Source organism: Tiliqua scincoides, chromosome 12, assembly GCF_035046505.1.
Source record: "Tiliqua scincoides isolate rTilSci1 chromosome 12, rTilSci1.hap2, whole genome shotgun sequence".
NCBI classification, from domain to species: domain Eukaryota; kingdom Metazoa; phylum Chordata; class Lepidosauria; order Squamata; family Scincidae; genus Tiliqua; species Tiliqua scincoides.
Window position 1 is genome coordinate 16,541,391 of NC_089832.1, and position 71,831 is coordinate 16,613,221.

Here is a 71,831-nt window from a genome sequence, read left to right on the forward strand (position 1 = left end):
GATAAATCATCTGAAACGAGCCACATCTCTTTTAGGAAACTCAAACTAGCTCCAAATTCCCAGGGTCTACTAGCCAGACCTATCTACCGTCCAAAGGGAGGGGGGAGTTGAATTTTGGCCCTTAAGCACAAGGCTTAATAGTAACAGAAGAAGCAGATTTCAGAGCACCCAAGTTGCACCCTGACCTGAAACTTCTGTTCCGTCACGTCAAGGTCTACCTGGTCCAGAAGGTCCCCGGGGACCCCCAGGAACTGGAGCAGTTAAAGGAGAAAAAGGAAACCCAGGTTTGCCAGGTCAACCTGGACTGCCTGGTTTAAAAGGAGATCAGGGATTACCAGGACGCGTGGTGAGTACATGGGGAGGAGGGAATATTTTGTTTGTAAAGTGTTGACGGATTTGGATGGATGAGATTTAGCCTGCAATCTGCTGTGCGCTTGCCTGGGAGTCATTGAACTCAGCGGGATTTTGAGAATGCATCCATGGGATTGCAGGCTTAGTTGAGAGGTACTTTTTTTTAAGGAACTGAGTCTTAAAACCTGACTTAGGGCCCATTCGTATCCAATTTTCTAGTGCTGGTGCTGCTATGCCAATGTAGTAGGTACTGCTTCCTGTGTTGGGGAGGCAGTCACAGAGGCCTCCTCATGGTATGGGAGCATTTGTTGCCTTACCTTGGGGCTGCATCGCAGCTGCACCAGTGCAGTAAAGTTGGATAGGATTGGGCCCTGAGACTAGTGTGTTGCTTTCTAAAATGCACTAGATGATTGTCAGTTCTATGAATCTTTGGGTCTCTCAATCTCTGAATCCATTTTCCTTCTAAAGAGCAAAGTGAAGGCTCTAATCCTGATGGGGAAAGGGATAGGCTTTGGAAAGCATGCAGCAGTTCAGAAAGCAAGGTTAAGTTTGAACACTTCCAGTTGTCTCTCACCACCTCCAACACTAGGAGACACCACATCAACCCTGCGGGATCACGCAAAATATCTAGTTTCGCATCCTGCTTCCCGAGATGTGAAAGCAAATAGCCTGCCCCAACTGTTGCCCTTGCACCCCCGCATTCACTGGTACAGGTTCTATATAGTGTGAAGCTAGAACCTCTGGAGGCCTTTCTGAGGTCTGCAGAGGTCACGTATGGCCTCTGCAGGCTTCAGAAAGCCACCTGGACATGACCAGAGAACACATCTGGGAGCTCAGGTACAGAACCTGCGGTGAGTTAAATCCTGGTGCTTACAACTCTTTTTTTTTTTTTTTTTGTGCTTTGATGCTGAGTTGTACTGGTTTGGTTTTCACCATTGGTGTGATAGCCATCATTATGTCTTCATAGGGTGATCCAGGCCGTCCGGGTCTGAATGGAATGAAAGGCGACCCAGGTGTTCCAGGAGTTCCAGGATTCCCAGGTATTTAAAAGGCAACTTTGTGGGAATTCTTTCCAACTGTCCATATGAAGCTGCCTTGCCCTGAGTCAGACTAATTGGTCAGTCTAGCCCAGCACTCTGATATAGGACTGTTGGCAACCTTCAATCTCGAAAGACTCTGGTATCGCGCTCTGAAAGGTGGTCCTGGAACAGCGTCTAGTGTGGCTGAAAAGGCCAATTCAGGAGTGACAATCCCTTCCACACTGGGAGCAAGCGCAGTCTGTCCCTGGTCTGTCTCCCTGGCTATGGGCCTTCCTTCTTTGCCTCTTAGCCTCAGACTGTTGGCCAAGTGTCTCTTCAAACTGGGAAAGGCCATGCTGCACAGCCTGCCTCCAAGCGGGCCGCTCAGAGGCCAGGGTTTCCCACTTGTTGAGGTCCACTCCTAAGGCCTTCAGATCCCTCTTACAGGGATCTGCAAGAGGGATATAGGACTAGGGATACCTTTATTGGCTCTCCACATCACCTGGTCTGGTTGGGTTGATGAGCTGCAGTACCTTCGCTGGCCATTGTCTGGGTGGCACTGCAGTGCAGCGAAGACCAGGCCAACTGTTGAGAACTGCCTTGGTGGAACCAGGAATAAAGCACTTGAGCCCTTTTACTAGGTTGTCATGTCCAATCCCCCTGCACCTTACAAAGTGAGATGCCTGCTCAATGTAAGGAGGTTAGTGAGTCAAGGCATTGGTTGTGCCTTTCCATCAGGGATGGACCCATCCATGAAGCCATCAGAGGCTATCACATTGAGGATGGGAATGCTTCCGTCCATCCACTCACCTCCGTGGTGGTTGTTCTTAATTGTTATGACTGTTTACATACCACTTTTTCACAAAAGGTAGATGACAAAGCAAAATAATCCCATAAACTGTTTCCCATCTGCAAAGGGCTCACAACCTGAAAAATAAGATGCAGAAGAGGTGCTGGAAAAGGCTCCGTACTGGGGCGAAAAGGGACAGTTGCTCTCCCCCTGCTAAGTATAAGAGGACACCACTTTAAGAGGTGCCCCTTTGCACCAGTTAGCAGGGACTAACAGGGACTAGTAACAATTAACAATGTTCCTTCTCCTGCTTGCTGGATTGGACAAGGAAGAGGGGGACAGAGTGGAAGAAGTGCGGCGAAGAGGGCAGCGGTGGGTTAAAGCATGGGAGACAGAGTAACCCACCACCCTTCTACACACTTTTCCTTCTGCTCTGACCCCCACCCCCTTCCTTGGTCTGGGAGGAACATTGCCAGGTGGGGGAGGCCCCATTTGATACGCTGCTTCAGACCCCAGGTCTTGGGCTGCTGTACTTTCCACTGTGCATTAACCGCGAGGGTTTGGTCTTTTAGGTATGAAGGGACCTTCTGGACCATTGGGACCCGCTGGCCTCGCAGGTGATCCTGGACTGCCTGGCTCACCAGGTAGGAATGGAGTTTTCCAAAATGGGAGCGAAAGTGTGGGGCCCTCTTTTTGTCTCCTCACTCATTTGATGGGTTGTCACTGATTTTGTCTTGGGTAGAGAGGTCCCTCTAGGAAAAGGTTTGCTTCTTATGCTTTCAAGAACCATTTGCATTTTGCTTTACAGGAACTGGCTCTTCAGAGACCAGCCTCCAACTTTATATTTCTGTGCAATCTTTTTTTTTTTAAAAACCCATGTAGGTTCCTTCCTCAAGGAAGCTCTTGGAAATGGATTTGTCTGGGAAAGCGACACACTGATGAGACCTTTTCTGCCATTTACTCATTTTACAGCCCAGTCCTAAGCCTGCTCCCCACTTTTCAGCCATTACAAATGCCCCCCCCCCCCCGCAGACTTTGGGGTATGGAAGTTTGCTATGGGGGAAGGCGGTTCTTCAGAACTCCAGTCCCAAGCTGCTTAGGGTTTTTTCAACCTGCACCTTGAATTTCACTCAGAAGCAAATGGTAATATTGTGATGGCCACCTGCTGAAATTCTTGGTAGTCCATCTACTTACTAGTTGTTTTTCCACTACTTAAAGGAACAAGCAACCCCCAATCCTAATGAATTTTCTGCGCCGTGATGCAGTGGTGCCAAAATGGCCTCTGTTGCATCCAGCACAGAAAGAGAGGCTGCCAGAGGTCTCCTTGAGGGAGGGGGACTTTTGTCTCCTTGTCCCAGGGTAAGCCCCTGCAGCCTTTATGGGGCTGCTCAAGTTTGTCCCAGCAAAATCACTGGTGCAAGTCCAAGAAGTCCAGTGTCGGGAAATGAGACCCAGGAAGAGGGATAGGATATGGTGGTAGCCACTGCTAACATTCCTGTCCTCTCCCAGGCCAAGTCCTCCTCCTGCCCTGCCTATGTTCTACCCTTCCCCTCCACCAGCCATGAGCCTCCATGCTGCGACAGTCGGGGTGCTTGCTCCTCTAGTGGTATCCAGTTTAGGATTGGGCCCTAAGTCTGTTGTGTTGATTTGATTGTTTGCTACAACTTTAATCCTTTTGTTTATTTGGTCTGACCCATCAGACAAATTGCTGGGCCTCTGTTGAAGCGGGTCCATTTGCTTTTGCTAAGGCACTGCATGGCAGTGGTTTGGTTTGCCCTGGTCTGACGCCCTCTGAATATGAGAGATGGCCACTGAGTCCATCTTAAGTCTGCGTTACTCTGTCCTAGGTCCTCCAGGGATACCTGGCCCAGCTGGACAAACAATTGTCGTCAAAGGTGACCCAGGTCCCCCTGGACCTCCAGGGCAGCCAGGACTGAAAGGCCTACCTGGAATTCCAGGCCCACCAGGACTTCAAGGTAAGGACGTCACAAGCGTGGGAGGCGAAGGGCCAGAGAGAGGCCAGACAGGGAAGGAATCCAGCTGGAACGAGGAGTTCTATGAAAGACGAGAACTATTCAATTGTAAAAATCCTTATGGGGGTTTAGAACAGCCTGCCTATGTAAACCGCCTTGGATTAAAGTCTGAGGAGACATCTGACGATCAAAGAAAGGCGGTATATAAATACCTGTATAAATAAATAAGTAAATCTGTACAAGCAGCCAGTTGCACGTATGACATTTGGGTGGCTCTGTGTGCCTTAATGCTAATCCTATGGAAACTTTGGGCAAAATCTTAACCCCTTATCTCAGTGCTTTCCAGCACTGGCATAGCGGCGCCAATGGGACATGTGCTTCATCCTGCAGTTGGGTGTCACTCAAGGAGGCCTCCTCAAAGTCAAGGAATGTTTGTTCCCTTACCTGAGAGCTGCATCGCCCTTAAGTCAGTGCTGGAAAGGGGTGAGGATTATTAATGATCTGCATTGTCATTCCTCCCCCCCCAGGTCCAGTTGGCCTTCCTGGTGATACTGGGAGAGATGGAATTTCTGGATTTGATGGTCCGGCTGGTCGTAAAGGAGAGAGAGGACTTCCTGGTCAACCAGGTACTGTAAGCCTCCCCTCCCTGTCGAGCAGAATTGCAGAGGGAATACAGAGAGGTGTGTAAAAGCCCATAGCATTATTGTGAAGGGCTTCCCCATTGCAGCTCAGTTGTGGTTTAAGGGAGAAGCTGGGGCAGAGGGGTGGTGTACCTTTTTGGCATGCAGAAATTCCCTGGTTAATCCCTGATGGCAGCCCCATCCTCCTCCAGGCAGAGGGTCTGGAACCCCAAAGAGCCGAACTCATATGACACATAAAGATACCTCCTGGCTGGAAGGCGGCTTAGAAATAAAATAAGAGCATCTGATGAACTTGGGATACTTTCCAAGGTCTTCTGCTGCAGCCATCTGCAGTTGCCATGAATAAGAACAGGGAACTCAAGGGGTGCTCCAGTGGGGTGCTCTCATTAGAATTGAATGGGAATAAGCCCAGTGTAGGACTGGGCAAGCACGAGTGCTGACCAGCTGCTGTGGGGGCAGAGGGGAAGCCATGTTCAAGGTTGGCAACTGAAGAGACATCTTAAGAACGCATGAGCTGGAGATCAGCGTGACTCTCCTAAGAAGCAAAGCACTTAACTAAAGTATCAGGAGTGGTTGAACCCAAAAAGGGCCTGAAACTTGAAATAAGTTTAGGGACGGGCAGGGGGAGTTTGAGAGGCTGCATGCTGGCGCATAGCTCGTGCATCTTGACATCTGCTGTTGTGTCGGGGTGAGGATGGCCTAACCACTAGGCTTCTCTACTGGGTTTATTTCCTGCAAACAGGTTTACGAGGTTCACAGGGCCCCCCTGGTCCCGATGGGTTGCAAGGACCTCCTGGTCTTCCTGGATCCGCTTCGGTAGCCCACGGATTCCTTATCACCCGCCACAGCCAAACGACTGACACGCCGGCATGCCCACAAGGAACGATCCAGATATACAATGGCTTTTCTCTTCTCTACGTGCAAGGAAATGAGAGAGCCCATGGACAGGATCTGGGTGAGGCATCTGGTTGCAGGGCTGGTCCAACCATGAGGTTGACCAAAGAGGTTAACAGGCAGCAGAGCGGTGGAGTTCACCCACCTGCAGCCACCCACTCCCTTTTCCCCACTCCATGGGTTGGAAAAAGGACAGAGGAAGAGGAAGGAGGAGACAAGAGTAGTGGGCTGGAAGGTCGGAAACCTCTCCGTTCACATTTTCTCTTCTGCTCCATCCTCCAATTCAGGCACCAGGCCTATTGGAATTGGCAACTGTTATTGTCTTTGCCTTGGCAACAGTCTTTGAGGTGTAGGCCATTATGAATTCCATTTCACAGTGGAGGCAGACAGAAAGCGACTTGGCCAGAGCAGCCGCGGACCTCCACAGCCCTGCACCCGGGGCAAAGCTCTGCGACAGCGCCCCCTGTGGGCTGTCGCTGCCCCCCTCAGGCAGAAATTCGCCCCCCCCTACTTACCAGAGGCTCTTGGAGCCTCATGCAAACTCCTCCCATGCCAGGGAAACCTCTGTGAGGTTCCCCGGCGCTATAAGCTGTGCTTCCGGCAAACCAGAAGCACAGTTTCCGCCCCCATCAGGAGCCTCAGAGAGGCTTCCACGGGGCCCTAGAGGCTGGCGCTCAGGGCATTTGCCCCAGGTAAGCCTATGCCAGGCGCACGCAACTGGGCCAGAGCCCCAAAGCAAATGCTTGGCTCTGTCTCGCGTATCCGTGGCCAGTTTGCGGTGCAGTTGGACCTTGACCACATCTATCCATAAGCTGTAGATGGAGAAGAACAACACAGGAGCTTTTGGGAGCTGTATGGAATTGAGAGCCCAATCCTATGCGTGCCTGCTCAGGAGTAAGTCCCATCAGTGTCGATGGGGCTTTGTTCCAGGAAAGTGTGGATAGGCTTGGGCTGTGAGATCCTTTGCCGTGTTGGAAAGATTTTCAGATTCTTTTAACTGACGCAATGCCAAACAGTCGCAACCCTTTTAAAAGGGTTTGGAGGCTTTATTTCTACAACAGGGAGTTACGCACAAGCCAATTGATTCAGTTTGGATACAAATGTTCACCCTTCATTCCCCATCCTGTTTCTCAAAGAACCACACCCAGAAAATCACATTAAATAACATGAGATAAACAAGTTACCCGTGTGACACTGTATATCACTTCCACCTCCTTGTTGGGCATATTATGACAGGTTTGGTGCGTGGTCCCAGCTCTAATTAGGAGGTCATTTTGCCCTGCATCTCAAAATGTTCCTGGCCCACACTAAGGGTTATACAAGATCCTGGAATTTTCCCTTGGGGAAAGTTATGATCTACATGTTCTGCCAATCATGATCTCTTTAGGTCACTTTGACATAATGACCCTCCTATCCTATTTTGAGGGGGAACAACAGTCATTCTCTTGGCTCCAATTTCAGTTATTTTTCTTAAACTAGAGAAGATAAGTTAACCCTCTAAAATCTCTATCAGCCGTCGCGAGAAGCAAAGGTGTCATCCTTCCCCCGTTCACCGACAGTGTGTCTCTCTGTTTGCCAGGTACTGCCGGGAGCTGCCTTCGCCGTTTCAGCACGATGCCCTTCATGTTCTGCAACATCAACAACGTCTGCAATTTTGCTTCTAGAAACGACTATTCGTATTGGCTGTCCACTCCGGAGCCAATGCCAATGAGTATGGAGCCATTAATTGGAAAGAACATTCAGCCATTCATTAGCCGGTGAGAGCGAGAGAGCCTTAATAGTGGTCTTGATAAGAGGTCTTCAGTAGGTGGGCCAGGGTCAACCTGAAGTGGGTTACATCAGAGCTGCTGCCGCCATTTTTGTTTTAGGTCTAAATTTTTTTTTGCTTTGGGGGTGCTGAAGTGGACTTGGAATTAGACTCAGAATAAACCAAGCTTGCTACGGGCAGCTTTGAGCTTGCCATGGGGAGCTTTCCCCCGTCACTAGACTATATGCACCAATGCCTTGCACTTTTGTCTGGTTAGGGACCTGGGAATGTTGGCCAGAGAGAAAATGGGTAAATGTCCAAGCATAGCCTTATTTAGCTTGCACATTTATTTTGGCTGACCAAAAATAACTATCTATATAGCAGGTGTGATGCATGCTCAACCTAAATAGCCAGAAGTAAAAGAAAAATAAACATAAGAACATCAACAAATGGTTTGGAAGGTTGGATGAAACTGTACAAAAGAGAAAATCACATAGACAGTATAATAATAACTAGGTATTTATATGCCGCCTTTCTGGTCATTGGATTACTCCTCTGACTTTATTCAAGGTGGTTTACATAGGCAGGCATTTCTAAATCCCTCAAGGGGATTTTGACAATCATAGAGGTTCTTTCTTTCAAGAACCAGCAACATTTCAGAATGGATCTTCCTGGTTTGGTCTCACTTCTGGCCTCCAGTTCTCCCACGCAGGCTGACAAGCAGCTCCATCTCTCACCTGGAGGACAGCCAAGATGCTTCTTGCTCACACCAAGAGCAGGTGGAATCACTCAGCTGGGCTTGTCAGCTGCTTCAAGGTCTCGCCATTCTTAGCTGTTCAGGGAGCTGCCGGTGTCCTTGAACTGGCGACCTTCTGATGTTATCTTCAGGCTAATGGAGGCTCTACCCTCTAGACCAGACTTCCTGCCCAGTATTTGAAATAAGTTTACACAAGTCAGCTCCATGGGTTTGGGACCTGCAGAATTAACCCAGCGTATGGATCAGGAGGGCCTCGTTGTACCTCCTGGATGCGACCGGAAGAGTCTTCCAGTCACATCTAGAAAGGAGGACTTTTTGAGACCAGGGATGCTGCACAAGACCTTCCCGGGTCTTAGAAGGCCTGCCAGAGGCCTCCAAAAGGTAATTTGGGTTTCTTGCCAAAACCAGAAGGCCTCCCAGATGTGACAGGAAGATTCTTCAGGTCACGTCTGGGAGAGGTACGGGAAGGGCCGACCCATGGATTTGATTATCCGTGGGTTTCAGATCCCTTGCCGGTACTGAGATCCAACCGTAATTGAAAATGGCTGAAAGAGAAAAGCAGTGAAAGTCAAGGTTATTGCTGAAGACGGCTTATGTGAGAGCAGTAGCTATATGAAGCATGAGATTCTCACAAAGTTTAATTAATTTATGGAACTTATGGCGACGACTACTACCTTCAGCGACTCAGACACCTGATCCATCAGGGCCTTTCTTCTGTGTATTAAGAGTTTGATGCCGTTTGCTTGTCAATCTTTCCTTTTCCTTCAGCTGCGCAGTCTGCGAAGCTCCGGCCATGGTCATCGCAGTCCACAGCCAAACCATTCAAATCCCGCCATGTCCACAAGGCTGGAGCTCGTTATGGATTGGCTACTCCTTCATGATGGTATGGGCTCAGTCCAAAATGTGCAGCAATAGTGCTCTGAGTGGCTATCCTCTTGCCTCTGCGCGTTGCCTTCCTGAATGGGGAGAGTGGTCGATCAGAAAGATGGGAAGGGAAGGCTGTAGATTATTTTGAGGAGTCAAAGAAGCAAGTGGGCAGAGGCGGCTTTGCGAGACAGGGAATCACTGATTGATTTTCTGCGATGTGAAGTACTTTGTGAGCTACACTTGATTGAAAACGGGTTTATTATTGTTAAAGGGATTTTGACGCTGCCTTTCTCTAGACACAAGGCTTTGGCAGGTTGCTCATAAACCCCATTTCTTTTTTCAAATGGGGTTTTTACAATTGGTCCTTATATTTATTTATTTATTTATTTTATTAATTTATACCCCGCCTTTTTGCCCAGCGGGCACACAAGGCAGCTTACAAACACTTTAAAAATACATTAAAAAACAATTTACAATAATTAAAAAACTAAAAACAAACAAACCCCATGGATTTTCATATAAAAAGCAAGAACGCCAGCCAGCCTGTCAACAATTAAAAGCTTTTTGAAATAAAAAGGTCTTCAGTCCACGCCAAAATGTTAGCAACGAGGGAGCAGTTCTCAGTTCTAAGGGGAGGGTATTCCACAGTTCGGGGGCCACCACCGAGAAGGCCCTCTTCCTGGCCGCCGCCCCTCTCACATCTCTTAGTGGCAGCACAGTCAAAAGGGCCCCCCCCAGATGATCTAAGAGCACGGGCAGGATTGTAGGGAAGGAGGCGGTCCCTCAAATACCCCGGACCCGAGCCGGTACTGTATATACAGTACATATAGCCCTCAATTTCGCCTGATGTCTCCCCTTCAATGTGTGGTTATCATCCTGGCTGCCCTCCTTCCGAGCCTTACAAGCAGCCACAGATAACGCCTTGGCTGTTTCTCAAGACTTCATCTTGTCAGCTGACTCCACCACATTCCACACACTCCGCATTCCTCGGTGAGCTCCGTCAGCGGCTACCGGACTCTCACCCAAAGCCAATCCAAGGCTGATCCTGTTTAGCATCTTCAGGCAGGGCAATAGCTCAATCTCCAGACCCCATCTCCTGCCTCTGTTATAAATATTGGGTTATAAAATATGGTTTATAAATATTCCTAATAATCTTTGCCCTCTAAATCAGCAGCGGACCTCCCCAGCCCTGCACGTGGGGCAAAGGTCCGTGATGGCGCCCCCCCCTGCACAAAAATCCATCCCCCTACTCAACTTATGGTAGGTCAGCAACTGCTCTAAATGTCCTTTTCCTCCAAGGCATTGCATAAGAGGATAGTGTCACTTTCCCCTGTTTTACCTGAGCCTTCAGTGCATTTGTGACATCATCAGTCATTCAACCAATCCTTAATCTCCCCTCAGAACAATTTGCATGCCTAGCAACCAACATACTTAATTAAAGAGAAGGGCAAAGACTGACATGCCTAACAAGCATGGAAACAAAGGGTCTAGGGTGAACACAGGATACTGCAGTAGATGAACTTTGGGTCTGATCCTGCAGGGCTCGTCTTACCTTGTTATAGATTGTGTGGTGCAGTAGTTACAGCACAGAAGGGGAATAAAAAAACAAACCCCCGTGTTTTTTCTTGCACGTGACTGATTTCTCCAGCTGCCTGTCAATGGCAGTGAAACTAATTCTGCTGTTTTGTTTCTTAGCACACAAGTGCTGGCGCAGAGGGGTCCGGGCAGGCCTTGGCCTCCCCCGGTTCCTGCCTGGAAGAATTCCGCTCGGCTCCCTTCATTGAGTGTCACGGTCGAGGGACCTGCAATTATTATGCCAATTCATACAGTTTCTGGCTGGCAACGGTGGAGGTGGCGGAAATGTTTAGGTAAGCAAGTGTGCCGTTGTCAAAACAGGGTTTCTAGCTCGATGCGTGCACAAGCCTGTGTGTGCATATCTCATATACACAGAATACAGTCGGATCGCGGGTCCAAAATCTGCAGATTTGATCACCACAAATGCCAGTGGATACCAGAAGTCCATATTTATTTTATTTATTTACACCCCACCTTTCTCCCAAGGCGGCTTACAAAAATGATTAAAAACACAATTAAAAACATGATTTACAAACAAGATAAAAGCATATTTATTTAAAACCCTTTTAAAACAAAAACAAAAAAAGAGTACCAAATCCAACGTGTTTACCTTTTCGCGGCCCAACCATGCGGTTTCCAAGCTCTACAGGCACGGAAAGATCCACTTCTGGATAGCTCAGAGGTTCCTTTCTTTGCATTCTGGGATGAGTGACCCGGAACCTCCTTGTGACCCAGAAGTGGGTCATTTGGTACTAAAAACAGCTCTACAGGCTTAGAAACAGCAAAATGAGGGGAACCCCAATTTGGGCACTTTTTGTTGTTGTTAAAGGGCTTTAAATGGTGGGCATCCACTGATTCTGATATCCGCAGGGAGTTCTAGAACGGAACCTCTTCAAATACCATAGTCCAACTGTATGTGGGAGGGAGCAGGATTGTGTCCACTGTGTATGTATGGAGGGAAGCATTGCTGCAGGGCTGGGATTTTCAATCTTGCCTCAAATGGAATATATTTGGCCAACCTCTGTTCGTCTGTCTGTCTAACCAACTCACATGATGACTGAGGATCACGTGGGATAGGAAGAACCTTCTTCAATTCCAAAAGATCTTTAGGGCTGGTTAAAAATGAGATCATAGTGGTTCAGTGACGGTGGTAGTGGGCTAGGTCAGGGGCTTCCAAACTATGACCCGTGGACCAGAGGCAGCGCACCGAGAAAATCTTCTTGGGCACAGCGTGGTGGTGGCAAAGACTTACTATTCTGCCCCGCCACCTCCCATCTTCACACCTGATCTTTTGTAGAAACTCTCAGCGGGCAGCCACTTCCCCCAGGAAATTCTTGGGTGATTGCCAATGGAAGTGTCTGTCTGGTACAAATTTCTAGAAAGATTGGCTGTGAAGACTGGATGCAGCAGGGTGGAATGGTAAGCCTTCGTCATTGCCACGCCATGTCCAAGAGGATTTTCTTGGTGCTCTGTAGGCCACAGTTTGGCCCCTTGGTCAGGTGACCTGATAGCCGTGGCTAACACTGTTTGTATTTTTGACATTTTACGTTAACCAGTAAACCTCAGTCGGAGACCCTGAAAGCCGGCGATCTGAGGACACGTATTAGCCGATGCCAAGTGTGTATGAAGAGGACGTAATGTCTTGGGAGACTTTGAAAACCACTGAGAATTCTTTTGGTGCACTGTCCATCAGCTATAACAATGGTGCTATTGTGCAGAAGAAGAAAGAATGAACTTTAGAAACACCAACGAGAGAGAGAGAGAGAGAGAACATCCTGGTGATGTGGATTCCAGCGTTCTATCCCCCAAGGCGGTCTTCTGGTGCATTTTTATCAAGAGAACTGTCCTCTTGTGAAAAATATTGGAGACGCTCAAGGGTCACTGTGGATCAGAAGGTAATGCTGCCATATCTCCCCACCCCCGCACCCCGGTCGTGCCATTTGAAAAAAATCGCCCTGCAGAAGAGAGGCCAGGATGCACTGTGATGATTCAAAATGATGAGACTGACACTCTGAGAAGACCATTCTTCATGGTGCTACTAACCCCCTACTGTAACCCCAGGTTTTTAATATGAAAAAAAAAAGTTTAAGCTTATTTAAGCTTTCCTTTGTAAGTAATGAAATGTGTATATTGTGTAAACACCTTTTTTTTTTTGGTTTTCAACTTCTTGAGCATTTAGACACGAACCAGCCTGAAATCACACTTGTCTTCACAGAAAAAAAAAAGCAAACCTATATATAGAGATATATAGATTTTATATATATGCACACGCCAGCCTTAAAATACCCCACTGAAAGCGGGCAGCGATATTGCATAGCCAAGACGCGAAAAGGAGAATTCTCAGCTTTTGACAGCCCAACCACTACTGAGCTTGGAAGTCTCTTTTCAGTCCTTCAATCACACTTTCCTTTTGGGAAACCTACAAAAAACAGCTGGAAAAGGCATCCGTGTTGCCTGCCGCAGGACTGAAGATTTTCTCTGTCTTTACGAAGCCAAAAAAAAATATGAATTTTTAGAGGTTTTTATTTTTGCATATTCTGTGGAAGTTTGGAAAATTCTCCGCCTATCCTGTATTCTTTTGTAAGAAAGATTAAAAAGTCATATGCATTTGTGTAATAATTGCTGTGTCACTTCAGCAAAATACCCCTCTGTGAAAAAAAATATGCAGGTAACTCTGACAGTATAAATATTATTTGTACACACGCACAAAAGAACCCCACTTTTTTTTTATTTTCCCAGAAGGGATGTCATGTATTTTATCAAAAATGACTGTACACTCTGAGAATCCTTTGAAATAAAATGGAAACCGGTGAGAGCGGATCTTTTCATACCTTCACTTAAGTTGAGCGGTGATTTTTTTTCCAGTAGCAGGTTAAGAACATAAAAAGAGCCCCTCTGGATCAGACCCAAGGTCCATCTAGTCCAGCTTCCTGTATCTCAGGGAGCCACATATGACAACAAGAGACCTGCATCCCGGTGCCCTCCCTTGCACCCGGCAGGTTCCCCAAAGTCCAATTTTTCAGATGATCGCAAGTGCATAAAAATCATACCTATATCATTTGTTTATGGTAACAAAAGATGGGTTTTTTGTATGCATGTGAGGGCTGCGACTGAGCAGATCTGTGTTTTCCCCCAAAACCAGTGGTTCCCAAAATTTACGCCATAGCACCTTAGGGTGTGGCTGGCCTAAGACCACCAAATGAATTCGTGGCCTCAGGTGACGAATGTGGTGAATACTTGTATGGGAGATGGCAGCTCTTTGAGTCTCTAGCCCCTATGTCAATGTAGGGCTTTAACCATAAAAACTAGGGCCTTAAGTTGGCCCTGAAAACTGCAGAGGACTGAGCTGGAAAGCCAGGGGGGCAAAATGCCCATGGCCTGGGCTTCCATGGGGCCAGGGCCATGACAAAACAAACTATGCAGTACAAAATAAGTTTATTAATAAATTTGGGTACCTCAATCTCGGCCTACCCTGTGTTTCCACTGCAGCTTTAATGCATTTTCAGTGCATTTATATTACTTCAATGCACTCTGGAGACTGGTCTTGATGCCACTGAAGGCAGCTTCATAGCCTGGTTTTGGCACAACCATAAAACCCTAAATGGGACATGGATATAAAGAACACAGTTATAGAGCACTTTCATACATATTCTTACAAGAATCCTATAAGATAGGTCTGTACTATTCCAACATGCAGGACTGGCCTCACGTAAGAACATAAGAACAGCCCCACTGGATCAGGCCATAGGCCCATCTAGTCCAGCTTCCTGTATCTCACAGCGGCCCACCAAATAACAAGAGACCTCATCCTGGTGCCCTCCCTTGCATCTGGCCTTCTGACATAACCCATTTCTAAAATCAGGAGGTTGCGCATACACATCATGGCTTGTACCCCGTAATGGATTTTTCCTCCAGAAACTTGTCCAATCCCCTTTTAAAGGCATCCAGGCCAGACGCCGTCACCACATCCTGTGGCAAGGAGTTCCACAGACCAACCACACACTGAGTAAAGAAATATTTTCTCTTGTCTGTTCTAACTCTCCCAACACTCAATTTTAGTGGCTGTCCCCTGGTTCTGGTGTTATGTGAGAGTGTAAAGAGCATCTCCCTATCCACTCTGTCCATCCCCTGCATCATTTTGTATGTCTCAATCATGTCTCACCTATGAGGCCAACTGAAGCAGGCAGGAGCGTGGCTCACCTCTGTCCATTCACTTTCCTCCACTGCTCCTCCAACTCCAGCTTCCTGGATTGAAAAACGAAGAGGGACCCAGAGCAGAAATGTAGGGATAGAAGAGTGGTGGGCTAGAGAGTGCCTCTGATGCCCGCCACGTCCTCCTCTGCTCCATCCCTCTCTTCTGTTGCATGTTCAGGAAGCAAGAGGAGCAGAGGCTGGCAATCACCAGAGACGGTGGCAACATCAAAGCCAAACGTGGCCGGGCAGGGCAACTTTTGGGAAGGGTCCCAAAAGAAGCTTTGTACCCCCTGATTAAATTTCTCTCAGAGGCCCTGAGGCAGGGTCATCCCTATATCAGCCCATCACACCCACTGCCCCCCTCCCGACTCTGTCAACTTTAATCATGGAAGAACTGGATGGAAATATGTGGAATTTTTGCCCACATTCCCTTAGCTTCCTGGGAGGCACCAGGATGTAGGTCTCTAGTTATCTGGTGTGCTCCCTGAGGCATTTGGTGGGCCGCTGGGAGATACAGGAAGCTGGACTAGATGGGCCTATGGCCTGATCCAGTGGGGCTGTTCTTATGTTCTTAACTACAATTCCCAGGAAGCCTTGCAGGTCTCTTGCTATCAGGTGTGCTCCCTGGGGCATTTGGTGGGCCGCTGTGAGATACAGGAAGCTGGACTAGATGGGCCTATGGCCTGATCCAGTGGGGCTGTTCTTATGTTCTTAACTACAATTCCCAGGAAGCCTTGCAGGTCTCTTGTTATCTGGTGTGCCCCTTGGGGCATTTGGTGGGCCGCTGTGAGATACAGGAAGCTGGACTAGATGGGCCTATGGCCTGATCCAGTGGGGCTGTTCTTATGTTCTTAACTACAATTCCCAGGAAGCCTTGCAGGTCTCTTGTTGTCTGGTGTGCTCCCTGGGGCATTTGGTGGGCCGCTGTGAGATACAGGAAGCTGGACTAGATGGGCCGTTGGCCTGATCCAGTGGGGCTGTTCTTATGTTCTTAGCTTCCTGTATTACTTTGCATTGATGTTATAATGATAAATCCTTAGGGGCATTTAACTCTCCCACCCAAGAGTAACAAGTAGGTCTTGCACTGGTGGGGATCCAAATTAGTAAACTTTGCAAAGAGGCATACACAACTCTCATGGGCTCAGTTTTCCACCTGTACAATGGGAGCAATAGTGACCTTAAGGTTGTTTGGGGCATGGATGTGATGAAGACTTGCCCAAAAAACAAGCTGGGTGCTGCAGATGCTACTGAACGTCTAATAAGAAGGCCCACAATGAATTAAATTGAACACAGTTATAGAGCACTTTCATACATATTCTTACAAGAATCCTATAAGATAGGTCTGTATTAGTCCAACATGCAGGACTGGCCTGCATTTGTCAAGAATTAAATGGAGGGGGGGCATTGCTAGGTTGAACCACATGATGGCAGTATCTGCAAAAAGAAGGAAGAGTTACCTTATAGAGGCAGGGTGGCCACAAGTTTCACAGTGTGACCGGTACAGATTTCATTTCTGTGTGCTTCCAAATGGGATTTTGCGCACCAAAGAACTGCACGGGTGTTACCAGATGGGTGGACGGATGGATTGGAAGCGTTGCCTTAATGGGGAGCAGCTGCTCACAGGCCTGCAGTAAGCAACAAACTGGGGTTTAATTTGACAAAGCAACACTAATCCATGTTTCTTGGACTGATTTTAACATGAGAAACTAGATCTCTCCCCCCTCCCCTAAGTAAGCTGGCTAACAAATGGCCTTCTCTAGCTCAAAGCCCATTTTACACCTTTCGCAGTTCTCTGGGAAGTCGCTCTCCCAAGGGCATGTAATAATGGTAGCAGGGCCTCAACGTTACATTGGAGTAGGCAAAGCAAGTGGCCAGACTTAAAACACAATCCCTGTCCTATGGACCCCACAGTTCTTGTGGATTTGCTGCTCTTGGGGCTGGCCTGTCCATAAGGCCATTGTCACATCAGGCACCAGATTGATGAGGGGCTCCTTGCCACAGGATGAGGTGATGGCACCTGGCTTAGATGCCTTTCAAAGGGGATTGATGGAGGAAAAGTTCATCACAGGTTACAAGCCATGGGTGTATGCAACCTCCTGGTGAAGTAGACTCAGAATGCCAGGTGTAAGGGAGTGGAAACAGGATGTAGGACTTTTATTGTCTTGCATGCTGCCCAAGGCATCTGGTGAACCACTGTGAGATACAGGAAGCTGGACTAGATGGGCCATTGACCTGATCCAGCAGGGCTTTCCTTATGGGCACCCATCTCTGTCTGCCTAGTTGCTTCTACTGCTCCTCTTTATCTTCCTTCTGGCCCCTGGATTGGAAAAGGGGCCAGGAAGGAAGAGGAATTGTAGAAGGGATTGCTGAGCTACAGCATTGCAAAGTGTGAGCTGCAGAGAGGCTGGCGCATCATCAGGTAAGGGGGCCAGCAAATAAGAAAGGGGATGAGGGGCATCTATAAAGATGTTTTTAGCTCATCCTTCTTTCCAAGAGCTCAGGACGGGGGTGATACACAGGGTCTCCCATTTGCATTCTTCACAGCCTCCCTACGAGGTAGGCTGGGCTGCAAAGACAATTGACCCAAGGTCATCAGTGAAGTTTAGGGTCAGAATGGAAGACTCCAGATTGCTCATGTCGCTCCAACCCAGTGATTTGCAACCGGTGTGCCACGGCCCACTGGCGTACCCCAAAAGACAGTTGCCCTAGAAACAGAGCCGCAGACCCCAGAAGAGTCTCCCGGAAGCAACTTCACAAAAGGTGAAGACCGTAGAGATCAGTGAGAGAAGGAAAATATTGCAATAGCCATTGGAACCACTACATTGCATTCAGTTCCCACATCATGGCCTGCCAACTCCTGCTGTTACTGGGGTTTGGCGATAGCTATACCAGCAGAGGTGTTGAAGCAAATGCATAAGTGAGTGAGTGAGTGAGGGGGGTTAATCAGTTTTTGTGTGATGACTGAGATTTGCCACGTCTAACTTAGTTGCAGAGCTCTCGACCCTAAAAGATTTCCAAGACCAACAGCGAGGAAAATGATTCCATATTTTTTAAGGTATTGGAGAGCGAAAGGTGGTGGTTTTGGTTTTTTTTTTAAAAAACAAGCTTGTTTCTCAAAAATTTCCACTCTTTGCCCCGCAACGTTGGAACTAGCAGGAGAAAACAGGGAACGTGTTGTTTTTAAAAAGGTGAGGTGCGGTGGGGGAAACCTCTGAAAACTTTCCCCTTGCAAATGTCAGAATGCTCCCAGGCTGAGATAACAGGAAAAAACTCAAAAAGAAATGCAGATGGGCAAAGGTAACTCTCCCCCTCCCTTCCTCTTAGGAGTCCCACATTTCTATAAGTGTACACAGATACACTTTGTTATTTAAAGTGTATGGTATTTCCTAGTTGGAATTCTCCCTGTGTGAGTCATGAAACCACATGAGCCGTAAGGATCTCTCTTGAAAGAGGAGCCATTTGGGGAAAGCTTGTTCCGTTCAGGCCTGAAAAACCTTTCCCTGAAACACACCATCTCTGTTCGTGGACCAGGCCAGCAGCTCCTGGGTACGTCTCGGTGGCCGAGAACTTTTAACCAACAAAACGGCGATTGATTGATGACTGTAAATCTAAATTGCCCAGAGAGCGCTTGAAAAATAAGTTAGTTTGCTCCAAAGTGGAGTAATTTTTCCAAGTCCTTTCTCAGATCTGCCTCTCTGATGGGCCTCCGGTTTCCTTTGGGTGGGTGCTTCACAGCCTCCCCTCCCCCCCCAAAATTCCATATGGGGAAAATTATACCGATCTACCTCGCTGGGTGGTTGAACACAATGGCTGACATACGATCCTTTCTTCTCAGGTATAACGCTCATTTTCAAAACAGAAACCATCACTTAAAGAGGAAAAAGTCAAATTGGTTTCCATTATCATTAAGAATATTTATATGCTACTTTTCAACAACAAAAAAAGTTCACAAAGCAGTCTACAGAGAACTGAGGCTGAAATCCTATTCCCACTTTCCTGGGAATAAGCCCCATTGAACACAATGCCTGATGATGTCTTGGGTGTGCTACAAACAAAAAATCAAAACCCTTACTGTACTCCTTGTGTTGTTGTTGTTGGCAACCTTCAGTCTCGAAAGACTCTGGTATCGCGCTCTGAAAGGTGGTTCTGGCACAGCGTCTAGTGTGGCTGAAAAGGCCGATTCGGGAGTGACAATCCATTCCACACCGGGAGCAAGTGCAGTCTGTCCCTGGTCTGTCTCCATGGCTATGGGCCTTCCTTCTTTGCCTCTTACCCTCAGACAGTTGGCCAAGCGTCTCTTCAAACTGGGAAAGGCCATGCTGCACGGCCTGCCTCCAAGCGGGCCGCTCAGAGGCCAGGGTTTCCCACCTGTTGAGGTCCACTCCTAAGGCCTTCAGATCCCTCTTGCAGATGTCCTTGTATCGCAGCTGTGGTCTACCTGTAGGGCGCTTTCCTTGCACGAGTTCTCCATAGAGGAGATCCTTTGGGATCCGGCCATCATCCATTCTCATGACATGACCGAGCCAACGCAGGCATCTCTGTTTCAGCAGTGCATACATGCTAGGGATTCCAGCTCGTTCCAGGACTGTGCAGTTTGGAACTTTGTCCTGCCAGGTGATGCCGAGGATGTGTCAGAGGCAGCGCTCCTTGTGTGCTGCCATGAAATCTAGCAGTGTGGGACTTCCAGTTGCATTGACAAGGATAGTGCATGTCCCATATGTCCAGTTTTCACGGCAGCACACAGACGCATAACTAGGGCGGAACCTGAGGGGCATCTGCTCCAGGTGCTATGCTAAGGGGGGGCCGCATGACTGCCCCTAGCCTCTGCCCTAGATATGGGGGGGGCAGGCAGCATCACACTCCTCCCTTGGGAAGAACCCAGAAGTGATGTCACATACCCTGGGTGCCGGGGCAGTGTGTTAAGCCTCTGCACACACAGAGCATGGTAAGGGGAGGGGGTTATCAGCTTCTTGTGCAAACGAGCAGGAACCAGATCATTGCGGCTTGGGTCTGTGGCAAGATGGAAGGAGGAGGAGGCCAGTTGGAGGGAGGAAGTAGCAGCAGGCAAGGGGTGAAAGGCACCTCAGATCCCCCATCCCCTCAGACCCCTTGCAACCCGCATGGATGGGCCAGCAGCGTTGTAAACCTTGCACTGATCGCTCGGCCTGTTTGTAATATCCAGGGTTTGCAGGAAATAAAGCATTTTAAGCAGCGAAACACACAGCTCAAAGGAGTTGGCGCCGTTTTCCTTTTAGCCCACTCAACGTTCAGGAGGGGCATTGATCAGTACAGTCAGGTACTAATTATCACGAGGGAAGGGGGGGTAAAAGACCCCTGAGGTACATGGTATTTAATGATAGCTTATTTGCTCTTAGAAATGTGGGGCAGCCTGACAAGTAGCTTTTAAGGGGAACTGCCCTAGGCTTGGGGTGGGAAGGGTTGCAGAGTCCCTCGGAATGCAGCTTCCTGATGGTTGGCTGCTTTGCATCTCGCTCTGGGACGCAGGCCATTTCTTGTGCAAGCAGCTTGCACAAGAGCAGACACTAGACGGGCGTTTCTCAACCTTAGTCTCCTAATGTATCGCTTAACGTAGTCCACCTATCACGAATACCACCAGAAGTACGTGACAATGATGTCTTCACCACTTCCAGACTGGGAAGCCAGGGCTTTCTTCAAGCATGCAAAACCGCCCACTGGAGATTTGCCCACTAAGCCAAGCCTCCTACCACTGTCACGTTGCAGTCTCGCTGCTGGGCAGATGGTGTTTGGGGTGCCACACATACCACCTGACAAACCACTGGGGTATGTCTGGTGCAGACATGCACACTCATGAGCTTTTTTAAAGACACCCCTCCTATCTCCCCCAAAGCAAAAAAAAACAAACACAAAAAAAACCATCACCACCACCCCTGCCAGAGGTTCATTAAGGAAAGAACTAGAAACTCAGGGTTGTTCTCTGATAGCTGGAGATCACTGGTCCAATACTGGCTGCCATTCCATGGACATGAATCATGCAACACAGAATAAACCCACGACAATCTCTCAGCTGCATGTTGCAGAAGAAAAGCAGTACAAGGTAACTTTCTCCACCAATCTCTTCAAGAGAGGAATCCCTGCCAAGGCTTCAGGGATCTCCAACAGACATAGGAAAAAACATCACCATAGACCAGGGTGGGCAAACCATGAATCATGGCTCTTTTGACATATGTGTAGCTTGCAGAAATATGTCGGCCGAGTTGCTTTTTGCATCACAATTAAGAGGTAAATGAAATATTTTCAAGCTTTATGTGGTTGGCAACCTTCAGTCTCAAAAGACTATGGTATAAGCCTACAGCACCCGGTATTCCCAGGCAGTCTCCCATCCAAGTACTAACCAGGCCTGACCCTGCTTAGCTTCCGAGATCAGGCATGTGCAGGGTAACAGTTGCTGCAGCTTTATGTATACCAGGTAAAAACTCAGAGTCCCCTGCATTAAAATGCAAGTTTAATGTTCACGGCGAGTACATGAAGAACTTAAATTCTTCTTAAATCCTGCGGCTCTCAAACATCTGAAGTTTATCGTGTGTGGCTCTGACATTAAGCAAGTTCGGCCCACCCCGCCACAGAACCTCAAACCAGCCCTACAGTGCATTCAGCCTTGGGGGTCAAATTCCCCCCGTCCTTTCTCCCCCTTCAAAAGCGTGCCGTGTTTCAAGAACCAATTCAAGAGTGCCCTTCCCAGCCCGCAAACCCCATGCATTTGCTGCTCAGCCCTACAAGCTACAGTGGGTGTTATAGCACTGATGGGTTTGCCTACTTGCCCAGGGCTGGAAGCTCGTTCCTTCGAGCCAAGCGACAGACATAAGCGTTTAACAGTTCAGGGCCAAGGAGCTCCTTCACAGCACAGACCTGTAAAGTGGTGATTTTGTTCCAGATCAAAATAAATAAATAGGCTGCAGCAGCTCTGACCCTGTTTGGATAAAATGCCTCGCTTATTTACCGCTGGTACGACTTTCTGCCATGTATGAGAACCATTTTCTTTTCTTCGGAACATATGCTGTTTGCTATAACATGAGGCCCATGGAAAGGGGAGCTGGCCAGGGCAAGCGGCTTCATAGAGAAAGCACGCCGAACTCACAGCTCCAACTCTTTCTTTTGCTGGAGGTTAGAATTTAATCTTCAGGAAAACGGCTCCTGTGTTTGAGCAGTAGGGAATTTTCATTTTGCAAAGAGCAACTGTTTCATTTCACTAGTAACTTACTCCACACTCCTGGAAAAAATGCTTTTTAAAACAACTTTTTATCTTTAAAAGGATCTTTATACTTTGCAATAAACTTGGGAGGCGAAAAGCTGGACAATTTTCTATTAACGATAGGACTTGATTAGCCTTTGCTAATACAAGAATCTGATTTCTGAATTTCTACCTTCCAAGTGATCTGTGTTTCTAGTGCTAGAGGTGGACCTGAATTACAGCTGGCACTGAAAAGTTTTTTTAAAAGAAAATTATTTTTCCCCTCCATCTCTCTAGTCTTGGGTGCAATTTGAAATTTCCTTTGCACCCAGCACAATCTAACCTCATTAAATCCTTATCACATTTCCTTGCCCTTCATCTGAAGACCACGACAAACCACACACCCCTTTTCCATCATGCCCTGGAATGTCACCTTCTCTTCCAACCCTGTTTGTTTCTTGAACTGGACAGCTAGCCCAAGGAAGCAGTTTGAGGCACTCAAAAAAGCTTGCTCACTACTGTGCAAATTTTTCACTGGCCCCTACTGTTGCTTTGGGGTTTAAAAAAAAGTCAGGGATAGTAATTGTTCCACTACAGAGGGAAACAGCAAGCGCTTAAGATTAATAGCCTTGTTTTGCTCGGCTCAATAAGAGCAATAGCTTGCTAAATAGGCAAGAGTTACTCCAGCATAGAGGCAAGGAGTGGCAGCTGCAAGTTAGGAAGTTGCCCATTCAAATCTCATCTCAGAGAGAGATAGTACACCTCAACAGTGCATTAAAATCCAACCCATGTGTTCATTAAAGCCTCTCTTTCAAGACAGGTTCTACACTAATTCAGTGCAGAAGACAAATACGACGTCTTAATTACAACTGTGAACTACTCTACAAGGTTGAGCTAATGTACTTTGACATGCTCCAAACATTTTAAGTACAGGCAGCCCTCTGTATGCCCAGGTTCGTTAACCATGGATTTTAATATCTGCAGGTTTCAAACTCGCGGGGTGGGCCATCTGTTGCCCTCTGACCCAGCTCCGGTCAGGTCCAGAGGGCCTTCTGAGAACCAAAAACCAGAAGTCATGCTTTTTGGGCCTCAGAAGGCCTTCCAAGGGTTCGGGAGGGTGTGGCTTCCCTGGCCTTCAGAAGGCCTTCTGGTTCAGAGGGCTTGCCCCCCCCAAATCTGTAGATTCAATCATCTGTGGGGCTTCCAGGAACAGAACCCCTTTGGATACCAAGGGCCACCCTGCAGTATACAGATTTTAAACATGTACACACAGAGAGTGCATGCTTCCTTTCTAGTCAAATACTTGCATACTCAGACTTTTATATAGCTAACCATTCTGTAATATCTTTGAATGTATTGGAAGCAAGGTTGAGATCCTGTGCACTGTTACTTAGAAACAAACATTAAGCACAGCAAGACCTACACAGGTGGAATAGGGTTGCATGTCTTGTACTGGTCATGTAAACAAGCATGTGTATATGCTGGGTCCTTATCTGTAGGCTCGATCTCTGTGGATTTGAATATTCACGGAAGCCAAGCATGCAGCTGGAGGGCTTGAGAGGCCTTTCCAGCAGGGCTGTGACTGGAAGTGGCTTCTGACAGAGTTCAAGAAGTCCTCTGGGGGCCTTCCATAGATTGAATTATCTGCAGAATTCAGTATCCATGGAGTGTCCTAGAATGGATCCCCTGTGGATAGAGGGCCCGCTCTGATCAAGCTTTCAAGTGTTGACACTGCTTTGCCTAATCTTGCTGTAATCCTTACAACTGTTTTGTAAGATTTGAGGTTAATGCCAACCTAATACAGGTTGGGGGGCAGGACATACTACCCAGTGAGTTCAAGGCAACCACAAGTGATTCGAACTGAAGACTTTCCAATTGATAGTTTGGTCTTCAGTCAATATGCCCCAAGTCTATTCCTAGAAAAATGAAAAACCATAACTCAGAACTGGAATGCCTATCACTTCTGTGGTCTGGAAGTAGAGGGAAACCTGCTCTTACACTTATCTTTGCTAAGACCTCAGAACAGGAAGGAGTTAAGTAACAGTCTCACCCTCCTGCCTCAAAGTTCCCCTCCTATTCTTTCCTCAACAGAGCACTTCCGCCTCCACCCACACCTGAAAAACTACACAGAAACAGCCTGGAAATCTGAGTGACAATCATCATATACATACTGATGGCTCAGTATCATTAAGTTCTTCATTCAATGTGCTTGAATGGGTAGCAATTCTGTGGGTAGCAAATCCGCATGTAGAGAGAAATGACCATATCACTGTTGACTTAACTGGATGGAGAGCCTGAAGGTTGTCGACCAAGTAGAGTAAGCAGTCAAGTCCCCGGCTCACAAAAACTCACCAGGAGAAAGTCTACTCCTGCGCATGAGGAGATGTGCTTAAGTGTCTTCAAACACTATTATTAGTTCTAAGCAGTCTTTTACATACTTCATTTAAAACCAAAGGAAGAATTCACAGCTACTGTACTATGAACCAATCAGCTCTATCAGCTAATGAATGAAAACACTACCTATTCCTGCAGCATTGAAAATCAGCCATAATAGTTTTTGCCTGGAGGGCTTGGAGAAGTGCATTGCATGTAAAGCAACCTGAAATTTAAATCAATGCTACAGGAACGTGCAAAAAAGGCATTACGTTAGCAAGCTATTGCTAATATTGCTATTGCTAAGGACTCTTTAGAGTCCTTTGGCAGGGGCTTAAGACCTTTTTATTTAGGGAGGCCTTTTACGCTGACATTAGGGGGCATGGCACTTTTTGAATGGATTTTATTTTGGGATCCAGGCTTTTATTGTGTTTTATTGTTTCTAATGTTTTGATATGTATATCATGTTTTTAATTGTGAGCCGCCTTGAGTGTCCTCATGGGATAGAAAGGCAGGATATAAATCTCTTAAAAAAATAAATAAATAAATAAATAAATAAAATATTGTGAAGAAAGACTCAACCACGCAACACTTCCATGAACACGTTTACTGCAAGTAGCTCTATGGAAAGCGAATTCAGATAAATATAAACACTATACAGAGCTTCAAGCCAGTCTCCCAAAACTGCAAATGTGCTGCGTTTTACCATGAAAAACAATGTAACAATATTTACAATGGAAGACACAGCCGGATCAGTCAGCTCCAAATTTTAAACATATCAGTGAAGCAGAAATAGCAAATATAAGGAACAGTTTCAACCATCTATGTTTTAGTTTGTACAGACAATTTACTGTCCAATATCAAATTAAATTTACAGGACAAACATTGTTCCATCATTGGTTTCTTCTGTACTATACAGCAGCATCAACGGGTGGCTGGAAGGGTGCCCACGTAGTGATATGTTTACATCATTGGAAAAAATGGTCTCCCAGCGCAATACTGAATAAGTTAGTTGCTGTAAACTAAGACATAAAAGATTGCATATTTAGTATGCTGTACCTGTTAGTATTTGTACCAGTAGAGTTGAGGTTACCAATTTGCTTATTTATTCAGCATTTGTAAAATCAGTGCTGTATATTGTACCATGGCATCCTCAGGATCTAATATATAATATAAAGAATGTAACATTTGTTAATCTCTCTCACAATGTATCTTTTGAACGATCACACCCAAATCTCATTGTTTTTTAAAAAATAAAAAGATGTAAAGCTTCTTTTTTAAAAAAAGGCAGTACCTATTGCATGGTTAATTTACAGAGTCCAAACGAAACATACATGGCAAGACAGTATTGTGGTCTAGAAAAGTGGTCATTTTTTAAAGTTAAAATCTGTTTAGCAGCAACTAGTTAACTGTACTCTTGAAAACCTTGCTTTTCTAGATTCAGGAACTCATCTGTGCTTTTAAACTCTGCAGCATATTTTTTTTCCCCCTTCCAATTACTGGGCACCGCATGAACTCACGGATACCAACTATGTTTGCCAAAAGTTACCCACATCATTTTTGTGACATGTACGTTAACCCTAACCAAAAAAATAGATTCCAGTACACAGTAATGAACATCAAAACTGACACCAGGGTCTAATTTGTTATACAAACTGGTCTAGTACTTTTGAAAAGGTCAGATATCAAAGGGAGGCAATCCTTACTCAATACTTGTACAATATGCAATGTCGAGGAATACCAGCTGTGTGGTGCCTGAGGATTTGCGTACCACTTTCATTCAACCCTTGCAGTTATCAGTGCTTCTAATGATTAGTATATACTACAAGTACCAGCAACCAGTGTCACGTTCTCCAATGACATAAAGCCTACAAAGAGAGGCTCCTGGTTTCAGACTACGATTTTAAAATTTCCAATTTTAAACACCACTCCAGTAAGAAAATGTCTCCCCTTCCCCAATTAGGCATAATAGGAAAATGTTAATTATGGACCTTCCCTCCCCCCCAAAGAAGGTGGCAGCTCCATAGAAAAAGGGGACGTCAAGATTAAGGGATTCTCTCTCTAAGTTCTACAGCACATCAACGTCATAATGCAGGGATAATATACAATTGCGGAGTCTGCAGTTTTTCATTTGAACAAACAAAAAAATCAACTCCCCTCTTACGTCAAATTTATCATTAATAGAAATAACTATACAGGGAGAGGTAAGTTTAAAAAAAAAACAACTATCAGATACAACCAATTCTTCAGGTCTACTTTTACATTCAAGATATTCTTAACAATCTTCAATTTAAGATGACAAAGGAATATAAAAAAAAGATATAAGTTGCACAAATCTCTTGTACCATAAAGTAAAATTAAACAGAACCACAAAAGAGGAGCAAGAAGAGAGGTCTCTGTTCGGTACCATCTGCCCCCCCCCCCGGCTATAGAGTATTTGCCTTGCCACAAACAGCACACATGTCAGACACGGAGGAGGGAGTCCAAGATGGGTAGCGAGCATTTGTATCTTGATCCAATGCATGTTTATCTCGGAAGATTAGTTCAGTGGAACTTACCTCGGGTAACCATGCAGAGGATCATCATTTTGCTGGCCTCATGCTCTCTCCAGGTGGGAAAAAGAGGCAAAGCCACACAAGCACTGCCACCCCAACAATTATCTGGTCCCCAGAAGTCAGAGCTATCTTTGTAAGTGAGCTGCTTGGTGTTTGCTCTGGCAAGGTAGCTGCAGCCACAGCAAACAAGAAAGGGCCGCTTTTCAAAGACAGTTGCAACTGGGGAAGAGGTGTGTGTGGTGGCATCTTCTCCTCCTGTTCAGCCAGAGAGTCAGGCGGGCAAAGGTAAAGAGAGGAAGCCTCTCTTGCAATGTGTATGAGAGAAGGACAGACGGGATGCGAAGTCTACCACCCAAAACATTGGCTGCAGGCCTCTTAATTCTAAAATATTACCCATAGATTACAATAAGAGACTTATAAATAAGTGTGCTTAGGATGATAGAATTCACAGCCTTAGCCTCTTCTTCCCATCTCTTCAAAATGGGTTTTTGAACGGCCAAATAATAATTTCAAAGCCACTGATAACATTTAAGCTATCACTTCAAGTACTAGAAAAGCAAAACCCATATTAGGTAGATTCTCAGATACCAGCCTGGATTTCTCAAAACAAATTGGTGGGGAAAGGGTAGCAGGAGCACAGAAAGTTGTCATCGTTTCCACTCCAGCATTCACATTGCCTCCCAGACAGATGTAGTCAGGAGGCTGCGGGGGGAGGCAGGAGGAGAAGAAACCTCTGTCATCAAAGCTCATCTATGGCAATGTTCATTCAGATTAGCACAACTGTAGACTCAACAGCCACTTGATGAAAAATCACTCTGATGATGCACGTCCATGTCTGTGCTGGTGGAAGGGAACAGAGTTGGCTGGAGATGGGCTCTGCTTCCAAAAGCACCACACAGTTATGGAGATACCAGCTGGAAAGTCTGCTCTTCTCACAATGGTTTCCATGGTAATGCCATCAGTCTAGGGGAAGAACAAAAATATTTTAGTGCAAGCAAAACAGAAGAGAGACCAGTTTGGCTTGTTGCACATGGTTTGTAGCGCACATGTGACATCTATGGAAACTGCCAGGACATTCTTAAGGGATTAATCAACACACATACAATATTTACGTCCAAATCTTCAGACACTTTTCTTCCACAGAATCTGTTGCAGCCTATTAAACTTGCAAAGCCTGAGCCATATATGGCCGTCCGTGGTTCATGTGTGGGCAGGCTAATGCACACACTCTGTGCAACCCAACAGGGACCATGAAGTGTAGAAGGGAAGGGAGGTTATGAAGCACCTGAGAAACTACTACGCAGGACTGAAGTGTGACTTACAGTCTGGGCTAAACATAGCTTTACACCAAGTACTTATCCCCTTAGGCTACAGTTCTTTTAGAAATTATCTAACTCTAGCACTTTGACATATCCCCATGTACAATTTATGGATTATAGAACTCAGCAAGAGGGAAAATTTAATGGTGCGGTTTGAATCCCTACACTTCATAGTAACTTTCACTCAATCCAGTTTCACCACACTCCAGTTTTCAGCTCCCCCAAATGCCTGAAACCGCCCCTGAAATGCCACCACCTTTGTTTATTTTAAATCCCTCCTCAATCCCATCTTGTTTCTGAAGGCATTAGTCTGCTCCCTAGTCCCCTGGTTGTCTAAGTAAATACACATAATATAACAGTCTCCCTCTGAGAAATTTGGGTCTTAACTGGAAGCACTCATGGTCTCCAGAAATGTAGCCCAAGCAAGTGGGATCTAAACAGTCAAATATTTAAGATCACAACCTATATTACAGCAATGGTTTTCACAGATCCCTGCCACGAAAAGGCAATCCTTAGGTCAGTGTGTGACCCTGGTCCCCCAATATACTGAAGATGCAACTGTGGCAACCTTTTTTTTTTTGGACCATGTTTTACAGCCACAAAAGCATTAATTATAATTCTTTGACCAAGAGTGGTGCCACAGAAGAGAAATCACACTGTGTTCCCCAACTTTAAGCAAGCACATGCTCCGCCACCAAAAGATTCAGACAACCCTGAACACTCTGTGGCAAGGCAATAAACCATGTGGCCATCTGAAACTTTAATAGCCCGACTGTTCAGTTAGTAACAAATCACAAGATTAAACACTTAAATTACACACTCTGTGTGGAAGCCTCTGTGTGGCAAGCTGTTCACATGGAACACTTAGCCAGCTTTCTTCATGGCATCACAAATGGACAAAGAGTAAGACAGAAAAGTTTACCCCATCAGTTTGGTCATCTGCTGCACATTAACTCACTATGCAGTGTGAACAATCACCATGAACTAGCCTGCCCTCCATAGAGTGGGCCTTGTTTTGTAAACTGACCCCAAACTACACTCTTAGTTAACAACACACTGACAACCGTCTCAACTTGCTCCTTCATTAATTCAGCTATTAATACTGTAAGCTGCAACCCCCAACCTTTGTGGTACTGGAAGAAGAAGGAAGAACCAGCACACAATTACAGATCCTTTGATAAACTTCTTTGGGTTTACACCAGAGCAAAACTACCTGGGTAGTTCATCTGCTTAGGCATGGCTCTGAAACTTTTCTCTGAAAGTGTTTTGGACTAGATTGTGGCCCTGAATAGCAAAAGCACACACAAGACTAAAAATTGTTTCTTTCTTGCTGTTAATGTCTATGGCACCTCTGCAATTAACAGATCAAAGGAAGGAGTTACAAATGAGTGCATAAGGTACTTCTCTTGTTATTTTTCCATTAACCTGCTTAATATTGAAAATGAGCATTATTTGAAATAGATGTTAACTGACAGTTCCCGACTGTCCACATCACTCCCTTTCAGAGATCCAACAACAGTCCATACAGTAGATTTTGGGTACAGTGAATTTTACTGTAATTAGTATAAGTAATCTGTGCAGATAGAAGGTTGCAAAACCCACTTTGTTTTGCCAAAGGCATTCCTTACTCAAAAGAGAACTACAGGACAGCAAAGCAAATAAGTTAAAATCAATGTCAGATCTTCTGTCAGTTTCTCTCACTACTGGTTGGGGAAATCAGACTATATGGCTAGCAGTCAATGAATACAAGCTAACATACAAGAGGTATAACACACATACACCATTAAAATCAGCTCAATATTATATGCAGGGGTTCCCTAACTGTGGGTCAGAGCAGTAGGTCTTGACCCAAGTTTTGATGTGTCATGAAACCGACAAGCTGATAGCCAACAAGAAAAATGTATTGAACCTTATGAAAATCAAAACAGAGCAACACATGCACTTTTACAGATAAGGAGGAGTGTGTGCCTTCATCTACTTCAAAGGATAGGCCGAGAGGAATGCAAAAGCACCAGAATGGTCCCAACCCAATAAACGCAGGCCTCAATAAGCTCTCAAGGAAGAAGTACTCCCTCCAAGCTGACAATGATTGAACCCTATGGAAACTGAAACAGAGCCATACATATATTTACTTGTGAGTAGATGACCGTGCCTTAGTTTTTAAAGATTAGACAAAAGATTAGACAAAGGGGAATGCAAGGCCACCAGAATTGTCCCAATCCAATGAACATGGAGCTCAACAAACACTCCAGAAGGCAATTCCCCCAACATAGTAAAAAGGATAAAAACAGAGGCTTGAACCACTTTTCCAGCAGTGTGCTTGGAAGTCATGTCATGTCACGCAAAGGGAAGTTTATAGCAACCTCACCTGAAAGGGCTTCCATAGTTTTGGTGCAAATTCTATCCAGGGACTATAGGAAGGATCTTTCACCTGCCTTGAAGAAAGGACTTATGAAACAACTTGCATTAAAAACATGAGACTGTAGAATAAATTCCTGTAGAGACCTCACCCAAGACTAGTCTATATGCAATTATGTTCTCAGAAGTGTCTTCCTACTCCTGAGTAGCACAAGACTTGGGTGAATGCCTGCCCAAATACAATACAGTTTATCTTATTCCTCCCAAGGCTCATCCAAAAGGATAAAGTAATCAAAGATTTGAGGAATCACACGCATTCTTACAAGTCACATGTTATCGTACTGACCTTCACTATTCTGTAATGATGCAGAAGCCTCCACCAGAGAGGCTGAGCAAGGATGCACCTTCCAAGCAGTTGCTCACAAACCCCAAGAACCTCTCATCAGAATTACACCACTGGGAACACACCCAAGCAAGCAAACTATGAATCAGATTCTTTACAAAAACTAGAGGTTCCCAAATGAATTCAAGCAGGAGGTGTTTTATATTTAAAAACTAGATGGCAAATTAATTGCAGCAGATGGAAGATTGTTTGGCCTCTGGACAGAGGCTGGCAGGTCAGGTGGTTTTTGCAAGTCTGAACCCAGACTTGATCTACTGACTAACTCTTTAAATATCCCCCCAACCACACATGAATCTTGCTTTGCTGGCACCACCCCATCACCTTCTAAAGATGTTCCATGTTACAATGCATCACTGATAATTTACTATTATCTCCCTCAGGCTGGTTTTAAAAAAAAAGAGATGTGGGTTGATAAAATGGTAGTAGCCTGGAAGCAACCAAGTCAAAGGTCAAGGGAAGGCTGCTATTCTACAGTTCTACTGCCCAACCCCATTTGGGCATGAAACTAGCTCCAGAAGTCTCCAGCTGCAACAAGGCACATGTTCAAATGAGAACACTTGGGTAACACCACCAGCGAAGCTCCACTGATGCTATAACCCCTCCCTATGTACACAAGGCATAGCTTGCTTGTATCTACTACAATCTATTATTGTCTTACATTTATGTAAAAATGACGCAATGATAGTCCTACTGAAACAACTTCTGCTGATCAATATAATCCCATGAACAAGATATAGGCTTGGACTCTGAGGAACTGACCTCAGATACCTTCGCAGCCACAGATTTTGACAGGGCTGTCTGGGGAGGGGGAAGCATGCTCCCCATTGTGTATCTTCAAAGCCTGTTTGCTGCTTCTCCAAGGCAATGCAGGGCCAACAAGACAATTTCCAGTGGAGAAGTGGAAAGTGGGAGGAAGACCCACTCCACTAGTCCAGATTCCAGACTTGTGGTTATTACGGAAACACAGCTCTATACCCAGTACTGGAGGAAAAGTGGTGGTGGGTGGACGAGTGGCATACCTTCCTCCCACTTGCCACTTTACCACTGGAAATTGCACTCTTAATTGAGTTTTGCCTCAATGAAACAGTGGCCAGGCTTTGAAAAATATGAAAACACAGTCAAGTGTACTGTTCTGCCCTCAGGGTCAATTCTTGCTAGACATTTTATGCTTAATGAGATACACAAGTACAGCAAATATCAAAGCATAGCCTTATTTAGCTTGCAAATTTATTTTGGCCAGCAAAAAACATAAATAGCTATACAACACAAGTGAATTATTATCATTATCATCAAGAATATTTATCCACAGCTTTTGAATCAAAGTGATTTGCAAAGCAATCTAAAAAATCTACAGTCTAAAAAAATTCGGAAGAGACCAGCAACAGCCACTGGAAATGAGGGAGACTTGCTCTTCCCTGCTAAATACAAGATGGCACCACTTTAAAACTTGCCTCTTTGCATGTGAATGCATACAAAGCCTTAAAAATAAATGAACAAATACAAGAGATTCAATTTAAAACTACACCTAGGCTGTCCATACTAAGGAGGGACTTAAACTAAAAACTGAAACACAACACACTGGCAAGTTCAGGACTTCCTGTCGCTGCATGAGTTAATAAACTCAGTCAAAGCCATGTTCATCTGCTCCTTCAGGAAAAGTCCCAGCTTCGAATAGTCTATTCAAAGACTGAATGAAAGCATGCACATGGCATATTGAACATCAACAAATATCATGGAACATTGGATATTGTTCCATGTTACATGAACATGTTCCATGTTCCATGACTGTTCTAGTCAGACAAAAGAGATTTGACGTTCTCACATGAACTGAATTTGAAGTGTGGTTATAACTGAAAATAGCCCAAAGAGCAAAGCAACAAAAGTCGTGGACAGAAGTCAAGGTATTATCATCCAAAGCACATGTGTACAAAGTTTAACTTGTGTCTTACCCACTGAGGGCATGTGCTTCCTTCAAACTTGATCTTCTGTATTCTGCACTTGGGTATCCATAGACCAGTACAACATTCAAGGCAAAATTAAGATGAAGGCAAATCACTCTCTCAACTGCAGTCCCTTGTCTTTAAAACGGAAATAACAGTGAAGAAAAATTAAAAGGACTGCGTGAAAACTGACACAATTACCTGAGGGTCAACCCAGGTGAACAGAATGAGACTTCTGAGATGATATCTATGGAATTACAATATAAAGCACTTCAAACAGAATTGGTATCTCATTGCATGGTGCCAGTTAAGTATTCCATCACAATAAACCATGTTAAGGAGCTCCATATGCAACTATTTGGAAACATCTCTTGACAAGGAAAACTTGTCAACATGTGTTCAAAGGTGTCTATGGCATTTCTACCAATAAGTACTTCCATTTTCTTTCAGAAATATAATAAGCTTGATCTCAACCACCAACACCTCCTCTACACAGACACACACAGAGAGTTCCATATAAAATGACACCCAAAACTCTGCCAACAGCAAACACAGGGGACTGACTGAATCATCTTCAATTATTCAAAAATTGAATTCTTATCCTAAAAATCACTTTTCATTTCAATTTTTGTAATTTTATATTAAATATCTGAGACACAGGCAAATACCAAACATGACTGTACAGCCAATAGTCTTGGGGTTTTTTTTGCCTTAGTGAAGTAATTTAAGTAGAAAGAAAGTCAACTTCTGGTCTTCACAGGTGTGACTATCTTTAAAAATTATCTCTCTCAAGTGTGCCCTCCAAAGCAATGTTTTTTCAGCAGCAGCCAGGAAACATTCAAAAAAACCTGGGTTGTAATAGCCATGAATGACTGAGTTCAGGCTAGGGGAAGAAACACACCAGGTCAATGCTTCTTGTTACAGTTATCACAAAGAAAACAGGGAAAGGACAGAGATACAAGAGAAGAGAGAAACTGAGAGATGCTGGGATGCAGTGGAGACTGAGGATAAGAGATGGAACTGAAACACAAAGGAGCTTTCAGAAAGGTTGAAGCAAGCAAGAGTATAGCAAGTCAGGAAAACAGTTTTAATTTTGAAACGAACACCACAACTTTGAACATAGTCACTAAAACAACTTTAAGCCTGGCAAGTTTTCAAGCTTTAGCTGTAGCTGTGTGCAACTTTTGCTAGGCACACAGTGTCCAGAACTAAGAAAAGTCAAACTCTACAATCTGTACAAGATGGGCAAAAAAGACTGCTTTGGGACTACTTGTGAAAGGCAACATAAAAAGGAAGAAACTCTGCATATGAGTTATCAAGCATTTTAGCACCAGGACCCACTTTTAAGAACAACAATCTTTCAGGACACAGTGGAAGTGATGTCATGGCCAGAAGTGACATCAAGCTGGAAAAAATTTTCATACATCCATACGACAAAAAATCAAGTAAGTTAAGTTTACAGTTTTTAAATAAAAGAACCCTCCTAATCCTCCCAAGCAATTGATGATCTGTTTAAAAACATTCCCAAAAAATCCCAAAGGCTGCAATCCTATTCCACTCTCACTCAGGTATAAGCCCCACTGACTACCATGGTTAAAAGCATATATGCAATAGCCTGTTAAAAGCATAGATCTGTAACATTTTCCCAAATGCTGTCACAAACTATGGTAGCATCAAGTCTTGTATATGGGGAAAAAAATACACATTGAAATGAGCGAAGACCCACCTGAAATTGGCCCACAACTCATCTAGTTCATACCAACTCACAGTTTGAGAAACCCTGCTGTAGTGTATTTCCGTCATTTGCATCCCCCCCCATTTGTATTATGAGAGGGAGGAGAGCAGAAATCACGCAGGGAATTGAAGCTTCACTCCCCTGGAAATCTTACCCAAACTCTTCCCAGCCTGGAGATCTTAACAAGCATCACTATCTTTGCAGTCATAAGGACCAGAAACCCATGCCTCCTGGCTGTTAAAAAAAAAATCCTTTCTGCACTTTCAGAAGTGAAAGAATGAACTAAGCCACATCTTTAGCTATCCCTACAGTCACTCAATTTGTTTCAACTGACATCCTATTCTTCTTTATGGGATCAGTGCGACTACAGAAGTTCCTCCACCACTGCATGATCTGCACACCCCCATTCCTCCCTCACCAAGGACTGCAAGCCATGTTAAGAAATAACCTGTGAGACAATCTTTTCTACCAGGGAAGATCATGTCTTCATGTTGCCCAAGATCAAACTCTCCCTACTTGTTTAAAGCTGAAATGTCAGAAAGAATAGTGTTTGCTTGCAACACCACCACACACAGGACACCTGCCCATACACACTTCAAGTTCAAAGAAGTAATTTGGGAAAGGCTGCACCGATTTGCCTGGTTAGGCAATTTAGATAATCCTTCCAGTCAAAGACCTCCTACAAACTCCTGATGTGTCTCACTTGAAACAACTCCTCAATAAATTTACTCTTCAAAACTTGGTTTAAGGTTGAGATAATGCTCCCCTTATGTAATCACTGTGGTGACCAATCACAATGTTTTGCTCCTCCTTACATGCCCACAGGCCACCTGCATCTAATTAGGCACATACATTTGCCTATTAGATCTGGAACTGGGTCAAAGGTAAGGCAGGCAAGCAAGCATTCTTTGTCAAGACACAGCAGTACTAAGTTGACAGACTTCAGTTTTCTTTCTAAAAGGGCTGCTGTGCCTTTGTCCAACAAGCAGAAATCCAGATGAGACTTTTTTCCAGCACAGGGTTAGTGATGGGATAAGCCCCACCTGTTGAATTGCTGTTTGTCACACAACTATTGAAAGCACAGGAGTCTTGCTTAGAATATAGAAACTGGCAACATTAATTGTCCAGTGCCCTGATGGTATAAGCATTTGCAATCTCCTCCAACCCAGAAAACACCATTTAGATCAGCAGAACCAAAACATTTGTTTCAACATGTATAGTGCAAAGGTGATCATTAAGGATCAGAGGTTGCCTTTAAGATGCTTAATAAAAGCTGCATGTGACCAAGGTTTAACACAAATAGGAATTTCCAGGATGGGCCTAGGCAGCCGCTCTCTGGGTGATAGTGAGTCACACAGTTTTAGGGCAAACAGCACTGAAGATTTATCCTTCTTCCCTCTTTCTTCTTCCCTATCCCACCAAAAACATTTCACAATTCTTCTTTAAATTTTAGTCTAATTTTAATGAAATTAAAATTCTTATTTCTCACCAAGGTATTTTAAACACATTTTTGTATTCATAGTCAATGCAGTTCTCTCTTAAGCCTGAAATCTTAGCAAACCCAACCTGGCTTCTATACCAAAAAGCAAAACCAAGAGTTTAAAAACAAACCTGACTATTAATAAGTAATTGTACAAACCAAGATTCAGCCCTGCGTTTCAACCAGTAACACAGTCTTCCCCTCCACAACAGTAAATTCCTCCCAAATTCATGGAGATATTAATCTGATGCTATACTGCTTCACCATGAAGAAAAATGTTCTTGCCTATTGCTCATCACTGGAAACAGGGCGTTAACACCTACAGCCTCCCCCTGCTAGCCATGTCCCTGCAATGACAGCTATAGAAATCTCAGCTGCCTGGTAATTTGCTTATTCTAGTCTATTTTTCCAGACTCCTACAACAGCTCAGATCTCCTGTCCTAAGAGCATCCTAGAAACAGACTGGCCAAATGTGTTTGCATTATTTTCAGTTAAGCTCACATAATAAAAGCCACAATTCAGTGCTGAGTTGTGCTGGCAATAAAGTCCATTCCTTTCAAAGAGACAAATGTACCAGACTACCTGACTGCTGTCTGAATGTGTAGCTTGCCTATTTAACTAGTTACAATGAAGTCCTATTGTAGCTGTTCTTAATCAAAAGAATGCCCACTAAGCACATGTGGTGCCCCTTCAAGCAACGTATTAGGACTTTCAACTTTGAATTTTACACAGTAAAGAAACAGGTCCCTGCCCTGAGGTGCTAACAATCCAGAAATTAAAACAAGAGAGAAAAGGGAAGCAGGAATAAAACAGGAAAAGCATTTTTCAATTTAACAACATCATACAGAATCAAAACTAAATACATACGGTATTTTCATCATGATATAATGAAAAGGAAATCAAACTCCAACCCACTCACACACACACCCAGTAATACAGTCTTTATTAGGCACCAGAATGCCATCAGGCCACATAAGCTTCTCAAGGCTTTTGAGTTGCAGTCTGCACACCTCAAAGAAGAAAGTCCCACATACCCACTAGATATACTTCAGATGGAGATGGAATGTGGAACACAGTCTTGCAAGAAGATTTCAGAGGCCAAGGAGGATCACATGGGAAAGGACAATCTTTTAAGTGTCCTAGTCCCAAACATAAGCAACATTTTAAATATCCATTCACTTCCAAGTGAAGTGATATCATGTTTTTAGACTCAACTGCAAGTCAGGACAGTGACTGCTACTGGGCAGGTCTTCTGAAATGGAACTGTCCCTAGCCAGAGAAATACCAAAGACGCATACATTTCTTTATAAACACTATCACCACTGAACTACAATCTAGAGCACATTAAGCAGATTCTGTTGTGGACCAGATTCTGGCCATGAGGTATGAATGGCTGTGCTGAATGCATTTCAGCGCACTGCCTCCCCTCTCCAAATGCTGTACTTTGCAAGGTTCATTAACATTTATAATTGATTTTGCAAAAGGTGGCGGAAATGCAGACAAATTGTGATCTTTCCAGTACATTTGAGGGCACTGAACTTTGCTGCCTTCCATTCTTTCTCTGTCTGTACAAGGTTTCTCAGTACTTTTAGATTATTAAGCAACATATAATTAAAGAGGGTTAACATTTAGTTTCAACTGATGATCTCTATTTACATTTGTAAAGAGTCTTAGTTACAGCTTAAAAGCGTAAAGATGTCTTTATATACATGTCTCCCTTCCGCCATGTTAACTGTTTTTGTAAGCTCCTTAGTTTGGGTAAAGTGATACAGACAGAGTCAAACATTTGAGTTGCTGTGTTTGAAAGCCTTACATCAGCAATTCGGGAGTAAAATCAAATCACTTCAGCTTATTCCCAAGGGCGTAACTAAGCAATACAGGAAAATGCATGTAACAGAACTCCACCAGCTACTTTTGGTACAGAAAACATGCTTTAGGGGAGGCAGTTTAGAGTGGAGAAGTATGGGGGAGAAGAAGATGGTGTTTAACTCCTTCCTTGCCTAAAGCTTTTCTACTGTGACTTCTCAAGTCACTTTTCTCATGAAGTTACAAACGTACCAAGAACTTGCTAGGAAAAGGTTAGCCATGTACTTTCCTGCTTCTCTGATCCAACTCCTAAGTGCCTCTTCTGGAACAAAAGTGACCAGAGCTTTACTATGTTTATTTGCATGTAATGTTTAGATATGCTCAGAAGCAGACACCATCAGTTTTACCACCACCACCAAAAAAAAAAAAAAAACTTTCCCTAGTGTCAGTAGTTAGTGAAGTGGAGCAAAGCTTTCAACTGTTCCCATTCACCAAATGGATCAAGGAAGTGCACAGAAACAATCTGAACAGGAGAGGAACCGCCTGCACATTTTTATTAGGATCAAGGTAAAATGAATACTTTTGGTTGCAAAAGCCTCAAGTTGAGGGTTTCTAACAATGAAACTCAACAGCACTTGTGTTTACAGTGTCTTAATTATAAGCATTTTCAAGTTATGTCTGCCCAAGTATTATGAAACTTATGTTTTGCTGTTAGGAACAGCAATCTTTCTCAAGTTGGAAATAAGAGCATACACTAATACAAGGCCGATAAGAATGGAAATGGGGTCAGGAGCTGTGACCCGACCCTCAAGACTCATTTCAGAGTTCTTAGGAGAAATGCGAAGCTTCAAACAAGGCTGCCTGCCCAAACAAAAGTAAGATGAGTTTCCAAGCAAGAGGAGACAATGCCCCTGTCCCATTTCATACTTTCTGAGATTCCACTTGTATTTCACCATCAAATCATCTCTTAGAACTTTTCAGCTTACTGAATTAAGCGAGTATCTCCACCTGAAAAGGGGTAAGAACCACCAAGTTCTTCAGGCACACTCAGTCTTTTTCCAGTCAGCTTTTTTTATCAAATAGGATTAATTTTACATCTCCAAAGTCAGATTGGAATAAAGACTGAACTAAAGAGTTTAAGGAGATATTTCATACCTTCCTCATCCTCACCATGGCGAATGCTTCCTCACCCTGTAGTAAGGATAAGGGGAGCCTCATAGCTTAAGACTTGGGAAGGAGGCAGGGATCATATGCACAGCAGCACTACATTCTCCAAAGTTCCACACAGCTATGGGAAGAATTCCAGCCTCACTCTCTGGCTCCAAGCTGAAAACTGAGTCTAGGGCTTGCTGCTTGGGCAATGGACTGCCTGAGCAACTCAGCACCAAACAAGACACATCTTCATCTCCTTCATCTCCACATGAAGTCAGGGACAATCCCCTGCTTTCCTTTTAGAGCTACTTGGAGCTGAAGACCAGGGCGGATAGGGATAACTTTTGCAGTGGTACAGGTCTTTCCAAAGCCTTTGAAAACCTGGCTTAACTACAGACACACTCTTCACTCAGTCCCCTCTCCAGCTCTAAACTTAGAACTGTAGGAGGGGAGCAGAGGGCTATCCTTCACCTCATGAGATGGTGCAGCATAAGGTCAGGAAAAGACAGCAGTCCTATGCATGCTTACTCAGAAAAAAGTCCCATTGAAATACCTGGTATTTAAGCACATGTAGCACTCCTATTCATGCTTACCTGTAAAGCCCTGGCTTATACAGTGGGTCTTGCTTCAGAACCCACATACATAGGACCAGTCAAAGTTTACAGACTCCTTGCCCCATCCACAAGGTACCCCCAACAATTTGCATACAGAGTTGTGGTGCTACTGTAATCCATCCTTCCTGCCTTTACAGGTGAGAGAATGCAGAAGCCACCTACTTGCACACTGCTGTGTTTTTTTCTGTTCTGTTGCCCACCCTCCCCTTGCTTGGTACAGACGCCAAGTAGAGACACACAAAGACCCCAGATTTCAGCTTGTGGAGAACAAAAGCACCACTACTTTCAACCACCACAGCACTTTTTACTCTGGAAGTAGATTTTAACGTTCTGATTGGCTACATAAAGGCAGATGAAAATAATGAACACTTCGGCCACAAGCCAAAACAGGGTCAGTGAATTAAGCATGCTTAATTCTGTGTTTCATTGTGGTGATTACCAACAGCTGAATGTATATTTCTCATTCATATATGCTTATACATACTCCCACTTTGTATTTGTAAACAACTTTTGAACAGAGAAGTAAGCAATCCCCACCAACTTGACTCAACTACAGTTGGTGATAGCAGAATTTTCTTGCTCCTTTTCATATTTTAGTTCTCACAGACTTACCAAAAAGTAATCAGACAAGAAACCAGTCATTTAAAATACACTAGCCAGATGTGCTTAACACTTTGCATTCACCATTAAGGCAACACGTGTTAAAGGTTTCACCAGGAATTGCAAAAATAGAATGACAGTATTCAAAGTTTAAAATCAGTAGCCTGGTGAGAAGTACAGAATCAAAACATTTTCCTCTATTTGACTTTAATTATATCAAGCAAAGTATAAACTGGGCTTTAAAGTCTCTGGAAAACACCAAAATTCAGTACTAGTACTCACCACTTTTGACTAGTTAAAATTGATTTAAATGAGGAATGAAAATGTTTCAAATCTGCCATCACTCGCTCACTCAGAAGAATACTTCTACATGCTGACACACTGAGTTACAGTTTAAACTAGGAATTATCCAGACTAAAAAAAGTATGCCACAGCAAATATACTACACACTAAAAAACCCAAACAATGCTCATCTGCCATGTAATCTTTTCCAATATTAGACCATAAAGGATCTGAGCTCATGCAATCTCTTAAAGCCTGTGAACATGAGACTTGTGGGTTCACCTTAATTCATTCTGAATTAATTCAGCAGCCGGCTTATCAATGTCTAGTTATTTTTTTCATGCCCATGTATTGAGCAATAAAGGACTATTCCTTTAAGTGGCAAGGAAAGTATACCTATTGCGCAGTGTTGTTAGCATTTGGGTGCTTTTTAAAATATACTATTTATACATAAAGTACTTGTAAACAATCATAACTAAACATTTTGTCTTCATTCAAGTAGTAACTGGAATCATAAAGTTCAGTAAAAAAATGACAGCTTCTGTTTTCTCCCACTATAAAGCAGAGAAATGAAAGCTAAACTGTTCAACTTCCAACACAAAAGAGAATACAGTTAAGCCTTCCAAAGTAGCATCTACAGTAGAAATTTAAGCCTGTGTAATTGTCATGGTGTCCAAACACATACACAAGAAACGTGGGGGGGGGGGGAATAAATGGGCCAATGACATTCTGATATCTTTTCAGAGAACTACACTTCCCAGAAATCATTGAGAGAAACCCAAAAGTTGATTGGGTACAGAATAAAACCAGATTAAGTTCATAATGCAAATATGTAGTCTAAGGTTACAGTCATTTTTTTAAAAGTTATATAAGAGTACCATATGCGAATATACCAAATTATTCTACACATCCGACAGTAAACTACAGGAAGGTTTGGTGTAGCTGTAAATGACTCTGTACTGTAGAAGATAGCAGAGGGATTGTGATTGTGGGAATAGGTAGGTAGATTTTTCCTAAGGAAGGGAACAGATTCTAGTCCTTTCATAATGTAGGCCATATTAAAATAAATGGCTGTCTGGAAGAATAAGGGACAGCTATTTCCTTTTATTGCAGTACTGTATTGTGAAAGGGGGGGGACATTACATTAAGCCCTGAGCTGATAATCAAGTACAACTATGAATATGACTAAACTGTTCTGGTGTTTTACACACATAGCCTGACTGCTTCACAGACACAATCATCATGCCCACTACCCAGATTTAAGAGTAGTAAGTTAACTGCAACCAGCAGCTAGGCCCCAACTGCAAATAGTTCAACATTACTTATACAAAAAAATGTCAACAGAAAAGGAACACGCACCACTGAAAAACCCACTGTGACCCAATAAGATATACTGAAATGATGCATGCATTAAATAATTTGGTACGTGTATGCAAGAAAGTTACAAACCTTTTCTTGCCGAGCTGCACTTCAAACCGTCTGATCTGCTGAAATCTATGCTTACATACACTCCACTTTCCAGATTCAGAGTACCATTTGGAAGGTGGCAGTTTGGGGTACTAGGGCTCTCCTCACAGTTTAGGGAATTATCTCGTAAATTCAGAGCTATATAGTTTAAGCCATTCTGAAACCCCGTTGAAGTGTCTCGGGACATCTTGCTTTCATGGCCATCTGAAATGTGTTCTTCAGGTTTCAACCACACATTGTCAAAAGAGGCAGAGCTGTGCCTTTTACTACTGTCAGTAAAGAAAGAGGAGGAGGTGGTAACTGTGGCAGCAGAAGAAAAGGTCTCAGAGCTATGCCGCCTCCTTCCTTGTGGGTCAGCACGAATGACTTTAGGTACTACTGGAGGGTCAGGACTAGGAACAGAGAAGTTACTGCTACCGGCATATTGGTCAACAATGCACAGCCGATTTACTATGGAAGGAGGGCTATCCATCTTTAAGCCATTTTTGCTTTCTGAGCTAAATGGTCCAGGTGGTGTTGCTGCCATGTTGAAGGTCATCTCAGTGTAGTCATCAATCCTACCACTTGCTGCGCTAACACAAGCAGTACCAAATGAGAGCCTGGCATAATCAGCATCAGGTGGGTTCCTTGGGATACCAGAACTTGCATAAATTGAAATATCTGTTAAGGAGTTGGATAGGTCCTTTGTTGCTTTTGGTGACTGGACATCAAGATCAACGCTCATGTAGTCAGAAAGTGGTGACTGCCTGTGGTCACTGCTGGAACCAAGAGATGATGGAGATCCTTCTGCAGATAGTGAATAGGGCGTATTACTTGCTTTTTCACCAAAGTCAATATTTATATATTCTCCAGGACTAGATGGCTCAAGTGGAATTGTACGATCATACATCCTTGGTATAGTATTACTACCTCTAGTGCCCAATGGAAGTTTTGTAGGCCTAGTAACCCTGTTCTGAGAAAGGCCTTCATCTGAAGCCATCAGATGAGGTGATTTGGAAAGGCCGTTGGCCAGAACTTCACTACCAACAGGGTTAACATCTTCAGAGCCACCATACAGTAATTTTCCAGGTGATGACATTGGAACATACTCATTATGTTCACCATTGTCCCCTAAAAGAGTCTTAAAGCTTCGTGGGAGGGAGAAATAAGAGCCAAGGTTTTTGGAACTAGAATTGGTATGCATATAATTTGAGTCACTGGGTTGTTTTGGAGCAGCTGAATTTCCAGGTGACATATCCATGTACTCATTATTGGCCAATTTTTCACTGCCACTTTTAGAATTAAATCCAGTTAAAGGACTCCATACAGGTGAAGAGACAGCCCTGGGAAACATCATCATATATCCTTTTGCGTCTGCCTGAGGGGATGACCATGAGTTGTTTATTTGTTTTGGAACAGACACATTTTTGGGAGTCATTGGCAAATAATCACTGTTGCTTGCAAGAGAGGATGCAACTCCTGGCATCATGGGCATGTACCCATCGTCTCTGGCTTTATTTCTGCTTTGACTACATACAGAATCAAGCGCAGCCTCCCCATAGTGAGATTCAGGGTTATCTTTAAATTTTGGCGATTCAGAACATGGCAAAGGCCCATGGCTTCCGACAGAATCCTCATCTAAAGAAGCTGCTGTTTGGGTTGTTTTCTGCTGCACCGGTACAGAAGTAGGCTTAGTTAAAGAATAAGTTCTCTTTCTGAAACATTTCTCAGCATCCCGGGAATCATCTCTTGCACCATTATTATCCATTTGCTGTTTGCTCATAGACATGTATTCACTTAAACAATTTTCTTCCCTGATTGGGGGTGTGTTGCCCAAGGAATCAGGGGTGTTACTCCTCACACGAAAGTATCTGAAGTCACCAGGGCTGGAACCATATTCATCTGAAGAAATAAAGCCACCATCACTGGGGGACCCACAGACGGATGAACTAGAAGGCCTTACAAGGGTATCCGAAGCAGATCCATGGCCACTACTTGAAGAAACACTGATGGGGCTAGTTGTGGAAGGGAAATGAGATACTGGCAGAGAGGCTGATCTGGTGTGATAAGAAGAGCTAAATGCTGCTCTAACATACCGTCCACTCCCTTCCTGTCGCCCCAAATTCATCCTTGCTGTATTCAGATGAATCAGACTCCCAGTCACAGACCTAAATGGTCTGGTCATTGTCCCCTCCCCTTCGCTAGAAGTTCTGAAACGATAAGAACTACTACTCTTGGTGGTGGGAGGGGTCCCCCCAGTAACACTTTCAGTTCTGGATCTTCGCTGCAAGCCAGTCTGGCTGGGTGGCAAGTTGCCCAGGTGCCTCCTGGTAGTGATGAAGGAGATGGGGTTGGTGCTGCTACCCCCACCACTAGAAGACTGACTCTTGCTGCGAGGTCTGAACTCAGAGAAGGCTTTCAAAGCTTTCATGGTTTCCAGAAAGGTTTCATGCATGTTCTGGGCGACGACCGAATCATCCACTTGCATCCACAGTTCTCCTGGCCCAATGGAAGCAGACCTGCCCACTTCAACGAAGAAGAAGTTCTCTGAGTGCCCACAGCGACGGACATTCATTAGCTGCAAGTGGACAGAGGGCACCTCAGTGTTCAGTTTGACAAGGTGGATAGCCTTGCTGGAGAGGCACAATCTATATACGCCGGTGAGGTTCTTCGTCTGCCCCAGGCCCTTGGGCTTCACGTTGACTTGCCAGACTTCCTTGAACACAGTCCCCGGCCTGAGAGCAGCCCCGTAATGCTCATCGTCATCATCCAGTTGATCGGCCTGGTCTTCCTGCTCCAAGAACCCCCTCTTGCTCTGGCTCATGAGCTCGCTGATCGCCTGGTACCACCCCTCCTGCTCAGCCTCATTCTCGGCGACCATGGCAAAGTACTCATCCTTGGTATACAGGGCGATGATGTACTTGTGCTTGGCGTCCGCCCGCCGGCTGACGGCGAAGCACTGGTACAGAGGAATCACCCGCTTGGGAGGCGGGCAACAGAGGGCCACGTTCCCACCGGCCGCAGCCGCTGCCCGCAGGCTGCTCTTGAACTTCTTCTCGCTGTCGTAGTACTCCAGTCGGGCTGGGGCCAGGTGCCTCTCCTCCCGCAGCACGAAGTAGCGCTTGTGCCCGTGCTTCTGCTTCCGAAGGTAGCCGCACTTCCGCACGTCGTCGCCCACCACCGGGGGTGGCTGTGGTGGCAGTGCGGGGGCTCCCCTGTTTGAGGGGGCTGGAGGGCCAGCCCGCCCCACAGGGCCAGCGCGTCCTGTGGGGGTCCCAGCAGGCAGCGGCGAGGCTTCTTCTTCCTGCACCAGGCAGAGAGATGTGCTGGGTGACCTCCGCAGCAGGAGCATGAGGGGGTGTGCGGGGGGCGGGCAGGGGGCCCCCTCCACTGGCTCAGGGTCCTCCTCGGCGGGCAGGGGGGCAGCAGCAGCAGCCAGCCTGGGGCCCCCCGTGCCTCCTCCGCCGGCAGCAGCCTCCTCACTGGCCTCCAGCGCGGCGGGGCAGCCTCCCCCTACTGCCGCTTCTTCCCCAGGGCCGGGCAGCCCGCTCGCCATCCTGAGGGGCCGGGCAGGGGTAGGGGTAGGAGCAGGGCCGGCGTGCGTGGCCGGGCGAGGCGGGGGGCAGCCGCCCTCAGCAGCGGGTCCGGCCGGGCATGGGGCGCCGCCGCAGCGGCTGGGCCGAGGCGAGGCGGGCGCGACGACCGGTCTCTGCTACTCCCTCGCTCGCTTGCTGTGGCAGCCTCGGCGGCGGCACCACGGCGAAAACATCACGTGACCCCTGCGGGCGCGCGGGCGGGGGCACAAGACAGAGCGAGCCGAAGCGGCGCTGCGTCCGTCCACGGGGCGTGGCCGCGTCTGTGTGTGCGAGGGGGGAGTCAAATTCTTAGAATGGACGGGCGGCCAATGGGAAGAGAGGGGCCGTTCCCTTCTCCAAGCGGTCCAATCCGACGCCCCACTCCCAGGTGACGGACGGGCTCCGCGGCCAATGAGAGGTGCGGGTCTTTAATAGTTCGGGGCGGGGCTAGGAGAATGCGATTTCGCCTCGTATGTGTGTGAGTGTGAGAGGGGGAAGCGGAGGGAGGGGCTGGCCGTCGACCAATCAGCGCCTCACACACAAACACACACTAAAAAAAAAAAGGCGGAGGCGGGCGCTTTCAATGTGTGCGTGAGGATGAGTAAAAAACATACACATGTACAGAATGAGGGGGTGAGTGGCAGGCCGTAGGACCAATCAGCGCTTGGGGCGCCTACGGAGCGGCCAATGAGGCGCTCCTTCGTGCTCCCTCAAAGGGAACCACTGGGCCTCTCCTGGCGCCCCTGTACTCGCTTCCCTCCCCCGCCCGTTTTCAGTTTGGGTGACCCGAGAGGCGCCGTGATTGGCTGCGAGGAGGGCCAATGGCAGAGCGCGAGGGCCGAGGGGCGGTGGAGGGGGCGGGGCTGCGGAGGAAGTAAACAACTCGTCAGCGCGCGGGCGACCGTTGCGGGAGGGTGGTGCGCAAAAGCCAACCGTCCCAGTGCGGGGGCAAGAGGAGGCGGAGGCGGGGCCAAGGCTGGAGCGCGCCCACGCCTTCTCTGTTAGCCACGCCCCTCGGGCTGTATTTTTATGAAGGGGGTTCCCTGCCCAGCGGGAAGGGGCGGCCACGCCCACTCCAGAGCAGTTGAGGCCCTGAGGCGCCCCTCCCCCTCCCAACGGCCCCTCTGAGGCCCGATCCCCGCGCGCCTTCCTGGGAGTAGCCCCACTGAACACAATGGCGCTAACTTCTGAGTAGACCCGCACAGGGCTGGGCTCTGAGGGAGAGTTTACCTCAGGAAAGTGCGCGCAAAGAAGCATCTTTTCCCCCCAAATAAAGTTTACCTCATAAATGTTTATTAATTAACAACAATTATTTCTTAATTAATAATTAATATAGTAATTGATAAATCAATTAACTAATTGATTAATCAATATATTAAACACTATTAATTACTATTAATATTCTTAATGATTTGTCAATTATTAATAAATAATTAAATAATTAATACATAATTAATAAGCAAATGCAAACATTGATTAATAAATTATTAGTGAATTATTAAATTTATTATTTAAATAAAATAATAATAAAATTATTATTAAATTAATATAGTAATAATAATTAATAAATAATTAACGAATAATCAGTAACTATTTCTTGATTATTAAGAAATGATTAATGATCAAGTCAAAAATATTGATGCATATTAAATATTTATTATCAATTCTTAAGTTCCATTAATAAATAACAGTATTTTTGATATTAATAACCAAATCAAAACTTTTTTTATTTATTAATTATTTTTATTGATTTTATTTTATTAATTAATTATTAATTATCTCATAACGATGGCGATGATGATGATGATGATGCTGACAATGACGATGATGAGATTTTTGCGCAGTCAGTCTGTTATTGGGCAACTTAGTTCTACAGCCAGAAAAGAGGACTTCTGCTCCTACTGCGCCTGCATTCAGTCTACGTTCAGGACACCATTCTAAGTTCCAAGTTCAAACACCAACATCAGGGCCCAATCCTCTCCTACTTTCCATCCCCAGTGTAGCCACAAAGCAGCCCCGTGGTAAGGGATATGTTCCCATACCTTGAGAAGGCCCCAGTGACTGCCTCCACCACCACAGGACACTGCGCACACTCCACTGGCACAACTGCACCGGCACCGGGAAACAGGATAGGATCGGGCCCTCATTCTGCCCGCTTTCAAAGGGGCTCTGCGCTGTGCCGCAGCGCATAAAAAAAAGCTCTTGCGCACTGAAAAAAAGCTCTGCAAGGGGGTATCATCTGCGAAACAGGACGCGCATGTCTACAGCATCATCCTCTGTTTGAAGGAGCGGTTGAGCCACACGTCCCTCCCACCCCTTATTTTGTTTGCCAGCGGAGGTGGACAGTGCAAAATATTTAATTAATGCGCATGTGATCGAGCATTGCCGGCCGCACTGCTTTCCCCGACATTCAAGTTGTGGTGCCAATTTGTGTCCGCGTCGGCAGCTGAGCTGCTGGAATGGAAGTTAGTGGGCACATTCAGGACATAATTTTAAATGTCTTCACATCCAAGGTCGACCCCCCCCCCCAAATCCATTTGCAAAAGAGCCAGAAGCGCATGAAGTTCCTCACACGCTATCCTTTGCTGGTTTTATCTTTGTACGGTACTGTCAGCCCTTGGAAATCAATTAACTGAGAACAGAACAAGCAGATCTGGGCATGCCATTGTTCTGTTCTTGCTCTCCCTCTCTCCTTCCCCCTGCCTTGTGCCCACATGGCTGCCCACTGAAACAGAGATGTGGGAGGGTCCCATTTGTGTCACCTGCAGGGGTCAGATCCAGTGCTAAGAACATAAGAAGAGCCTTGCTGGATCAGGCCATAGTCCCATCTAGTCCAGCTTCCGGTATCTCACAGCGGCCCACCAAATGCCCCAGGGAGCACACCAGATAACAAGAGACCTGCAAGGCCTCCTGGGAATTGTAGTTTAAGAACATAAGAACAGCCCCACTGGATCAGGCCATAGGCCCATCTAGTCCAGCTTCCGGTATCTCACCAAGCACCTCACAGACCAATCCTGAGCTGCCTGGGGCACCCAGGCTCGGCAGCATCGAGAAGGGCTGCCACTGGATCCTGCGCGCCCCGGGATGGGAGGCGCCATGGGAGAAGGGAACTTTCATCCCCTTCCCTTGGGTAAGGTAAGCAGCCCCGCAATGGTAAAGGTACTCGTATAGGGCGTGGAGCCCTACAGGAGCGCTTTGGATCCTGTGGAGCAGAGCTCCGCGGACCCACCTCCCTCCCTCCATCCCCCGGCACGCCTCTAGCCCACCTCCTCCCTGCGTCACACCTCCTCCCCACCCTCTCTCCGCCCCCCACTGGCCTCCCCCTCCACAGCCTCCCCCCTCCCTAGAATACCTCCTCCCCGCCCTATCCCCGCCCCCACCTACTGTGCCGCAGCTCGGCACTTGGTTAGCAAGGGCGGGAGCCAGCACTTGGTTAGCAGCACTTGGTTAGCAAGGGCGGGAGCCTGGCAGTGAGGCTCGCAAACGTGCTAAGGAATACAAGGGACGCGGTCTGTGATTATTCTTATAATCAGCTTAAATGTAAATGATAAGTGCAGTGATGACTCACAACAGCGGTAGCTGATGCTGGTACAGTTTGTGCTAAGTTAATGAACACATACAGTAAGATAGGAAACCACTGTTGCTGTTTAAACCTCAATGGGTGGCCTCCAAATGGCTCAGGCCAAATGGCTACCAGATAAGAAAAACAAACAAGAGAGAACATTACAAACATGGATTCCCATCTCACATCCCTCTTCCCCATTGCTCCTTCATTGTTTCGCTTGTACTCTTCTTGGAGGATTTGTTCCTTACAGCAAAAACACGGACTATTTATTTATGAATTAATTATTTAAGAATTAATAATAATTCTAAGCAGCCTTTCTACCCCAATTAAGAGGTCTTTCAGGCTCTGTTGGGTGTGCCGGCTGGATCCAGCACCAGCAGGATGGCTCAGTCCTTCCCACCGGTGCTACTTACTCTCCAGGTGTCACAGAGTGCTTTATGGCACTTTTACAACACCCAAAGGCCATCACAGGTGTAGCGGCGTAACTCAGTGATTGGATTGTGCCGTTAGCGTACACATCAAGTACTACTTTAGCTGGAGCTGCTTGCCTGTTCCAAAGCTCGGAGGGAAACGCTTATTTTGTTTTGTTTTCTTTTTTCAAATCAAAGAGTATTCTCTACAGCAGTGTTTCTCAAAGTGTGGATCGGGACCCACTAGGTGGATCGTGAGCCCATTTCAGGTGGGTCCCATTCATTTCAATATTTTATTTTTAATATATGAGACTTGATGCTCCCATGGTATGTGACTGCATCTGGGGAAATGTTACAGACCTGTGCTTTTAACAAACTAGTATGTATTTTCTTTTAACAATAAAAGATAAAATAAGCAGATACCACTGCCCAAACGGCCCCTCCTGACCGAGGAGTTAAGTCAGATAGAGGGTAAAAGAGAAGATGTTTCAGACCTCATTGATAAATTGAAGATCAATAAGTCACCGGGCCCTGATGGCATCCACACAAGAGTTATTAAGGAATTCGAGAATGAAGTTGCTGATCTCTTGACTAAGATATGCAACTTGTCCCTCAAAACGGCCACGGTGCCAGAAGATTGGAGAATAGCAAATGTCATGCCTATCTTTAAAAAGGGAAAGAGGGGGGACCTGGGAAACTATAGGCCGGTCAGCCTAACATCTATACCAGGTAAGATGGTGGAATGCCTCATCAAAGATAGGATCTCAAAACACATAGATGAACAGGCCTTGCTGAGGGAGAATCAGCATGGCTTCAGTAAGGGTAAGTCTTGCCTCATGAACCTTATAGAATTTTTTGAAAAGGTCAATAGGCATGTGGATGCGGGAGAACCCGTAGACATTATATATCTGGACTTTCAGAAGGCGTTTGACACAGACCCTCACCAAAGGCTACTGAAAAAACTCCACAGTCAGGGAATTAGAGGACAGGTCCTCTCATGGATTGAGATCTGGTTGGAGGCCAGGAAACAGAGAGTGGGTGTCAATGGGCAATTTTCACAATGGAGGGAGGTGAAAAGCGGTGTGCCCCAAGGATCTGTCCTGGGACCGGTGCTTTTCAACCTCTTCATAAATGACCTGGAGACAGGGGTGAGCAGTGAGGTTTCAAAGTTTGCAGTTGACACCAAACTTTTCCGAGTGGTGAAGACCAGAAGTGATTGTGAGGAGCTCCAGAAGGATCTCTCCAGACTGGCAGAATGGGCAACAAAATGGCAGATGCGCTTCAATGTCAGTAAGTGTAAGGTCATGCACATTGGGGCAAAAAATCAAAACTTTAGATATAAGCTGATGGGTTCTGAGCTGTCTGTGACAGATCAGGAGAGAGATCTTGGGGTGGTGGTGGACAGGTCGATGAAAGTGTCGACCCAATGTGCGGTGGCAGTTAAGAAGGCCAATGATCATTAGGCTTGGGATCATTAGGAAAGGTACTGAGATCATAAGAAGGCTTGGGATCATTAGGAAAGGTATTGAGAACAAAACGGCTAATATTATAATGCCGTTGTAAATCTATAGTAAGGCCACACCTGGAGTATTGTGTCCAGTTCTGGTCGCCACATCTCAAAAAGACATAGTGGAAATGGAAAAGGTGCAAAAGAGGGCGACTAAGATGATTACGGGGCTGGGGCACCTTCCTAACGAGGAAAGGCTATGGCGTTTGGGCCTCTTCAGCCTAGAAAAGAGACGCCTGAGGGGGGACATGATTGAGACATACAAAATTATGCAGGGGATGGACAGAGTGGATAGGGAGATGCTCTTTACACTCTCACGTAATACCAGAACCAGGGGACATCCACTAAAATTGAGTGTTGGGAGAGTTAGAACAGACAAGAGAAAATATTTCTTTACACAGCGTGTGGTTGATCTGTGGAACTCCTTGCCACAGGATGTGGTGACGGCATCTGGCCTGGACGCCTTTTAAAAGGGTTTGGACAAGTTTCTGGAGGAAAAATCCATTACAGGGTACAAGCCATGATGTGTATGCGCAACCTCCTGATTTTAGAAATGGGCTATGTCAGAAGGCGAGATGCAAGGGAGGGTACCAGGATGAGGTCTCTTGTTATCTGGTGTGCTCCCTGGGGCATTTGGTGGGCCGCTGTGAAATACAGGAAGCTGGACTAGATGGGCCTGTGGCCTGATCCAGCGGGGCTGTTCTTATGTTCTTAACTACAATTCCCAGGAAGCCTTGCAGGTCTCTTGTTATCTGGTGTGCTCCCAGGGGCATTTGGTGGGCCGCTGTGAGATACAGGAAGCTGGACTAGATGGGCCTATGGCCTGATCCAGTGGGGCTGTTCTTATGTTCTAACAATGATAGTAAATGGAACTTAATCCAGGGTAAATGTGTGTAGGATTGCAGCCTAGGATTGTTAAAAATTTTCCTGCTTGATGATGTCAATTCCGGCCATGGCATCACTTCTGATGGGTCCTTACAGATTCTCATTCTAAAAAGTGGGTCCCGGTGCTAAATGTGTGATCTACAGAAAAGTCACCAGCCCTGCCCCATCCTGTGCTGGTCTCCAAGAAGCTCTTCATTCCAATAGGGAGTTGCTGAGTCAAAGATTTTGATACCTCAGATCCTTTTCGAAACTGACTTCAGTGTATTGACTGTTTTAATCGGTACACTTGGAAAAATGATGCTGTGTTATCATTGAGGAGTTAAATTGTTTGTCGAGGGCTGTCTCTGAATAATAGCTGAGGCTTATTTATAGATCTTGACTGCAGAGACAATTGTTTGATACTTGCACAATGGCTATGGTCATTATAACAGGTGGAGTTGCAAGTTGGGAGGGAGGAGGTCTTGTGTATTACAAGGACTGTTAGGGATACACTGTTCTTTCCCTATTGAATCCTAGTCTGTAAAGCTAAGTGTTTGCTCTAACAACAGGAGTGTTGATTTGTGCCTTTCCTATAGCCAGAGAGCTGCAAATAAGTATTTAGAATGGGTGTGATGACTACTGTGTCAGGACTTTCAGTGCTGTGCTTGCTGTCACAAGCTGGCCTAAAATGTTATGCAGGCACACCCAGCAACCTTGGGTAGCTACAACTCAATAGGAGTTCCACGCAGGGTAAACAAATGCAAGATGAGGTTGCTACTCCAGGGTAATCACACATACAGGTAAATTGGCAATGTTGGCAGATCTGCCAGCCTTCATCTGACGCCTGGAGAAAAATCCTGTGCTCTGGGGTGCACTCAGCATTCATTCTGTTCTTTGTTCTCTGGCTCTTGTGAGGTCTCCTCTTCCTCTGGGCTTCAATGGGGTGTGCCACCTTCCCCAACCTTTGATGGGTTTCTCAAATACAAAGATTCCCAACCATCTCTGAATCATTTGCTTCCATTGCCAAGACATGCACTCACCTTTATGGGCTGTGAACCAGCAATCTACCAAAAGCAATAATCAACCAGCAGCCAAAATGCTAACCAGGTCAGAGCCTATGAGAGGGGGAGTGCAGGGGGCAAATTGGATTCAAAGGGGGGGTCAAAAGGGTGGCCCAGGAGCCAAAGGAAGGGTCCCCCAAATTTCCTGGGATTTTACATTTTTCTGATCTCACCAGGGCCCATGAGAGGGGGTTGCAAGGGGTACATCGTATCTGGACCTGGGAGCCAAAGGAAGTCAGCTTTAAATTTCCTGGGATCTCAGAAAATACTGTGTGAAGGGGAGCATCCACATTTTGTGTAAGCCCGCCTAGTTTTATATGTCGTAATTCATAGAAATGATGATCCAATGGTTGTAGATGATCCAGTGGAGAAGGGGAGGGGTCCCAAAGAAACTTTGCACTCCCAAAAAAGTGCCCCAAAGAAGCTGTGTACCCCCCTGATAAAATTCCACTCAGAGGCCCCGCATGAGGTTTTTTACTTCAGCCACAATCCCTGGTTCTGTAGCCGGGCAAAAACAAACTCTCCTTACCATTCCTGGTTTTATAAAGCACATCAATGGTTGTCCTTTCACATTTTGCATGTGGAAAATTGTCAGGGAGATCACCCCATGCTCTGAAGTTGTTTACTGTGTTCCAACTCTCCTACTACACTGGGATATTCTTGTACCCCTGGGTATTGGGTAGAGTTTACCTACATATGGTAACCTCGGGAGCAGCTCAGATAAACAGTTGTGACTCAAAGGCCCTCTGAGTCATCGTTCCCCATTCTGCTTTGCATAAATGAACATGCTATGTTGGCCCCTGGCCAGGAGCAGCGTCTTCTCTCCCTTGTGGCCAGCCAGAAGCCTGTTTTGTAAGCTGGCGTACAAGGGAATGGGGCCGCAGCACCAACTGGATGTGCTACCAGGAGAACAAACAACTCTGTGGAGCCTCTGTTTAACTCATCTGTAGGCTCTTGTGATATTTGTTCTAGTACAGACTGGTCTAGTGCAGCAGGCTGGAAGCAGGGGAGGGCTTTGGATACTCAGTTTAGGATGAGGGCATAGAAAAGCTCATAGTGTGAGTGATCAGGGAATGACTGAATGGAAAGAATTCCACTGCATTCTAGGATCACATCAGGGTAGCAACATAGTGGTTGTGACGGGAGACCAACAAGCTAGGAAAGGCAGTGCGTCACAAGTTAGCCATTCATGCTTTTATGTTGGGAGGTGTCTCAGGTATGTGATGTTGTCGTCACTGCCCAGAATGGCTGTGATGGTAAGTGGGAGGGGCCGGTTACATGGCGCGTTGGGTTGCCTGCGTTGGGTTACCACCCTGCCCCCCTGTAGCTATGCCACTGGCAATGTACTAAAGTAGTGGTTCCCAAAGTCCTCTGTGGGAGGAGCAAACACCAACCAAATGTGGAGGCAGAGTGATGGCGATCGCAAACCGTAATTGGGTCATGATCATGATTTTTAGTTAATTGGAGGCTTGGGGGCCTTGTGGAGGCTTGCACAGGACTCCCTGCGCTCCCCCCCCCCCAGGCCAGCACTACCTATGTTGTTGTTGGCATCCTTCAGTCTCGGAAGACCATGGTGTCACGCTCTGAATGGTGGTTCTGGAACAGAGTGTCCTCTCCAGTGCGCGAAGCCTGGGTAAAGTAGATATGGAGGATAGACTGTTACCCATGCAGCAAATCCCCCCTCTCCACGTCGCTGAAATGGTCCAATGGAAAGGCACAGGCCAATACGGTTGGTTCCAGCGGCGTCGCAGGAGTTGCCAGAACGTGACTGTGTTCAGCCATGAACTGCCTCAGGGACTCCGGCTCTGGATTTTGCCTCGAGGTTGACTCCTGAAGCCTTTTCCACAACTGGATGTAGCCAGAAGGCAGTGGAGGTTTGGGATCAGAGTTTTCCTTCTCTCAGATGAGCTGCCTTCCCAGGCCGACGAGTCCCTTCTACCCGGTGGCTGTTTAGTCGCCTCTTACGACAAGTACAGCCAAACTGAGGGCCTATTCTTATCCCCAGCCCCCATGGGAAGCACTACCTATAGATAAGTCAGAAACTTGCCCTTTGCCCAGCAGCAGAATGATCCTGGGGATCATGGCATTGCCTTCCCCCCACCTCGCTCTTCAAAAGGGCATAAGCCAGTGCTGCCCAGGCTGGTGGGTTGAGACCCACCAGTTTTGGAACTGCTGTGCTAAGGGATTTTGATCTTTAAATGGCCTGGGGCCCAGATGTTGAAAAGCCTGCCTTCTGTCCACACAAAGGGCTCATACTCTTTAAAAAAAAAAATAGAATTACCTGCAAAACCACTGGAAATGACACCATGCTGGGGTATTGTTCACCCCCTGCTAAATATAAGAAAAACTTGTATACTTAACCCCTTCCATGCCACCTTAAAAGGTATCTCTTTGCCAGGTTTGCAAGGGGTGCTTATGCCCTGCCATTGAGATTTACAGAAGGCTTACATTCCCCCTCCACCATTTAATCTATAGGATTTCCATTGCCCACGAATGTGAGAGCTTTGAACAAGCCATCTCCACCTCTTTCAGTCTCAATGAGACTACTAGTGTCTTGCCCCCCACTCCCAGTCCCAGTTCTCAGAGAGACTTTTCACAGACTCACAAGTTGTTTCCACACACACAAAGGCTGTGAACGATTACACAAGTAGCACAGTTACTGAGGGCAGGGGAAAAAATATTTTGCAATGCATTGAACCAACAGGGGACTGTGCATCATTCAATATTTACTGTAACTGTAGCTTGAGATTCTGTTGTCAGGGACAGCATTTGTTTACTCTTGTTAATGATTTATTCTCGTCAAGATCCACCTTCCACCAGCTTTCAGAAAAACGAAGACCAGCGCGTGTAATAATAGTTATAATTATCAGTGGGATCAAATGCACATTTATAAAAAGAAGTGTTGGGGTGGAAAAACATGTTTCTTTCTCATAATCGAATGGGTGGCGCTTTGCAACAACAAGGCAAACACACCTGGGTCACATCCAGTGCAGTTGTAGGCAACTCCCAAACACATGTTATGGGGAGATGAACCATAGGGCTGTGTCAGTGTGGTTGACTGAGTTATGCACCCTCAAGTCTCCCCAATATCAGGGGGATTCTCATGGCCAAATGGCATGTGGCAGGGCCGTTGCGTTCTGGTTAAATGCGTCCCAGTATTGGACATTTGCATCCATTCTTTTTGCATGCTGGACATCTGTGTTCCAATATATGTATATAGTGGGCGCTCAGTATCTGCAGAGGATCTGTTCAAGGACACACACCCCCATACCGTATTCTGCAGACAATGAAATCCGCCTCCCCCTGCCTACCCTTTCCGCAAGCCAATGCGAGCATCCGAGGGGAAGCCGGCACAGAGGCTTATGTCAGCCTCCACAGCCTCTTGGGCTTCCCTTTGAGGAGGCACAAATATGCTTTATGGCACGTTTACGACCCTCCCAGGCCAGGTGCAAGGGACTTGTGCAGGTCGAAGTGGTTTCTAGGATTGCGTCCATAAGAACATAAGACGAGCCCCACTGGATCAGGCCAAAGGCCCATCTAGTCCATCTTCCTGTATCTTACAGTGTCCCACCAAATGCTTCAGGGAACCCACTAGCCAACAGACACAACCTGCATCCTGCTGCCTTCTTCTGCATCTGGCAATCAGCCTACCCCCACCTTGCACAAACCTACCATGACTTGTAACCCGTGATGAACTTTCCTTCCAGAAATTTGTCCTCTCCTCTCTTAAAGGCATCTAGGCAAGATGCTATCACTACTTCCTGTGGCAAGGAGTTCCACAGACTAAGGAGACTAAGGACAAGGAGGTCCTCGAGAACACACCTAAAAAATGCTCCAGAATAAAACCTTTGAGAAAAATAGAAGGCATCTGAAGATACTTCATTTAAATAGATCCAATCAGGCGTTCTATGTATACCAAAGCTGGCTTTCACATTTGGCACATGCATACATTCACACACATGCACACACCTGGCAAGCTGGGTGGGGAATTGCATGTACCAATGGGTTCTGTGATCTCCCCTCTTCTGTGCTGTCTGTGGGGCTATCTGTGTGTATATCACTTCAACAAGCTCAAACCCTACCAATTGACTTTCAAGAGGGGACAAAAGTGGAGGGGGGGAAGAGTCAGCCCTCCCTCCCCCACTCCTCCTTCCCCCACAAAACAGCTGACTTGTGGAATGTGAACTAATAAAAGGGCTATGCTCTGTCGTTAGCGGCGCACCAGCTGCTCCTCACACACGCCGTTGGCTTGAAGCCAACCTGGGAAAAACAGGAAACAGTTAAAACAACCCCCCAAAGGTTTATTAAAACAAACAGGCCTTTGCCTGCTTCTGGAAAGTGTAGAGACACAGAGCTATCCCTGCCTGGACTTTGTAGAGGAGAACATTCTAGAATTGTGTGGACCAGAACAGTGTCAATTCCATTTTTGCACATGCCGGATTCACTCCCAGCAAGAAAGGCACCCAAAGGATATCCCAGTCAGAATGCTCAGGGAGATGAATTATGATGCTGATCACTGGATGATGTGAAATAGCCCCTTTGAATGTACCAAAGAGCTGCAGGAAGCCTTGCGCATGCATCAGGTTTCCAAATGTGCATACTGAAGACAACGTCCGTCACAAGGGGAACTCGTGGACCAATGACTTCTGAGTCATTGGTTGGGTTCCAAACAAGGTTTAATGGCGAAACCTCAAAGCACAGGAACGAATTGTGCCTTTGGGTCTGTCACCCAGGGACTGAGTATCTGGAGCAGACGTTCTCAAACGTTTTAGCACTGGGACCCACTTTTTAGAATGACAATCTGTCATGGGATAAGAATAGGCCCTCAGTTTGGCTGTACTTGTCGTAAGAGGCGACTAAACAGCCACCGGGTAGATGGGACTCGTCAGCCTGGGAAGGCAGCTTATCTGAGAGAAGGAAAACTCTGATCCCAAACCTCCACTGCCTTGTGGCTACATCCAGTTATGGAAAAGGCTTCAGGAGTCAACCTCCAGGCAAAATCCGGAGCCGAAGTCCCTGAGGCAGTTCATGGCTGAACACAGTCACGTTCTGGCAACTCCTGCGACGCCGCTGGAACCAACTGTATTGGCTTCTGCCTTTCCATTGGACCATTTCAGCGACGTGGAGAGGGGGGATTTGCTGCATGGGTAACAGCCTATCCTCCATGCCTACTTTACCCAGGCTTCGCGCACTGGAGAGGACACTCTGTTCCAGAGCCACCATTCAGAGCGTGACACCATGGTCTTCCGAGACTGAAGGATGCCAACAATCTATCAAGACCCACCGGAAGTGATGTTTTTAACCTGAAGTGATGTCATGGCCAGAAGTGACATCATCAAGCAGGATGTGCAGTCATTATGATGCCGGAGCCCACTGATTTCCTAAGAATGCAGCAATATGTTGGGTTATTTGTCAGCCATTTTCCAATCAGAAAGAAAGGGGGAAAGAAGCCTATTTGCAATCTTGACACAAGCAAAACAACCACACAGCTCTCCCCCTTTCCAGTGTTCCATCTTCCCATATTTTCAATGGTGGCTGCGCTAGGTGCTACGCGACCCACCTAGTCGCGTCCTGACCCACTGTTTGAGAAATGCTGATCTAGAGGGAAGCACCTTCTGGTCTTTGTCATGGGGGCAGAGGGCTGCAACCCCTGGAAGGTGGCCCCCTTCCTCCCAGTAATAGAATCTTGGAAAATGGAAGACCACCCTCATCCATCAGCAAGGGCCGCTGGTTTGGTATATCAAAGACGCCAGCCACCCAGATGGTGGACTCACTCAGCATTACTAGAGATGCTACTATGGAGTGCAAAAAAGGAACACAGAGTAGCAGCGACATTGTTATGCAACACTCCGAGTTGTGCTGCCTCTGTGTCCCCACCATAGAAATTGGCACTGGGGTGCAGCAAAAACACTTCCATACCAGTTGGGGAACTGAAGGAATTCAACTATCCCAAATGTGACGGTGCAGATAAGGCCTCACCTAAGTCCTATAGCGATTGTTACCAGTTTGCCATCTTAATCTGCCTGGCTGGGGACTTTATTGACTTGATTGGCTGGGAGAGGTTTATTTGATGGCCTGGTATCCAACCTTCAGGAAGTGGCACTCCTCAAAGCCAGAGGGAGGGGCAGAGTTTTGAATAGGGGGTGAGAGGAATGGGAGCTGCGAGTTGGCGGAAGGTGAAGAAAGGCAGGGTGTAAGCGCTGTCCCTGGGAAAGGGAAGCAGAGCTGGTGGATTTACTGCCTGCTAAAGGAGTGTCTGTTCCCTTCCAATAGGCTCTGTTTCCACAGTTGAAAATAGAACAAATAATGACAGAGACACCGTAAATCTCCAGCACTCTCTCAGCCAAAGGGGACTAAAACGATGTACGTTTGAAGGAATTGGGGAAGTTGTCCCAGTACGCTATGGGTTCCTGAAAAGATACCATGATATTTATCACCTGGGCATTCATCAACCAGCTTGGCATGGAAGGGGTTAAGGTCCAAACTAAGCATAACCAGGAACACATAGACCTTTTCTCTTCTGTTGTTTTCTAATAGCATGCCATAGGGGGCATAGAATGGCACGAAAGCATGGGAAGCTTTTTCAGTGCTAAAAAAGCTCCATAGGTTTGGAAATGGCACAGTTTGGCTACAAAAGGGTGGGAACCCTGATTTGGGGCTTTTTTTGTTTTTAAAGGGATTTAAATTCATACTCCGGTATCTGCTGGCATCCGCAGTGAGTCAAATCCGTGGATGCCGGACCCACAGATATAGGGGTCTGGCTCTCTTCACTCTCCTCTCTCTCTGGTTCTGGCAGTTGATAACCTGGCCATGCCCTGATTGGCTGCTGCTGCTGCTCCTACTGGGCTCACAGCTGCCCCATTTGTCTCCAATTCAGGGAGTAGGAGGTGGAGTGGGAACGGAAGTGGCAGCTAACTGCTGGGTAAGGGGGGGCATTAAGCCAGTCACTCCAGTTGCCAGGAGGTCCTGCTGTGGCCTTGTTGATACAAGATTGGAAACAGCATACAAGTTTTTCTTTGCCGCTTCAATTGATGTGGGAATCAACTGCTGATGTTTGACTATGGGCGCAATCCTCACCCACTTTCCAGTGCCAACATAATAATAATAATAATAATTACTGATATTTATATACTGCTGTCGTACCCCTGCCCATAAGGGCAGCGCCAGTTTAGTAGACAGGTGTGTAGGTTCTGTCCAGTGCCGCTGAGACCGAATGAGCAGACACTGAAAGGTGGAAGGCTATGAAGGTTCTTTATTCAACAAGACATGTCTGTGACCTTTGAGAGCTTGCACACTCAAATTCAAAGGCAATTCTTTGGGCTTTTGATGCCCCTTTTTATACATTTCGGTTGTTATTCAAAACACAATCCCCCAAAAAGGGTGTTAACCTTCCCTGGTAACGTTCCACTGATCTTCTCATGCACTCGGCGCCTGCCCCTCTTCACTGTCCTCCTCATGGCTCTTGACCCCCACCTTCCAACAGGGAAGTAGTCTGGTTTCGGTCTGCCTGTTGAACATGTCCTGCTATTTCTGTTTTTAGCTATGATGATGCTGTTGTCTGCGGTTTTGGTTAGCTGTCAGCAAAGGGTCTTTCAATAATAAAATTTGCAAGGCAGCAAGTCCGGAGCTTTTCTTTTAAGTTCATACTTTGCCTGTCTTCGTTCTGCACCCCCTTCCTCTGTCCTGTATTGATGGTTGTTACAGGTTACTTTGGGAGGAAAGAAGGGGGTCCAAGACACCCAATCAGGTAACACCGCCTTTCTGGTCATCAGATTCCTCCTCTGACTTTATTCAAGGCGTTTCACATAGGCAGGCTATCTCTAAACCCCCAAGGGGATTTTTACAATCATAGAAAGGTTCTATCTTTCAAGATCCACACAGCATTTCAGATCAATCTTTCATGGTCTGGTCTCAGTTCTGGCCCCCAGTTGCCTCCCACGCTGGCTGACAAGCAGCTCCTTCGTCAGTCACTTGAAGGGCAGCCAAGGGCAACTTAAGGGCAATGCAGCTCCAAGGTAAGGGAACAAACATTCCCTTACTTTGAGGAGGCCTCTGTGAGTGCCATGGGCACAGCTATGCCAGTGCTGGAAAGTGGGTTAGGATTAGGGCCAAAGATGGTGCAAATGCACTTCTTGGTCATCCCACAGTATACTGTTAACCTTTGAATCAGAACTGAGCCCGTCCTTTGGGAATGATAGGCCAGCATTCCTGGGGCTTTCTGGAGGAGGTATGTAACTACTCTGTGCCCGATGAAACTGAATCAGTTTCTCTGTGATCTCTGCACAAAAAAGAAAGTGATCTCATCATACCACTGGTAGAGTTCAACTTTGTTCTGAGTCATCGTGACAAAGTTTGTGCAGCCAGCTAGATCATATGCAGGAATCAACAGTCGAGAAAGGAAAAGACCTTCAAAGCACCCAGCTTTGAAGGAAGCCATGCTCAGGATGTCAAAATAACCTTATGTCACATCAAAGTGAGAGGCCAACTGAATGCAAACATTACACTGTGTCCTTGAATCTGTGGCCCTGATAAGCAAGAGGCCATAAAGAAATAAAACTAAGAGAGACATACTCATGGGCTCCGATCCAGCCCAAAGCTTTTTGTGACTAACTCTCCAATCCTATGCATACTTTCCTGGAAGTAAGCCCCACTGATCACATCCATCCCCATGACGTAAACTTGCATAGACTTGCGTTGTAAGTCCCATGAAAACCATTGGAGCAAGTTCATTGGTTGGCAACCTTCAGTCTCGAAAGACTATGGTATAAGCCTGCAGCACCCAGTATTCCCAGGCGGTCTCCCATCCAAGTACTGACCAGGCCTGACCCTGCTTAGCTTCCGAGATCATGGTATAAGCCTGCAGCACCCAGTATTCCCAGGCGGTCTCCCATCCAAGTACTCACCAGGCCTGACCCTGCTTAGCTTCCGAGATCATGGTATAAGCCTACAGCACCCGGTATTCCCAGGCGGTCTCCCATCCAAGTACTAACCAGGCCTGACCCTGCTTAGCTTCCAAGATCAGACGAGATCGGGAACGTGCAGGGTAACAGTTACTGCTAACGTAAATCACATTGTGGATGGCAACTCCTCCCCACTCCCCCATTGGCAAATGGAGAGGGGATTTGTACTGGCTCACCAGTATGGGAGATTAACCTGGTCAAGCAGGATTCTAATAAGTGAGGGTCCCTGGCCAACCTTTGACCCTGGTCCACAGTCTGGTCACTTCTTGCCTTGATGATAACAGTGCACCTCACTTGGGCTCTTCAAGCTGGGTCCCATGTTATGGGTTAAAGATCGAGGTGGCCCCAGCTCTTGACAGCAGCAATTAGACATATTGAAAGTGCCTGGACCCTTGAAATTTCATTGAGTTCCTTTGATAGTTGCAGAAACATTGCTCATCGCCATTGTTCGTGTGTTTGGGCACGTCGGATCGTTCTGTCAAGCAGGAAAAAAACAAAACAAATGTTGATGTTCGGATTTTAACTAGCGCCACGTCACCGTGAGTCAACTGATGTGGTAGTTCACTTCTCACGCAAGTGGTCTCTTATGCAAGCATCAGAGGAAGCACATTACGATTCTAGCTCTGCCTACTCAGAAGTAAGCCCCACTGAATGCAGTGTGAGTTGATCCTAGCTAAGGGCCCAAGCCTATCTAACTTTCCGGCGCTGATGCAGCTCCACAATAAGGGAACAAACATCTTTTACCTTGAGGACGCCTCCCCAACATTATGCAGTATTCACCTTGTTGCTCATGGTAAGTACCGTAGAGGGAAGGCCTGCTTATACTGAACATTGGAACACCTGCAGTACTTACCATCCCACTGCCCCCCTTGGCTACACTACTGAGGAGATCATCTGGGAACTCTATGTGTAGGCTACAGTAACACACAAAATGTACCAGGACTAGTCTCAACTAGGAAAACCACAAATCTCCCAAGCCTGTTGAGAATTTCTGGTTCTCACTTGTGCAAACACGAAAGTCCAGAGCATTGCTGGTGATTCCAGTTCTGACTAGTAAGAACTAGGAAGTGCTATACCCAAATGCACAGCGCGGTTGCATTCTGACTGGTAAGAACTAGAATCTCCAAAGACGCTTTGGCCATAATCCTAACCCACTTTCCAACACTGACATAAGGGCAATGCAACTCTGAGGTAAGGGAACAAACACTGCCTTAAGGACGCCTCTGTGACTGCCCCCTAACTGCAGGATGCAGCACATGCCCCACTGGCACAGCTGTGCCAGGGCTGGGAAGTTGGTTAGAATTGTGCCCTTTAGCACTTTGAGTTCTGATAGGTCAGAATGCAAATCTCCCCAGACACTTGGGCATCTCCTGTTTTTCCAAGTAGGAACACGTAGAGATGGATTCTCGGTTTTGATGGAAACGAATGGCGTCGCTAGGGGGGGTGCCAAGGTGCAGGTTACACTGGGTGACATGCTTGGGGAGGGGGGTTGCTCAGTTTTACTTTAAAAAAAAACATTTTTCAAAGAGGATCACAACACTGGTGACATCCGCAGATAGTGAAACCTGTGGATACCGAGCCTGCAGGTAGGGTGGGTTCATGTACTTATTTGTTTAGCCATTTTCAACCACTATGCCATGGCACACTGGTGTGCCGTGAATGGTCTTCAGGTGTGCCATGAGAGTTTGGGGGAGGGTCATTTGTTAGTAGGTCCAATAGGGATGTGAGCCCCCTACCAAAAGCATGGTGTGCCTTGTCAATTGTCAAAAAACTGATGGTGTGCCTTGGCAATTTTAATACCTTGTCAGTGTGCCGTGAGTCAGAAAAGGTTGAAAATCACTGGTTTAGAATTTTTCAGCTGTAGGTTCTCAGAATGCTTTGCACAAGAAAATCTGAAAAGAAAACTGTTAAAATGTCTTAATTCTGATGTTTTCGCTCTAGTTACTTGCATGGCCTTCCTTGAAGAGAAGCAAAGTGATATTGTGGTCCGTTTCCAAATGCCAATTACTCCACTCCTTGATGTCTCTTTAACTTGGATTGAGGTTTCTTCTCTGAGGACACACAGGAAACACTTGAGCTCAGCTGCTTGCCTAGACATGCTAATTACTCATTTTGGTTCCTGATGACAAACGTATTCTACTGGGCTTTCTTCCTATGGGGTTTTTTGGGGGGGAAGGGGGCAAAAATTGATGTTGCATCACCCACTAGGAATGTGTCTTTCACAATTCCACAACCACTTTCCTCTCTGCTGCCTTTTTTTGGTTTTAATTTTGCTGTAGGAAAATATGATTCGCAAAGTACGGAGAGCCTAATTTAAAGGTCAATCTTCCTTTTGTAATGCAGGCATCTCGATTGATCACTAACACACACGAAGAGCCCTGCTGGATCAGGCCAGAGGGAACGCATCTAGTCCAGCATTCTGTTTCTCACAGTGGCCGAACAAGGAAGCTGGAGAGAAAGGCAAACTCCTTTGTTATTGCTGCCCCACAGCTGATATTCAGAGCCATACTGAACCTGGAGGTAGTGCATCATGACTGGAAACCATTGATAGTCCTATTCGCCATTTAATTTGTGTCATTCCCTTTGAAAGCCATCAGAGCAAGTGCCCATAACCACATCTTGTGGTCATAGATTCACCATGAACTCTGAAAAAGCGCATAGCTAATGCGATTTGCTAAACACTCATCTTGTGTCTGTCCTAAATCTTACTGCAGTCTGTTTCATTGGATGTCCCTTTGGTTCTAGTGTTGAATGGGGGGAGGGGGTTTAAACCCGATGTGAACCTGTTGGTCTCTGAGACTGAAATCCTATACACATGTCCTGGAGTAAGCCCCATTGAATGCAGTGGGACGTAAAGTCAGAGCAGGGCATGCATTGGATTATGCTTTTGGTCAAGTAGTGGCTAATCTAAATGGCAGCAGTCCTCTGAAGTCTCAGCCGAAGGCCTTTTCCATCTGGTAACTCACCTCTCTAACTGGAGATGCTGTGAATTGAAGCCAGGACCTTCTGTCTGCAAATAGGTGCAGTACCATAAGAACATAAGAACATAAGAACAGCCCCACTGGATCAGGCCATAGGCCCATCTAGTCCAGCTTCCTGTATCTCACAGCGGCCCACCAAATGCCCCAGGGAGCACACCAGATAACAAGAGATCTCATGCTGGTGCCCTCCCTTGCATCTGGCATTCTGACATAACCCATTTCTAAAATCAGGAGGTTGCGCATACACATCATGGCTTGTACCCCATAATGGATTTTTCCTCCAGAAACTTGTCCAATCCCCTTTTAAAGGCGTCTAGGCTAGACGCCAGCACCACATCCTGTGGCAAGGAGTTCCACAGACCGACCACATGCTGAGTAAAGAAATAATTTCTTTTGTCTGTCCTAACCCGCCCAACACTCAATTTTAGTGGATGTCCCCTGGTTTTGGTATTACGTGAGAGTGTAAAGAGCATCTCCCTATCCACTCTGTCCATCCCCTGCATAATTTTGTATGTCTCAATCATGTCCCCCCTCAGGCGTCTCTTTTCTAGGCTGAAGAGGCCCAAACGCCGTAGCCTTTCCTCATAAGGAAGGTGCCCCAGCCCCATAATCATCTTAGTCGCTCTCTTTTGCACCTTTTCCATTTCCACTATGTCTTTTTTGAGATGCGGTGACCAGAACTGGACACAATACTCCAGGTGTGGCCTTACCATAGATTTGTACAACGGCATTATAATATTAGCCGTTTTGTTCTCAATACCCTTCCTAATGATCCCAAGCATAGAATTGGCCTTCTTAACTGCCGGCACACATTGGGTCGACACTTTCATCGACCTGTCCACCACCACCCCAAGATCCCTCTCCTGATCTGTCACAGACAGCTCAGAACCCATCAGCCTATATCTAAAGTTTTGATTTTTTACCCCAATGTGCATGACTTTACACTTACTGACATTGAAGCGCATCTGCCATTTTGCTGCCCATTCTGCCAGTCTGGAGAGATCCTTCTGGAGCTCCTCACAATCACTTCTGGTCTTCACCCCTCGGAAAAGTTTGGTGTCGCCTGCAAACTTAGCCACTTCACTGCTCAACCCTGTCTCCAGGTCATTTATGATGAGGTTGAAAAGCAACGGTCCCAGGACAGATCCTTGGGGCACACCGCTTTTCACCTCTCTCCATTGTGAAAATTGCCCATTGACATCCACTCTCTGCTTCCTGGCCTCCAACCAGTTCTCAATCCATGAGATGACCTGTCCTCTAATTCCCTGACTGTGGGGTTTTTTCAGTAGCCTTTGGTGAGGGACCGTGTCAAACGCCTTCTGAAAGTCCAGATATATAATGTCCACGGGTTCTCCCAAATCCACATGCCTATTGACCTTTTCAAAGAATTCTATAAGGTTCGTGAGGAAGCCATGCTGACTCTCCCTCAGCAATGCCTGTTCATCTATGTGTTTTGAGATCCTATCTTTGATGAGGCATGCCACCATCTTACCCAGTATGGATGTTAGGCTGACCGGGCTACAGTTTCTCGGGTCCCCCCTCTTTCCCTTTTTAAAGATAGGCATGACATTTGCTATCCTCCAATCTTCTGGCACCGTGGCCGTTTTGAGGGACAAGTTGCATACCTTAGTCAAGAGATCTGCAACTTCATTCTTCAATTCCTTAATAACTCTTGGGTGGATGCCATCAGGGCCTGGTGACTTATTGATCGAGCTATACCAACGAGCTATGGCAGCAGTTCTCAGAACTGTTGGTCCAGAACCCACCAGTGAGGTCTTGACTCAATTTTTGGTGGTTCACTAAATGGACAGGGCATATTAGGTTCTGTGCGTCAAGGGTTAAACAAGCTGCTATGGGGGGGGTTAGTGCTACTGCTCAATCACCATTATAGCCACACTTTTTGGCATTTATAAATCAGGCAGCAATCTCTAGGGCCTCTAAAAAGATTGAGAACCACTGAGCTATGGGGTCTTCCCCCCAGTTGATCTGACTGGTGGAACAATTTTGAAACTCCCTCGTTTGAGTGCCTTTGAGACATTTTTCCATGCCTACTTATCTGTGAGCAGCTCCCCCCCAAGAGTGGGGATGTTGGGGAGCCCAATCCTACTGAAATCCCTGTGCAGTGATGCAGTGGCACCGGAATGGCTTCCAATGCATCCTGGAGGGGATTTTAAGCTGCTGAAGGCCTCCTCGAGGTAACAGGACGTTTATCCCCTTGCTCTGGGGTAAACCCCAGCAACTGCTATGGGACAACTCAGACCTGTGCCACCTCAATCATTGGCTGCGTTGCTCCATGAAGGCAGATCAAGCTTAGGAAGGAGCTTGGCGCTGCCGCCCAGACCTGATCCACCTTTCTCTCCACCACTGTCACCACCCCGTTTGGTCAGGGTTAGGGGTCCCAGATAAGGGCAATCCTGCCAGAGACTTTGGCTTGGGACCAAGCCCCCTCCCCCAGTCTTTAGGTGTAGTGGTCTGGGAATTGGACTTAGACCTGGAAGATCCAGGTTCAAATCTCCCCTCAGCCACGAAGCTTCCTGGGTGACCTTGGGCCAGTCACTTTCTCTCAGCCTCGCCCACCTCACAGGGTTGTTGTGAGGACAAAAGGAGGGGAGAAGCTGTGTACACCGCCCTGAGCTCTTTGGAGGAAGGGCGGTATAAAAATGTGAAAAATAAATAAATAAATAAATAACACAACCAGATCGCCGCAAAATCCCACATGCCGTCCACATTTCCTTGCTCTGAACTGGAAATGCTTCGAACGATTAAAGCGAGCCTGAGACAAATGGCTTCTGAAGTTATTGTCGGCGTAGTTCACATGCAGTCTTGGCTTGGGAGGCGAAGTCAGGTTTTATCCCGAGAGCAGACTGACCCCAGCATTGTGTTTCCTGTCTCGGCCATCCATCACTTTGATATGCGCTCATAAAAAAAATAAATCCCAAGACGTATGTCTGTGGCAGCTTGTTGCAGCCTGCTGTGGAGTGCGCCAGCATCCGTGTCTCACATGGGGAGGAGAACGGATGACGCTGCTTCTTTCCCACCCGCCTGGGTTGCTGTTCCACACACTTAAGAACATAAGAACATAAGAACAGCCCCACTGGATCAGGCCATAGGCCCATCTAGTCCAGCTTCCTGTATCTCACAGCGGTCCACCAAATGCCCCAGGGAGCACACCAGATAACAAGAGACCTGCAAGGCTTCCTGGAATTGTAGTTAAGAACATAAGAATAGCCCCACTGGATCAGGCCATAGGCCCATCTAGTCCAGCTTCCTGGATCTCACAGCGGCCCACCAAATGCCCCAGGGAGCACACCAGATAACAAGAGACCTGCAAGGCTTCCTGGGAATTGTAGTTAAGAACATAAGAACAGCCCCACTGGATCAGGCCATAGGCCCATCTAGTCCAGCTTCCTGGATCTCACAGCGGCCCACCAAATGCCCCAGGGAGCACACCAGATAACAAGAGACCTGCAAGGCTTCCTGGAATTGTAGTTAAGAACATAAGAACAGCCCCACTGGATCAGGGCATAGACCCATCTAGTCCAGCTTCCTGTGTCTCACAGTGGCCCACCATATGCCCCAGGGAGCACACCAGATAACAAGAGACTATGGGAGCCCTGAGATCCCGCAGGAGAAGGAACTTTCAGCTGCCAAGTACAACTCATTCAAGTACAGGAGCTCTGAGAAGTCACCCTGGCAGACGAAAACATGATGTGGCCGCTTTGGGGGGGGGGGGAATTCCACAGCTCCCTGGTTGTTTTCCATGGCTCTCTGAGGATACACGGCTCACAGTTTGGGAACCACTGTCCTGGGGCTAACCTACCTCACTGGGAGGGCTATTGCAGGGATGATAGGAAGATAGGGTGCTCAGCTCTCCAGGACTGGCCTAGAGTCTCCAGGGATCAGTGTCGATCTCTGGTTGAGTACTGAAAGCAATCCTGGAGATTTTAACAGGACTTCCTGGAATTTCATGTTGGGGGAAAAATATCTCTGGGAATAGCTATAGTCAGAATTGGCAACCATAGGGGGGACCTGAGCTCCTTCAGGGAAGAGTGGTATTAAAATACAAAAAAGAAAACCCACAAATCTCTCTTGCTGTGGAAATTCTTTGTGAATTTTTTAAAGTGAAAAGCTCTGTGTGTGGGTGTGTGTTTGAATGCATCCTAAACAATAATGATCATGCATAATATACTACTATACTGATTGGCGCTATATAAATAAACGAGAATCTCCAGGTAGGAAAATTCATTCATTCATTTATTTTCTGTGTTTTATCCTGCTTTTCTCCCCATCCAGTGTTCAAAGCATCCCAGATTCAGGCATTGTTCGAAATGCAAACTTTATGTGCAGTTCTTTCCACTCTATTTCAGAGAGGCCGTATAATTGATATGCTTTCCTGGGCAAGGTGCGCGGAGTGCCAGAGTCTCGCTGTTCAAACTCAGATCTAGATGCAAGTCTCGCTTTCAACATTCCCACCATAAAGACAGGACATGCCCTGTTCTATAGTATAAGAATGTGGTCCTCTTCTTTTTTAGTGGCAAGGGTAGAACATGATGTACCAGAAAGTATTTTAAAAGATCCTGTTGGCATGGAAACTAGATTTTTGTTCCCCCTTCACAACCTCTTCCTGAACTACCCGGTGTAACGTTAAGTTTTGATTTGAAACTGCCCTGTGAATAATACAGCAATCGGGGTGGGGAGGCAAAAGTTGTTGCAGCAGCCACAATATCAGCACTAAACATGCTTTCTTTCTTCTTAGCATCTTTTCCGGTCCAAATTCTCATTACTTTGCTGACCCGTGAACATATTTTGCCACTCTTAAGAGGACCATTGAGCCAGTACGTCTGTGTAAACCAGTGTTTCTCAAACTGTGGGTCGGGACCCACTAGGTGGGTCGCAAGCCAATTTCAGGCGAGCCCATTCATTTCAATATTTTATTTTTAATGTATTAGACTTGATGCTACCATAGTATGTGACTGCATCTGGGGAAATGTTACAGACCTGCACTTTTAACAAGCTACTATGTATATTCTTTTAACAATGTTAGTAAATGGAACTTACTCCTCGGTAAGGGTGGGTAGGATTGTTAAAAATTTTCCTGCTTGATGATGTCACTTCCTTGATGATGTCACTGCTCATGACATCACTTCCAGTGGGTCCTGACAGATTCTCATGCTAAAAAGTTAGTCCCAGTGCTAAATGTGTGAGAACCACTGGTGTAAACCGTTCAATTCTGAGTGACTTAAATTCTAACTTTGTAATATTCATTCCACATTATGGTACTAATATTATTATTATTATTATTATTATTATTATTATTATTATTATTAGCCAGGGATGTGCTGGAGTCCCTGCACCCAAGTTACGAGTCTGGTCACGAGTTGCAAACCCTCCTGACTCAACTCGTGAATCATAATGGGTGGTTGTCGCAATTCAGCTTGAGCCACTTAGAGAGTAATTTTGACTCCAGTCCAAATCATTACAAGAAACGGGTCCCTGCGCAAGTCAGGTGTGACTCTGCAGAAAAAATGGAGATGCTGATGTGGGGGGGGGGGGTCGGAGTTTTCATTTAACACTCCCCTGATGCTCCCATCCCATCTGCAGTCCACAAGGCATTGAAGTCCTTCACTTCAACCACCAATTTCATTTCATTTATGCAAACAAAAAGAGCTGAACTGTTCTTTGAGTAGCAGTGCAGAAAAACAATTGGTTCAATGCAAACTGACTCACAAGGTCTGAAGGCGTCCTTCTATTGCAAGGAAATGCCTCCCCCTGTGGTTTCCCACACCCTTTGCCACCTTCCTGGGCTTGTATCCAGAAGTTCGTTCCTACTGCAAGAACCTCCTCTCCCCTCTTCCTCCCTGCTCCATTAGGGTCCTCCTTCTACCCTCCCTCATCTAGAAAAAAAAAAATCAAGCCACCCATCATTCGTCCAAGCCTCCATTCCTAGATGGAATGGAGCCACCTCCCCCACGTCCTGGCTGCCCTCGCTTTCTTCTGCCTCCAGCCTCGTGCAGCCAGCCCTCCCCCCAAAAAACCCTCCTTCTTCACACCTGCTTGTTAGAGTGCTTGCCCACCAAGCACAGAGAGGAAGCTGTTTGGAGGGCATGCGCGCAGAAGCAGGTATGAAAGAGGTAGCAGTTAGGAGGGCTTGCACAACAGTAAGAGCCACTGGAAGTATATGGTTAGCTGCTGTCCACGATTTCGGGTATCCGCGGCGGCAGCAGGAATGCATCCCTTGCAGATATGGAGGGACGACTGTACTTACCTGCACACTGCATGAAGTCTTGGCAAGAACAAAATGGCCTGTGTGAAAGCAAAGGGAAAGAGAGAAGGAAGGAGGGAGTGATGTACAAACATTAACAAAGAAGGAGACGTCATGTGGTAGGTTGAGCTTGTCAGTTAGTGGGAAGATGACATGGCCCCAAAGCGATATTCCCATATTGTCTAACTTATTATACGGGTCATAGCCGGGTATTTCGTAGCCTAGAGAGCCAACGCTTTTGATGGCGGTTTCATATGGCACATTGTAAACAGACTGATGTTTGATTTTTCAGCAACCTTGTGGCTATATATCACTGCTAAAGTCTACAGGAAAGGCTGTGTCCTCCGGGCTCATAAAGCATGATATACAGAGAGCCTTTTTCACACAGTGATCTGAAGCTGCCTGGCGGAAAATAGAAAATGGCAATCATCTCTCTCGAATGACGGAGGCTCTTTGTGGATGGCTGCTGACCTGGGTCTTCTTATGCCTGTGCATCAACCGCCAAGGTGCAGCAGACCTGATCTGGAGGGAGTGGAGGATTTAGAGCTCTACGTTTCTCTTTGCA

At 46.1% G+C, this 71,831-nt stretch overlaps 2 protein-coding genes and 1 pseudogene across 2 annotated transcripts in view; 1 reads left to right on the forward strand and 2 right to left on the reverse strand.

The window, feature by feature from the left end:
- Window positions 1-13,450, forward strand: part of COL4A5 (collagen type IV alpha 5 chain) — a 115,222-nt gene extending 101,772 nt beyond the window's left edge. The window contains exons 42-51 of the mRNA XM_066640136.1: window positions 213-346; window positions 1,319-1,391; window positions 2,733-2,804; window positions 4,008-4,136; window positions 4,661-4,759; window positions 5,517-5,729; window positions 7,248-7,425; window positions 8,941-9,055; window positions 10,735-10,907; window positions 12,171-13,450. Coding sequence (XP_066496233.1) covers window positions 213-346; window positions 1,319-1,391; window positions 2,733-2,804; window positions 4,008-4,136; window positions 4,661-4,759; window positions 5,517-5,729; window positions 7,248-7,425; window positions 8,941-9,055; window positions 10,735-10,907; window positions 12,171-12,252 — 1,268 coding nt within the window. The 3' untranslated portion in view covers window positions 12,253-13,450. The remainder of the gene's footprint in view (window positions 1-212; window positions 347-1,318; window positions 1,392-2,732; window positions 2,805-4,007; window positions 4,137-4,660; window positions 4,760-5,516; window positions 5,730-7,247; window positions 7,426-8,940; window positions 9,056-10,734; window positions 10,908-12,170) is intronic.
- An 11,541-nt stretch (window positions 13,451-24,991) lies between these two features.
- IRS4 (insulin receptor substrate 4) lies at window positions 24,992-45,744 on the reverse strand. The gene is made up of 2 exons (XM_066640152.1): window positions 42,085-45,744; window positions 24,992-27,909 (listed from the first exon to the last, which is right to left on the reverse strand). Exons 1-2 carry the CDS (start codon window positions 45,635-45,637, stop codon window positions 27,905-27,907), a joined length of 3,558 nt encoding a protein of 1,185 aa, XP_066496249.1. The 5' UTR covers window positions 45,638-45,744; the 3' UTR covers window positions 24,992-27,904.
- A 16,260-nt stretch (window positions 45,745-62,004) lies between these two features.
- Window positions 62,005-62,124, reverse strand: LOC136663435 (5S ribosomal RNA; annotated as a pseudogene).
- Between the last annotated feature and the right edge of the window lie 9,707 nt (window positions 62,125-71,831).

Bases quoted from the DNA above. Each gene is read 5' to 3' on its own strand.
- IRS4 (XM_066640152.1), bottom strand. From the start codon at position 45,637: ATGGCGAGCGGGCTGCCCGGCCCTGGGGAAGAAGCGGCAGTAGGGGGA.